The following is a 71001-nucleotide window of genomic DNA, read 5'->3' as shown; positions in this document are numbered from 1 at the left end:
GTGTTTGGAAAATTCAGTCTGTCACGCTGCATGAGTTCCGTGGCCCTGGAAAGTTCACATAAAAGGAGCTTTGATGTTCCATTTGCTTTTTCTCGCACATCTGGGTGATCCGTGTTTACCAAATTGCTTTTCTTCATTGACAACCATAGCAGCTGGTGGTCCAGACAGGCTTGCAGTAAGATACTCATGGCTTTGAGGAATGGGGGTAAACTGAGGCTCCAGTACCTTGCATGACTGGCACAGAGAAGGTGTTTGATAAGCCTTGGTTGGGGGATCTCGGAGCGTCTTATACAAATAGCCCAGCATCCCTGGCAGTGCAGAAGATGTGTGTCCATGCAGAGGGGTCCCAGACCTGCAGCCCCCAGCGTGGAGAGGTCAGAGGCCTTCCCTGGGTCCCACAGCATGCCATCTGGAAAAGCGGGAGAAGAACCCGGGTCTCCTCTTGTCTGGCTTGGCGCTTCTGCCAGGACACCGGGGGCCCACGAATCTGCAGAAGCAGTTCCCAGGGAGCATGAGTTTAAGAGGATACACTTCCGAGAAGTAGCTCTGATGATGGGGAGAGACCCTCCTTCCGTGGCTACATCCCTGCTCCAGCAGAGTAGGGGTGGGGGGGATGTTCTTCTTACATGTGACGTTGGCCCTCCTTCCACTGAGAGGCGTCTCTGTTCCCTCCCTTGACTCTGCATGGGCTGTGACTCAGGCCCTTAGATTCACCTGTAATTGAAGGCCAGAGTCCCCCTTCATCTCTTCATAGGCTTTGACCAGCCACATGATTGGAGCCTCTGACCACAGTTGGGGCTTAGGAAGGAGAGGGACTCAGACCCCTAAAGTGTCATTTCCCAAAGGGTGTTCCCTGGAACACTAGGCCCTCAGTATACTGATGTTCTGTTAAAGTAAAGGAAGGGTTCTGTAATCAAATAAGTCTGGGAAATGAATTAAATAAAATCAAACTCCATTACAGGACTTCTCAGAGCATTTATTAACCTTGTAATTCTCCAAGAGGGAACTGGCATTTGCACTGCTTCCCAAGCTTCCTTGACTAATGAAACACTCTCCCCGCCCCCCGGCTTTGTTTTCTATGAAGAATCTTGAGAGACTGATGTTTCCTGGAACACATTTTGGGAAACTGCTTTCTAGAGCAACTTGGATGTTAAGGAGGGTAATTTTTTAAAAAAGATTTTATTTATTTATTTGAGAATGAGAGAGAGAGAGAGCACAAGTGGGGGGGGGAGGAGCAATGGGAGAGGGAGAAACAGACTCCCCCGTGGAGCAGGGAGCCTGATATGGGGCTCAATCCCAGGACCCCGGGATCATGACCTGAGCCAAAGGCAGACACTTATCGACTGAACCGCCCAGGTGCCCCGAGGGTAATTTTTAAATAGCAAAAAGAAATCAGCAAAAATTGTGGCATGTCAGGCATTATCCAGGACACTGTTTGGGGAACGGGGTCCCCAGGGGTGCCTCACTGATACTCTCTGCCCCTGCAGTAGAGCTCAGACAGGCATTCCTTACGGTGTCTCAGGCCTCAGAGAGACATCCCAGGGCTTGTTCTAGAACAGGACCCTGTGACAAGGAGGGGTCGATTTACCCAGTAAGGCCTCCTTCCCTGCATCCTGTTGAGGGGTACCAAGAATCCCTGGGGCCCTGGGCTTTGGGGAGCAGGAGAGGCAGGCCCCGGGCCTGGGCTCTGGTCGCTCTTCCCCCAGCCTGGCCTGTGGGCTAATGTCGCCTTAATGCTGTGGTCAGGTGGCCACGTGGCTGGGCTCCCTGGGCGGGCAGGGCTGCATAATGGACGGCCCAGACCCGCCTGTTGACGGCTCCATTAAATGTGGTCGATTTTTTTTTTTTTTCTGGTACCCGGTGTTTTAAGCTGAGTGTCTCTGGGCAGGCATTCAAAGCCCAGTTCCAGAGCTAATCTCAGGCAGGGACGGAGCAGGCTCGGCTGCATTAAATGGCTAAATCTGGCTCAGGGTGGGAGGAGCTCACTTGAGGAAAGAATAGCATCACTGTGGTCTTGGACATCGGTCATCAGGCTGGCTGCTCTCCCTGTCCTTCAGGCTGTCAGAGGGAGTCGCTAGGCAGGGTTAGCATGTTGGGGAAGGGTCCCAGGTGAAGGCATTGACTATGGGGGCTCCATACCTTTGCTGTGTGTCCTCCAGGCAATTGCTGACCCTCTCTGTGCATTGGTTTTCATACTAGGATTCCCTCCTTCGTAGGCTTTCCTACAGGATGGGATTCTATTCTATGGGGAGCTGCATAGTCTCTGTAGTTGAGATACCAGGATGTTGAGGTTTGGGGAAGTTTCAAGGCTCCTGAGGCCTGAGGAAAAAGTCCAGGCCAGCCTGCAGGGCACAGGAACCAAAGGTTGGGGGTTCTAGGCAGGCAGTGGTCATAGTATGTCAGAGAGGGGGGCCAGGGTGGCTGTGACAGAGAGTTGGGGGCCGGAGAGATGCAGGGATTGGGGCCAGATGCCTTTTGGTATCACATTATCTGAGCTCCCCTCTTTCTGGAGTTAGGACCCCAGAGTGGGGTAGGCTAGAGGCTCAACTGTGTGGTAGGTAAGGGAGAGGAGAAGAGCAAAGGTCAGGACAGGGTGGGAAACACCTGTTGCTGAGCCTGGGTGGGGGGCCAGGCCACAGCAGTCCCCTAGTCCTAGGCCAGAGCCTGAGAAGTCAATAAAGTTGCTGAGAAGTCATGGGACCCCCGCTGAGTGGGGGGCATGGGGCTGAGAGAGAGGCAGGCCTGATGGCAGATACCACTGCACAAGAGCCAGAAAAGCCCTCAGAGGTAAAATTCAGTTCCTTGATGGGAAACTGAGGCTCAGGGAGGGAGAGGAGCTTGCCAAAGTCACATGGTAGCAGAGCTGGGACTAGAAGCCACGTCTCTGATGCCCTGTCACATCCGTTCTCTGCTGCACGTGGAGCTCTTGGGTGGGAGCATGCCTGGCTCCTCCCCACACCCCTTCCTGCCTGCCTGCACTTGGCCCCCGGCCTCCAGCCCCTCAGGGGATCTATCATTCCAGGTCCCTGGATGGGCAACATCTTGATGACCCAAGGTGGGACAGGACTAGCCAGAGGCTTGGGGAACCAGACTGACAGGGGTCAGGTGATGGAATTTCTAAGCCCATCTTGGCCACCAGCCTGCCTAGTGACCTCAGTCCTCCCTCTGAATCTTGGTGTTGCTGTGTGTGGAGTGGGAGTAATTGGCCCGACATGGGGGATCCTTCCAGGAGGGCTTTGGGTTCTCCGCAGTGCTGCAGGGGCATGTCCTGCCTGTTCCCCACACTTGTCTACTGTCACCCCATGTCCTCTCCAGGCCCCTCCTCCGGAGTCACCGTTAGCCCTTCTTAATCTTGTGAGTGCCCACACTGAACTACACCCTCTGAGTCATTATTGAGTACCTACTGTATGCCCCACTGCCACTTGCTGGGTTCTTGCCATCAGGGAACCCACAGTTCAACTGGGGAGGTTGAGGGGGTAGGACATGTGCCCAACAATGAGGGGTTGTGAAACTGGCCTATGGCTGCTGTGACAAAGACCTCTCTCATACTGGCTTTAAACAACCCAACGCTATTATTTTACGGTTCTGTAGGTCAGAGGTTTCACTGGGCTACGGTCAAGGTGTCGACCTGGCTGATTGCTTCTGGAGGCTGTAGGGGAGAATCTCTTTCCTTGTGTTTTTCCCAGCTTCTGGAGGCCGCCCATACTCCTTGGCTCATGACCTCCTTGCTCCACATTTAAAGCCATCAGCCTAGCATCTTCCGATCTCTCTCTCTGGCTCCGACACTCCTGCCTCCCTCATCCAGACGGGCCCAGAGTAATCACAAGGGAGAATCCGGCATACTCTTGCCTGTCAAGCCCTTAACCTAATCATCCCTGCGAAGTCCCTTTCCACACCAGAGATTTGGGTGATTATGATCCAGGCATCTCTGGGGACCATTATTCTGCCTACTACAAATGTCAAGAGAGTCCCTGCTTGTAAAACTATCAAACGGCACAGAAGTCCTGCCCAGGCCTTTCTTGGGTTCAAATCCCAGTTCTTCCATCTGTGAGCTGCACAGCCATGGTAAGCAAACCTGTCAACTGCTCTGAGCCTCAGTTTCCTCATCTGAGTAGCTACTCAGTAGATGACCGCATCTGACTTAACTTTTAGACGGCGTATACCACCCCTTCTGATTCTGGGTGGACTGCAGTGGATGGGCAAGGACAGGGCGTAGATGAGGCTTGGGTTGTAGCTTGTCTACCGTCCTGGGGATGGGAACATGGGAAGGGAGGGTCATGATGCTTCTGTGCACTGAGCTGTCAGGCCAGGCCTAGCCCCTCTTGTCACCATCTGATTCTTTCATTCATGCTGCTATTATTGGCTGAATTCCTACTGAGATAGAGCTTTGATGGTGGGCAAGGCAGACACGTGCACTCCCAAGAAGCTTATGTTCCCGTTATACAATTATACACAGAATAATTCCAGCTTGCTAAAGATTTGGAAGGATATAAATGGGGCAATGTGGGAGAGAATAGTGGGATGGTCAAGGACGTTTCTATACTGTGATAGTTAAGCTGAGCCCTATTTGTGGGAAAAGCCAGGCCTGAGAAGAGCTGGATTTAAGCATTGACCTGGGCCTAGGGAACAGCCTGTGCAAAGGCCCTGTGGTGGGAAAGAGCTTGCAAATTCAGAAGCCAGTGTGGATGGAGCCCGAGTGAAAGCAGAAAAGGAATTAAAGAGAAGATAGGAGGGAGGCTGGGCCAGATCTGGCAGGAATTTGGATTTTATCTAAGGATAAGGGTGGAGGGTTTAAAACAGGGGAATATGATGGTCTGATTTATGTTTTTATAGTTCGCTCGGTCTGCTTAACTGAAGATAGGTTGGTGCAAGGTGGGGGTAGAGGTAGATTGTGTTACTGTTCTCAATTATTCACTACTTTCTGTGGGAGGTTCATATGGTTCCTACCTCACTGACATCAGGTTTGATCAGAAGATGCTTTGGCCAATGAAGTGTGAGTAGAACTGCCATGTGCCACTTTTGGGCAGAAGCTTTAAGGCATTGTGTAACTTGCAATGTCTCATTTCCTTTCTCCAAAAACAACTTTGGAATATTCTAGAAGGTGGCGGCTTCATCTGCCCAGGTTACAAGAGAAGATGACATGGATCAGAGCTGTATCTGACCAGCATGAACAGGCAGCATGGCTGGAAAATACATCTCTGTTCCTGCAGGCCCCCAAGACACATGGGTTATTTGTTACAGCAGCACTGCCTAACCTGGCCTGACTAATATAGTGACTGAGGGTAGAACTGGGGAAACCACCAAGAAGACAGACTGGTCAAGGTGAGAGATGAGGTGGCTGGTCCAGGCAGGAGGTGGAAAAGCAAGGCCTTCCTTCCTCCCTCCCACAAAGCCTGTGAAGTGTTTCCATTACCTAGGGGGGTTTAGTCTGGCTGGGATTCAAGGAGGGACAAGCTGTGACATTCCCTCTCTGTCTTAGGGTCCACAGGAACCACCAAGGTTATTTCTTGGGATACAAGAGCCTTGGCCTTCTGGCTTACCTGTGCTCTCTCTGTCACCCAGAGGTGCTTGCTGGCTGCTCAACTCCACACCCATGTGGCCTGTCTTGCTTAAAGACACAAGCATCTTGGGACGCCTGGGTAGCTCGGTTGGTTAAGTGTCTGCCTTCGGCTCAGGTCATGATCTCGGGGTCCTGGAATTGAGCCCCACTTTGGGTTCCCTGCTCAGCAGGGAGTCTGCTTCTCCTTCTCCCTCTGCCCCTCCCCGAGCTCGTGCTCTCTCTCTCTCCCCTCTCAAATAAATTTAAAAGATCTTAAAAAAAAAAGATACAAGAGTCTCTTTGACATTAGAGATGGCTTGCGTGTGGCATTAGGACTGAAGCTACTTCCTTTGGGTTGATGGCCAGGAGCCTGGAGGGAGCAGCCAAATTTTGGTTGTCCTTTTTAATCTGCCAGGAGGCAGGCTGAAGACACTAGGAGTAAATGCTCTACAGGAAAAATTAGGGGAGGAGGTGACACAGGTCACAGTGGGAGAAGGGTCTCCTGTGCTTCTCTATCAGCCAGGAAACCCTGGAATGTCTCTGAAGTCACCTGCTGGAGAGATAGGGCAAGACCTGGCATGCTGAGAAGGCGAATTCTAGGACAAGGGATTCTGCTTATGGTTGGTAATAACCAAATCCACCATTTATTGAATCATCACCATAAACCAGATACTATGCTAGGTGCTTTAAATACACTGTCTTGTTTAACCTTTATGACAACCCAGGAGGTAAAAATTACACATACTAAAAGTGGCAAAAGCAATATATGCCTGATGGACAGATTTGACCATTACCAAAATATGTAAGGTAGATTGGGAATGTCTCCACTGATATCACTCTAGGATCTGTTCATTTAACCAATTTATAGATGAAAAAATTAAGACTCAGAAGAATAATGACCATGATAGCAGCTAGCATTCCCTGAGCATTTAGGATGCATCAGATTCTGTTAGGTACTTTTCTTTTTTTTCTTTTTTTTTTTTAAAGAGTTTATTTATTTATTTGACAGAGACAGCCAGCGAGAGAGGGAACACAAGCAGGGGGAGTGGGAGAGGAAGAAGCAGGCTCCCAGCAGAGGAGCCCGATGTGGGACTCGAACCCGGAACGCCGGGATCACGCCCTGAGCCGAAGGCAGACGCTTTAACGACTGCGCTACCCAGGCGCCCCTGTTAGGTACTTTTCACACATTATCTCATGTAATCCTCACAAGAATTCTTGGAGGAAAGTAGCTGTTCCTACCCCCATTTTACAGATGAACAACTGGTCCTCTGAGGTCATATTAAATGGCCTGAAGTCACAAAGAAGGTCAAAGGTGGAGCTGGGTTTTGAGCACAGGTATGTCAGAAAACATTCCATTGAGTGTCGGCTGATTATTGCCCAGGTTCCAGGCTCTATGTCAGGAGCTGGGGTACAGACATAAACAAGATGCAGACCCTGGCCTCTGGCGGCCACTTTCTTGAGGAGAACAAGAGGACCACACAGTACTGATAAGGTCTTGTGTGTAATACAAAGAGTTTTTCTGTTTTTGTATTTAAGGGGAGAAGGAGGGAGGAGACTTGAGTAAAGGCTTGGAAGCCTTGAGGCACCAAAGTGAATAGAAGAGCCCTGGATAAGGAGTCACTAGTGCCAGCTCTTATCCCGGCTCTGCTCTCACATGCATTCATCAAGTACCTCTGAGCACCTTCTACTGCCACCAAGACACAGAGCAGTGTCCATTCTTGTAGGGCTCACAGTCTTATGGGAAGCAAGTTCATGAGCAGGTATGAAGAACCTTATGAAAGTGGAGATGAGGTCCTTACTGTTGCCCTGGAAGTCATGCAGACCTTTGACTTCTCTGGCCACAACTCCAATCCTCACCCCCTCCTCTCTCTCTACTCCAGCTTCATGAGCATTCTCCTAACTTCCTTAATGGGCCAAGTTTCCTACACCCACAGGGCCTTTGCACATTTGCTCTCTGTTTTGTCTCCAGATTTTAGGTCTATCACTATTTTATCAAGGAAGCATTCCTGACTCTCAAGGCCCAGGAACCCCTTTATACATCTCATTTTAGACTTATTATTAGTCATGTGATTTTTTACTCTATTATAAATTATACATTTTAAATTTCATTTTCTAATTATTGTTATGGATATATAGAAATATAATTGCTAAATTTGCTAAATGATTTTAGTTGTTTGTAAATTAATTTAAATTTTCTATGGACACAACAATGTTGTCTCCTGCTTCTTCCTTTATAATCTTTATGCCTTTTATTTATTTTTCTTATCTTACTGCTCTGGCTAGGATCTCCAGTACAATGTCGAGTAGAAATGGCAATAGTAGGGGTACCTGCGTGGCTGTGTAGATTGGGAGTCCAATTCTTGATTTCAGCTCAGGTCATGATCTTGGGGTTGTAGTATTGAGCCCCACATCAGGGTCTGCTGGGCATGGAGCCTGCTTGGGATTCTCTCTTGCCCTCTCCCTCTGCCCCTTCCCCCCTTAAAAAATAAGTGGTAATAGTAGACACATTGCCCCATTAACAATCTCCTAGGAAGGTTCTCAGTATTTTGCCATTAGGTATTGTTTGCTGTGCTCTTATGTAAATTCCTTTTACCAGGTTAAGAAAAAATTTTAAATATATATTTGCTAAAAGTTTTAAAAATCATGAATATTTGTTGAATTTTATCAAATGATTATTTTTACATTGATTGAGAAGATTGTATGATTTCTATTCTCTATTTCCTTTTTGTATTAATACGGTCAATTATAATCATAGGTGTTTTATTAAGTTTTTAGTTTTAATTCCAGTATAGGTAGCATACAGTGTTATGTTAGTTTTATGTGTATAATGTAGTAATTCAGCAATTCTCTACATTACTTAGTGCTCATCACGATAAGTATACTCTTTAATACACATCACCTATTTCACCCATCTCCCTACCCACCTCCCTTCTGGTAACTACTGGTTTGTTCTCTGTAGTTAAGAATCTGTTTCTTGGTTTGTCTCTTTTTTCCCCCTTTGTTCATTTGTTTTGTTTCTTAAATTACACATATGCAAGAAATCATATGATATTTGTCTTTCTCTGACTTATTTCACTTAGCATTACACTCTGTAGCTCCATCTGTGTAGTTGCAAATGACAAGATTTCATTCTTTTTTATGATTGAATAATGTTCCATTACACACACACACACACACACACACACACACACACACACACACACACACGTCACATTTTCTTTATCCATTCATCTACTGATGGACCCTTGGGCTGCTTCCATAATTTGGCTATTGTAAATAATGATGCAATAAACATAGGGGTGCATATATCCTTTCAAATAGTGTTTTTGTATTCTTTGGGTAAATACTCAGGAGTGTGATTACTGGATTGTAATTTTTAGTTTTTCGAGGAACTTCCATACTGTTGTCCATAATGACTGCACCCTTTTGCATTACCACCAGCAACGCACGAGGGTTCCTTTTTCTCCACATCTTCGCCAACACTTGTTACTTGTGTATAATAATGGATTTTTTAAAAAAGATTTTATTTTATTTTTTTTAAAGATTTTATTTATTTATTTAACAGAGATAGAGACAGCCAGCGAGAGAGGGAACACAGCAGGGGGGGTGGGAGAGGAAGAAGCAGGCTCATAGCGGAGGAGCCTGATGTGGGGCTCGATCCCATAATGCCGGGATCACGCCCTGAGCCGAAGGCAGACGCTTAGCCGCTGTGCCACCCAGGCGACCACTTCCTCCGTCTTCAAAGCGCCTTTATTTTTATAAAATAAAAAAAGATTTTATTTTTTAAAGTAATCTCTACACCCAGCGTGGGGTTTGAACCTACAACCCCGAGATCGAGAGTTGCATGATCTACCAACTGAGCCAGACAGGTGCCCCTAATAATGGAATTTTAAATGTTACAATAAACTTCTCATTTTTGAACACGACTCAGTTGTGACTATAAAAACCTCCATACAGGGATGCCTGGGTGGCCCAGTTGATTGGGCGTCCAGCTCTTGGTTTCAGCTCAGGTCACGATCTTAGGGTCCTGGGATTGAGCCCCATGTCGTCGGACTCCCTCCTCAGCAGGGAGTCTGCTTGAGGATTTTCTCCCTCTGCCTTTCCACCCCCACCCCCTTCTGTGCTCTTTCTCTCTCACACATGCTCTCTCTCTCTCTAAGATAAATAAATAAATCTAAAAAAATATCTCCATACATATGGATTTGGTCTCCCTGTATTTTGGTAAGGATTTTTACATCTACCTCATTTAATCCTTACAAGAACTCTCCAAGGAAGGTAACTATTATGATCTCCATTTTACAAGTGAACAATTGAACCTTAGAGGGCTTAATTGATCTTGAGAGAGATTGGCCTATAATTTTCATTTTCTGCGATTTTTGGTATCAGGATTATGCTGGCCTTAAAAGTGTGTTAGAAAGTGTTATTTAAAAGTACATTCTTTGGAACAGTTTGTATAAAATTGGTATCATTACTTCCTTATATGTCTGGAGAAATTCATCAGTGAAACCATCTGTGCCTAAAATCTTCTTTGTGAGTTTTTTTTAATGGATATGTTTTCTTTAAAATATATAGAACTATGCAGATTTTCTACCTGCTCTTCTATCAGTTTATGTTAGTTAAGTTGTTTGAGGAATTGTCCAGTTCATCTAAATTATCAAATTTGTCCTTATAAAACTTTACACAATATCTCCTCATTCATTTTTAAATCTTTTAAATATCTGTAAGCTCTATAGTGTTGTCTCCTTTTTTTTCAGATCTTGATTGGTTATTTATTTATTTATTTGTTAGATTTTGGTTATTTATGGCTTCTCCTACACAAAACCAGCTTCAGGAAGCTTGATGGAGGTATCCAGGGTCTTTCCAGCCTGTACACCACCCAAACAGTTTTATTCTGGGGTCTTGCTCCCTCCCTGGATTTCTCCTTGGAAGTGAGATTTATAGATTTTTCAGAACCTATGAAGTTCGCTGGTAATACTTGGCCCAGAGGAAATATAGTATAGGGTCCACCTTTCTCAGAAAGCCATAGTCTCTACAGCAGCATTCACTACTTCTGACTCCCCAGATCCCATGTGCTGCTATGCACATCTACATGCTTATATTTACACCAGCTCAGCAATCTTTACATCATCTGAGGGACAGGGAGTTTGCTTACATAATCTCCAAAATTAGTCCATGGTTTGAGGTTTTGACTCCCTTTTTTGAAATTCAAAAGCTAGGAAGAGTCTCGTGTTTTCCTGCTGTCTCATTGCTTTCTTGAACTCAAGCCAGAGCACAGGAGATGGGGTGAATGGATAGAGATGAAGCTTGGGAAGTAGGCAAGTGAGCTTGAGTAAGTCACTTAACCCCTCAGAGCCTCAATTTCCCCACTTGCAGAATGAAGGTAATGACCCCTATCCTGCCTTGCTCATAGTGTAGTGACTAAGGAGCAAATGAATGCTCAAAAGCAAGGACTTAAAGAATATTTTATTGTGAACTCTACCATCCACTCAAAAGGGCATATAAATATATACATACAATTTAAGTAATCATAATATATAATATAATATAATATAATATAATATAATATAATATAATACAACAGATGCCTGTGTCCATACCACCCAGCTCAAGAAATTGCGGTACCTTTGAGACTCCTTGTGGGTCCCTTTCTTATCTTTCTCTCAAGAGGTAACTAACGTACTGATTTTTGTATTAATCATTCTTTCTTCTCCTTCTGGTTTTACTTTTTGAAAAGACAGCCCTTAGAGAACAAACTGGTGGTTACCAGAGGGGAGGTGAGCGAGGGGGGTGGGTGATATGGGTGATGGGGATTAAGGATTACACTTGTCGTGATGAGCACCAGGAGTGTATGGAATAGTTGAATCACTATATTGTACACTTGAAACTAATATAACACTGTATGTTATCTATACTGGAATTAAAAATTTAAAAATACAGCCCTTAGTTATATATTTTTTAGCTTTGTCTTTTTGAGCTTTTTTTTCTTTTAAGAGTTTATTTATTCATTTGACAGAGAGAGAGACAGCCAGCGAGAGAGGGAACACAAGCAGGGGGAGTGGGAGAGGAAGAAGCAGGCTCCCAGCGGAGGAGCCTGACATGGGGCTCGATCCCAGAACGCCAGGATTGCGCCCTGAGCCGAAGGCAGACGCTTAACGACTGTGCCACCCAGGCGCCCCTGTCTTTTTGAGCTTTATATAAATGAATGCTACTATCTGTCTTGCTCTGTGACTTACATTTATCATTTCTTATGGATTCTTCCATGCATTTGCACGTAACTATAATTCATTCATTTTCACTGTTGTATAATATTCCTTTGAAGGACTATACCGCATTGGATTTATCCATTTCCTATCGACAGCCATTTGGATCATTTCCAGTTAGGGTATTTTGAATAATGCTACTGTGAACACTCCTGTAGCTGACTACACCACACCTACAACCTAATGCAGATCGGACTTCCTTTAGGAGTGAAATTGTTGAATCTTAGGGTGTCTGCACACTGAATTCAAAAATGTTATCTACGAGATGTATTTGTTTCCTGTTGGCTATAACAAATGACCACAAACAGTAGCTGAAACATATTTATTTTATAGTTCTGAAGATGGAAGTCCAAAATGGGTCTCGCCGGGCTAACGTCGAGGTGTTGTCAGGGCTGAGTTCATTTTGGAGGCTCTAGGGAAGACTCTGTTTCTTCACCTTTTCAGACTTCTAGAGCAGCCCCCATTCCTTAGCTAATGACCACTTCCTCCGTCTTCAAAGCCAGCGGTAGCATCTTCAAATCTCTCTCTGACCCTGAGGCTTCCCTCTCTCACTTAAAAGGATCTTGTGAGTATATTGGGCCCACTTGGATAATTCAAGATCATCTCCCCATTTTGGGGTCAGCTGATTGGCGAACTTCAGTCCCTCTGTAACCATAATTCCCCTTTGCCACGTAACCTAACTTCTCCATAGGTTCTGGGCATTAGGAGGCAGACATCTTTGGAGCGGATGCATTGTTCTGACTACCACCCCAGATAATGCAACGTTGTTTCCTACAGCTGCCTGCCTTTTTATCCTTCCACGGACGGAGGTCCATTTCTTTTGCTCCTGTGAGAACCCCCTTTTACATTTTTTAGCTTATTTTTTGTGTTTTGATTATAATTTCTTATTTTGAAATAGTTTAAAACGCATAGGAAGTTCTAGAAATAGAACAAAATTGTACTCTTCACCCGGCTTTTACATGAACTCTTTCTGTCGTGTGTGTGTGTGTGTGTGTGTGTGTGTGTGTGTGTGTGTAGTTCTATGAAATTCTATCACATGTGTAGATTTGAGCAGCCATCACCACAATCAGGATAAAGACCCCTTTTAAGCCCTCAGCATGGTATGAAGCTTAGAGATCATTATGAGAAGGCCAGCCCTGGAGGCCCCACGTGGGTAAGAAGAATGGCTCAGGGCCAGGGAGTGCTCTGGGGCCAGGGCAGGCCGGGGCGGGGGGGGGGGGGGGGGGGCGAGAAGGGAGGTGCTTGAGGTGCTGATCCACCAGGAGGCAGTCCCGCCCATGGCGTCCTGGCGAGGATCACCTTGGCCAAGTCCTTCCCAGCACACCTGAGCCGGCAGGCAGCAGGGAGAAGCAACGACTCTAACTCTCCCAGATTAATCCTGCTAAGTTGCAACAATATTGATATGCTATTATTTTCCACCTTTATTCATCCCCCGGCGAAGAAAGAACGACTCCCCCCAGGCCATTCATAATTGAAAAATGCTTTTAAGGCCTTTACGAGTTGAATACTAAATTTCGCGAGGTGCCTGCTTTATTGGGCCTCTAGTCACCAATGATACATTTGCTCCCTAATGTTAAGGAAAGGAGCTCCAGCGGCATGATGGATGGGACCGATCAGAATCAATGCTCATTAGTGACTCCAGCGGCCAGGTGGGCCTGGGCTGCTCACCGCGGTACACGGGCTGGGTTGGGGACTGGCCCTTGGCAAGAGATAGGGGCAAGGCCTACTGGCTGCCATTTGCCTTAGACTGTGACTCTTTCTTTCTTCTTTTCTTCCTTTCTTTCTCCCTCCCTCCCTCCCTTCCTTCCTTCCTTCCTCCCTCCCTTCCTTCCTTCCTTCCTTTCATTTTCTTTCTTTCGTTCATTCATTCATTCATTCATTCATTCAGTAGATTGTTCTCTGCTCACTGTGCACGGGGCCCAATGCTGGACACAGAAATGGACCAGAGCCAGCCCTGCCCTCAAGGAGCTCCCCCTACCCCCACCCCCACACATAAATCAGGGCAATAGAGTGGTATGTGTCTAATGTTGGGAGTATGCTCGGGGCTTGGGAAGCATGATGGGAAGATTAGTTTTACATGAGGAACTGGCAGGCAGGAAAAGCTTCATATCAAAGGCGACATTTTACGGTGTGAATGGAGGACTGTGCCAGAGTGGGAAGGGTGTTCTTGGCAGAGAGAGCAACACAGGCAAGGGCAGGAGATGTGACCCAGCCTGGAGAGAGGAGGTTGAGCCATCTGACTTCGTGGATGAGTCACCCTCGTGGCTCCAGAGGGAGCCAACACTACAGTCTTACTGATCTGACTCATGGAATCCCAGAACTGGCAAACACAGAATAAGAAGGATCCTCAGAAAACATCCGGTCTGACCCCTCATGATCCTGATGGACAGCGAGGCTCAGAGAGGAAAGGGGACTTGTGCAGGGTCTCACAGCCAGGTGACAGGAAGAGCCAGCACCTAGGGATGAGCCCCTGGCTGGGATTCTGACCGCACAGCTGCGGCCTCTTGCAGACCACCGTTCAGCTTGGCATTGACCGTGGGCCTCAGTTTATCATTACATGCAAACATGGGCTCATTACATGAAACTTGAAGTCAAGTCCCTTCAGCTCCCAGACTCTGTGAAGCCCCAAGGGAGTAAGAGGCTTATCTTGGGTGACACACAGCTGGCCAGTGACATGGGTGGAAGAAGTTAATGTCTGATGGGCTCCTCATCATCTTCTCCATTGATCTCTAACTAGCCTTGGGAGCACACAGTGCACCTGCGTTTTGCCAATGAGGGAACTGAGGACTTAGAGTTCATGTGACTTGCCCAAGGTCACACGAGAGGCACCCAAGATTTGAACCCAGATTTTTTTTTTTTTTTAAATTTCAAAGCTCATGTGCTTCCCATTGTCCTGTGCTGTCCCCTCAGGGCCCTCAGAGGGAAATTTAGACAGACACAAGACAACTGCCCCTTCTGTGGTCCCTGTGGGGACCTAGCCCAGGGGGTCTGACCACCACCCAGGAGTGGTAACGCCTGTGTCAAGTCATAAAGGGACCAGGTTGGCCCTGTCCTATGTTCTGCCCTGAGAACATTGGTCAGTCTCTGTCCAAAGATCTAGGGGTGGCGAGATACGGCTAGCAAGGGGCAGCCAAGATGGGCAGAAGGAGAGGGCCTGGGGCCTCAGTTCTGGATCTCTACTTCTTCCCTGGGCAGGCTTCTCTCCCAGGGCCTACTGAGGACCCAAGAAACCTTGGTCTGGCCCAGGCCTGACATGGGGAAGGGGGACAGTCAGTCCTCAGACCCCTGCAGCTGGTCCCAATCCTCCCACCTGAGCTGGGGCATTGGGAGCAAGTCCCTTCTCCCTGAATGACAGCCCCCAAGTGGCCCAGGCAGGCCGTAGGGGCAGCAGAGCTACATGTATGCTGGATGGAGAGTCAGCTGTAAGTGGCCCAGGTGCCTGGCGCAGTCTTGGGGCCCGGTTCCATCTCGCTGACAGGCTGCCTTCACTCCGAGGACTTCACCCTGGAGCCTTGGCGGACACAGCAGCCCAGTGCACCCCTTCTCTTCCCGGTTCCTGGATCCATCCATCCCCTGGATCGAGTCCCCTCCAGCACTAACAGGCCAGCTGCCCAGGAGTAGCAGTAGTTCGTTGGCCCCTCTTCCTGGGAGACACAGCCTGGCTTTCTCCCCCACTCCCAATCTCTGCCCCTCCAAATGCTCCTTCTCTTTTTCAAATGCTGTACTTCTCACACTTAGCCTGTCCCCTAGTGTCTGGGAGCTGGTCGCTCAGGCCGCAGTTCAGGTGTCGCTGCCTCAGAGAGGAGCCCCAGTCTAAAGCCCCTGACTCCCACTCAGTGCCTTGAAGCAGCTCTGTGGCTCAGCGGATAAAAGCAGAATGGACGTGGGTTTAAATCCCTGCTCTGCCACTTACTAGCTGAGTGAGAGTAGACAAGGGACCTTGCCTCTCTGGGCCTCTGTTTTCTTACCTGGAAAATGGGTGGGACTGATAGCAGCTTCTCCCCCTGTGGGCGCAGTAAACAAGAGGACATAAGTGGGGGTCTCAGTGCAGCACAGAAGGGGGCCTCCCCGCAATGTATCTGATATATCACTGGGCCAAAGCAGATTCCCTCCAAGTGAGCGGGGCTGGGGTCAGGGCAGGCTGGATGTGGGTGAGCTCTGGGCCTTGGCTCCTTCCTCCATTTGAGATGAGAACAGACTTGTTCTTCATGAAGATACAGGAGTGAGCATTGGAGAAAATGCTTCAGGGCATGCGTAGAGCAAAGAGGGGCGAAGAGCACACGCTGGACATCCAGGCAGGCGTGGGTTTAGGCCACAGCTTGGAAAATTACCAGCTGTGCCATCTGGTTAAAGAACTTAACCTGGCCGGGGACGCCCGGGTGGCTCAGTCGGTTAAGCATCTGCCTTCAGCTCCGGTCATGACTCCAGGGTCCCGGGATCGAGTCTACATCAGGCTCCTTGCTCGGAGGGGATCCTGCTTCTCCTTCTGCCTGCCTCTCCCTCTGCCTGCCTCTTCCCGCTTGTGTGAGCGTGCAAATAAATTTCTGCCAAATAAATAAATAAAATCTTAAAAAAAAAAAAAGTAACCTGGGTGAGGTTGGGCCCCATCCTGAGGATCTGAGCTTGGGGTGCTCATGGGAGGTGCTGAGTGGAAATATAGCAAAGGAAGATTTGCAGTCTAGTGTGGAGAACGTATTCATATAAGACATCAGGGGGCCCTGGGAACCGGCAGAGGGTCCTAACCCAGACTCTGTGTTAGAGAAGGCTTCCGGGTGCAGCTGGCATTGGAGCCAAGAGCAAAGGGTAAGGAAGAGCTGGCCAGTGATAGGAGTGTGGAATAGGGAAAAAGAGCTCCAGGCAGGAAAAATAGCATGTGCAAAGGCCCGGAGGTGAGCATGAGCTTGTTCTCCATAGTCCCCTCATTACTGGCTTTAAAGAGATTTCTCCCTCCAGTGGCTACCTGCCTCTTCTCAGGAGAGTCTGGGTTTTTAAATACCCAGCCCAATCTCCGGACTCACGTGCTCAACCATAGGCATCTGTAGTAGTCGGCTTGGGCTGCTGTGACAAAATACTATAGGCTGGGGGGTTACACGGTATATATTTCTTTCTCACAGTTCTAGAAGCTGGGAAGTCCAAGATCAAGGTGCCAGCCAATTAAATGATCCCTCATGAGGGCCCTCTTCCTGGCTTGCAGACTGCCACATCCCTCCTCACACGGTAGGGAGAGAGACAGAGTGATCACTCTCCCTTCTTCTCCTTATAAAGCCACTAATACCACCTTGAGGGCCCCACTCTCATGATCTCATCTAACCCTAATTACCTCCCAAAGGACCTATCATGTGAAGGTATTTCTGGGGACATAATTCAGTCCGTAGCAGCATCTGCCGGAGGACTGAGGGCAGAACAGGAGCCCAGGGGAGCTGGAAGGACCCTCAGAGGTTTACTCAAGAGGCTCACCCCCTGAAGGCAGGTGCCATGTTTGTCTGATGCCCAGGACACTGCGTGGCACCTGGCAGGTGCTTGGGACATACTTGCTAAGTGGAAGAAGGAATCCAGCACGCTCCCGGCAGTGGGAGAGACCGAGGCTCAGCTGGGGCAAAGGACACATCTGGCATCACACCGCAGGCTGATGGCCAAGCTGGGACCAGAACGGACCCTCAGGCCGGGCTGTCCCCAGCCTGGCCCAGGATGAGGTCTCAGGTCCTGTAGGGCCCAACCAGGGCTGGATTCCAGAGGCAGGGAAGACCCGGGCGGGTCAGCATCTCTCTCTCTTCCTTCATCTTCATCCTTGCGTTCAACAAGTAATTACCAAGTATCCACTAGGTGCCAAGGATCATTCTCATGCTGGGGTTACAGCGGTGACCCAAACTGACAAAGTGTCGGATTCCGTGGAGCCTGCCCTGGGGTGAAAGGGACGGATAATACACAAGATTAACAATTAAAAGAGAAGGATGTTGGGGCACCTGGGTGGCTCAGTGGGTTAAGCAGTCACCTCTTGATGTTGGCTCAGGTCATGATCAGGGTCACGAGACAGAGCCCCACATCCGGCTGTGTGCTCAGCAGCGAGGCTGCTTGAGATTCTCTCCCTCTGCCCCTCCCCCTGCTTGTGTGTTCTCTCTCTCTCTCTCTCTCAAATAAATAAATAAATCTTAAAAAAAAAGAAGGCTGTCAGGTGATGGCAGCTGCCACGGAGGAAACAACGGCAGAACAGGAGCAGGACAGTGATGAGAGGTGGGGATTCTTCCAGACCGATTGTCAGGGGGAGCGTCTCCGATAGGCAACGTTTCAGTGAGACCCGAAGGAAGATAATGGGATTTTAAAATATGTCCACAAATTCTTCGATATTCTTCCTTTGACAAGATGGAGCTTCATTTCCTCCCTTTGAGTGTGAACTGGACTTGGAGACTTCCCTCAAGCGAGTAGATCGTGCCAGAAATGATGGCACCTGACTTGCGGATAGATTATAAATACGTTGCTTGCTGGTTCTCAGATCACCTGCCGCCATGGCACGAGGACGCCCCAGCAGCTCTGCGGAGAGGCCCACCCAGTGCGGAACCAGCCCCTTCCGCCGACGGCCCGCGAGGAGCTGGGCCCTCCTGCCCACCGCCGTAGGAGTGCGCCATCCGGGAAGCGGACCCAGTCAAGCCTTCAGAGGACTCGGCCCCTGCTGTCATTCTGCTTTCCACCTCCTCAGAGAGCCTGAGCCAGAAATCAACCCCTCCCGGATTCTGGACTCATGGAAACTGCAGAATGATAAACGTTGGTTGTTTTAAGCCCCTGGATTTTGGGGTGATTTGTTATACAGCCACAGATAGCATGTACAGAAGGGGAGGAGCCAAACATATGGCTCTGTGGAGGTGAGAGTGACCCAAACAGAGGGGACAGCAGGTGCAAAGGCCCTGTGCCTCCATGCAGGGAAGGGATAGACTGCACCTGCGGCCCCGGACTTATCTCTTCGGTCCTCAGTTTTTTCATTTGTCAAAGTGAGTACACAGACATCATCAGATGAGAGCTTTGATCCGAGAAAGCAGGGACTGGCTCAGCCACACAGCCAGCTGTGGCCAGCCCGAGATACCGGCTCTCTTCACTGAGCAGGCGCTTTTTGTGCTATAGACACATAGACACTGACCCTGATTCCTGACTCCCTCCCCAGACCTCCTGGGTCAGACCCCCCAGGGGAGGATCCCGGGAAATCATATTTTTATGTACTTCCCAGGGATTTGGTCCCATGCACACGATTGAGAGCCCTTCCCGGCAGTCCTCAGCTACCTTGGGCTTGCTGCAGTTCCTAATCTCTCTCAGAGCACCTGGACAAAACTTCCTCATGCTTCAAAACTTGTCCCAGGTTCCACCTCCTCTGGGGAGGCTTTCCTCACCCTTCCCCAGTCCCTAGAGGCAGACCTTCCTGCCTCTGGCTCATTTCTGAGTTCTGCTCTGGTTTCTCCGGCAGAATTGTTATTGATTGCTCGTGCTGGGGCTCTTGAACAATGTGCTGTAATTATTTGTTTAGATGTCTGGATCTCTGAGACAGACATACACCTATATGAGCCCAGAAGTCAGTATAGGGCCTGGCCTATATTGAATAGAAGATTAAAGGATGGGAAGAAAATTGGAAGGAGGAGAAAGGATAGAAGGAGGGCTGGGAAGCAGATGGGGAGGGTTGGGAGAACGACTTGGAGGAGAAAGGATAGGAGGCTGGGAAGAAGATGAAGAGAGGGATGGAAAGAGGGGTGGGAGGAGGGATGAGAAGGAGAAGGAGAGAGGGATGGGAGGAGGGATGGAGAGAACATGGGGATGGGAGGAGGGATGGGAGGAGGAGTGGGAGTGGGGATAGAGAAAAGATGGGGGTGGGAGGAGGGATGGGAAGAAGGGTGGGAGAATGACTTGGAGAGAGGATGAGAGGAAGGATGGGAGGAGGAGGAGGAGGGATAAAAGGGATGGAAGGAAGCAGGAGGAGGGACAGCAGGAAGTCTAGGAGGAGGATGAGAGAAAGGTTGGAGGAAGGATGAGGAGGGATTGGAGAAGAGTGTGAGAACAGTGGGAGGAGGGATGAAGGATGAATGAATGAGTGGCTACATGAGCGGGTGAACACAATCCCTTCACCCACTGCGGCTCTTCCCACCCACACCCTAGCTGCAACTCGCCTTAACTCCAACGGGCTTGCTCAGTTAACCAGGCCTCTGTTTTACTAACGCCCTCTTCTGCAGCAGAGGCAATTAGAGCAAGCGGCTGGAAGCTTCTCCCCAGGCAGCCCCACCTGCCCTGTCCTGTCCCATTAACTTCCAATTCAACAGCCATCCCCGACCTGCAATGTATAATGAAAGACATTCAAAATATATCCAAATGGCATGAGTATTGATTTATTAATGCTGGGGAATGTTGCTCTAATTGAATTGAGATCCAGGAAGTAAGTTAATGTAGCTGACGGTGCTACAGGAATTGAATCACCCCAGGGCCCAGAATTATTACCTTTTCACTCTCTTTGTTGTCAGTGGGATAAATAACAAATCAATTGACAATTCACCCTGGTGGCAAAAAAAAAAACAAAACCCCCCCCCCCAAAACCCCACAACCCAACAACAACAACAACAAAGTCCACAGAGTCTTAGACAGAGAGCTGGGGAATGGGTGTGGGTGAGGGCTGGGGATCTTCCTGGAGGAGGTGGAGTGGGAAGGGGAGAAGAAAGGAGGGTCTGTGTGCAAGCCTGGAGCCCTTCGAGAAGTCGAACTGCCAGAGCTCCCTAGAACACCAGCTGCACAGACTGGAAGGGCCACCACTGCTCACTGACCGCATCCCGAATGCACGGTGAGGGCCACAGATGGGGAGGGACGTGCCCCAAGTCACTCGGTGAGTCCCCGTGATTCTCATCCCCTCCCTGGCCTCAGCTGCTCGCACATTCCCAGGTCACAAGCTCGCTTTCTAAAGCCTGCTCCGATGTCTGCGCTGGTCCCCCTCCTGCGTCAGGTGGTTCCGCCTCTGAGGGTCCTCTGGGGCCGGAGCTGCCCACTGGGCAGGATGTTGAGGGCTGAACGTTCACTTGACCACTGAGAGATTTGTGCTAGGACTCTGAGAACTCAGAGGATGAAAGACTCTGGTGTGTTCCATCATAAAGAAGACATCTCAGGAGTGAGGCCAGGAGACTGTGATTTCCGCTAGCATCTTCCTCAAAATCCCTCCCTCCTCCTGTTTCTCCTGTGGTACCCCCATGTGTCTTCCGGCCTCTCCCTACCTCTCCTTCAATGGGACACCTTTTGGGGGACTCAGCTGTCTCCCCAAAACAGAAGATTGTGGAAGCAGACGTACTTGGCTTGCAAGCCCAGCTCTGCGTGGTGCTAGCTTTGTGACCCGAGGTCATTGGGTTCATATTTCTGAGCCTTCGTTTCCCCACCTGTCGAATGGGAGCAGAACTCTTTGGAGCCTCACGGGATAGTGGCTCAGCAGTGCTCCAGAAAACTCGGAGTGGCTGACAGCCACCAAGGGCCTGGCCAGTGTCTGCCAGGGACCACACGCTTCTCCCGCCAGACGCCTCCGGCCGTTGGCTGTCCAAATGGGTGTCTGCAAAGCAGCCCGGCTGGCCATGTTCTGGTCAAGGAAGAGAAAGGCTGAGTTAATTAAATCAACAGCTAACAGTGCAGGTTACCCACAAAAGTGAACTTTAGTGCCCCCAAAACCACTGACCAAAGGAGGGCTGGGAAAAAAATGAAACCACAGTTGGAGTAAAATGGAAAAAGAAATCATCAGCTCTACATCACTCCAGCCGGCCACAGGTATCAGAATATTAATTGGTCTTTGACTCGATTTGGCTGTGGGAGTCAGGGCAGGCTGTGGCTTCAGGCAGCCCAACTGAGAGCCATGGGCTGGCTGCAGGGCATGCTGGGAGTGCCACCGGGGAGGGGGGGAGCGGGAGGAGGGGCGGCTGGGGCCTCAGGCCGGAGCTTCGGCGTGCACCTGCAGGGCGGCGGGGTGATGAGGAGGGCGGGTGTGAGTGAGTGTGGAAATGGGCGTGGGTGCCCTTGTGGGTGTGAGGAGTCAGGGGCGCGTCGTGTGGTGAGCGAGCCCGGTCACACGCAGTATCACATGAGAAAGGAGCCCAGGCCGGGCTGGGCCCATCAAAAGCCCGCGACTGGACTTGTTACTGTGTGATCTTCACAACAGCTCCAGCAGGGAGGTGATCCCACGAAGGCGGCGGTCAGGCTCACAGCTAGGCTCTCACCAGCGCGCGCGGTCAACCGCAGTGGCAGTAGTGACCGCGGAGATGATGACAAAGTTCGCTCCCGCCCGGGAAGTGACCTGGTGGACTCAGAGCACAGTGCCAGGCGCAGAGGAGCCACTGGAAGAGTCCCCTCCCTGCCCGGCCACCACTTGTCCACGGCCCAGGCGCTGCCCTGCCTGCCAGGGGCTCCTCGGGGGGCTGACCTGCAGGGACCCAACCTCTCCCCAAGTCCCTGCGCGTCCAAACCACCGGCGGCGGTTAGAGTTTTTCTGTGGCGAGTGGCTTGCCTTGTGCTGCAGCTGTTGCTCTGCCACTGATGACCCGTGGAAGCAGAGACCTGTCGCCCACCTGCTGGACAAGCTCGTGGAACCCGAGCACAGCGAGCCGTCTGTCCGAGGGGGGCGTCCCCATTGCTGGGCAGTGTTCGGAGGAGCCCACATGCTGGGCGCCTGCGTGCACCTCTGGAGCGCCACGAGCACGTGATCTCTTTGCCGTTGTGGGCCCCTCAGTTCACAAAAGAAGTAACTGAGGCACAGGGAGGGTGGGGGGACCTGCTGGAGGTCACACAGCGAGTCAAAACCCAGGGCCCTAAGTTGCCAGTCTTAGTACTCTTCTCTCAAACTTCCGTGCTCCCAGGGGCCACGGGGGGCATTGAAACCGTAGCTCAAGCTGCGGGGTGGCAACAGACGTTGGCTTCAGCATCAGGGAGGCAAGGGGGAGTGCTGGAGACTGTGACAAACTGGAGAGCCCGGGCCCGGTCCCAGGGGACAGCCGTGCCTCAGCCAGCACGGAGCAGGAGCGTGGGCGCATTTGGCCAGAGCGCCTGCTTTTGCAAGCAAAGCTGAGAATGTGGGCTTTGGTGTGACGTTTTACAATCTTCAGAGCCTGAGGACTTTCCCGGCTGCGTGAGAGAGGTGCTCGTGGGCCAGGTGGCCGGCACGGAGCACAGATGCCCTCGGAAGCAGCCCTGACGCATTGGCCACCTGTGGGCTGCAGGTGGTGATGGTAGGGCCGTCTTTTTCTGGGGCTTGGTGGGCGGAACTCTGGGAGAAGATGCGAGGCTGGGGGATGTGAGACCCCGTTGGCTTATTGCATTCATGTATTTATTCCCTCCAGTCCTTCACCCTTCTGTCTGGGCTTTGCCGTCTGTCTGCTTTTTCCCCGGGGGGTGCTGGCTTCCCTTTGGCAGAGTGAACCTGAGGTCCCCCACATCCCAGCAGCCAGGATGGGGGCAAGGAAGAATTTCATATAACGTAGGAGTCTGCTGGTGCCTCTCTTGGAATCTTCCTGGACAAGGGTCAAGGCTTCCTTGGCATGGCAGAGAGTGGCGCTGAGCTGCAGAGCCCACATCAGATAGACCCAATCCCTAGTCCTGGTCCTGGTCCTTCCCTAGAGACTAAAATTTGGGATCTGAGAGGCCTAGGCTTGAATCCTGACTCTGCCACTGACAAACTCTGTGACCTTGAGCAAGTGGCCATCCCTCTCTGAGCCTTGGAGAAGAATCTGTGGATACCTGGTCATGTCCCGTTGGCATGCACTTCTTCACGCTCGGAGATGCTTGCTGAAACCCTGTGACTCCGCCTGAGGACTTTCCCGGCTGCGTGAGAGAGGTGCTTGTGGGCCAGGTGGCCAGCACGGAGCACAGATGCCCTCGGAAGCAGCCCTGACAATGACACATAGGGGGTTGGGAGACAAATATCCCAGCTCCTTCACCCTCTGGTTGGGATAATTCTTTGTTTTTATAAATATTTATTTATTTGAGCGAGAGAGAATGCAGTAGGGGAGGAGCAGAGGGAGAGGGAGAGAATCTCAAGCAGACTCCCTGTAGAGCGGGGAGCCCAATGTGGGGCTCAGGCTCACGACCCTGAGATCAGGACCTGAGACTAAAACCAAGAGTTGGACGCTCAACCAACTGAGCCACCCAGGCGCCCCTCCGGTTGGGATAATTCTGAGGCATATTCTGTACTGTCTCCCAGATTCCCCGAGGGGATCAAGCTCTAGTTGCCCAGGGGATAATTTGCTTGGAGACTAAAGCTTTCATGTCTCTCTTCCCTCCCCATCTCATTCCCCCTCTTCCTCACCAGTGTCTCCTGGTCTCTTCAGTAAACTACTCACAGTAAGCTTGTGTCTCAAGGTCTGCTTCTGGGGGCTCCCAGCCTAAGAACCTCAGTTTACTCAGCTATCAAATGGGTACAGTTAATTTCTCCTCAGAAATGCCGTGGGGGTAAACAAGTTACTGCGTACATAAATGCCCAGGAGCTGCCGGGCACACCGAAAACCTTCCCTCATTAGGAGGTAGCTTTTATTATTTTTGGTCTTGTTGTGACATTGGAGCTGACCCCCCAATCCCAAGGCCAGGTCCATTAGGGCAGCTTTGAGGTGGGAGCCTGGCTACCCCAGGAGGGCCTTGGGGGCCCACCGAGGGCTCAGGGTGGAAGGGCAGGGAAGACTGTGGCCTCTCTGGTGAGGACGGTGGAGGCTGGGTAGCAAAGAGGGTTGGGCCCCAGGGGAGCCCATCAGTCCCACCCCCGCCCCCAGAGCTCAGAGCTGTTAGTGAAAATGGTGCTAATGGGGCCGGGCCCAGCTGTCACCATGGAGGGGGAAGGGGCCTGAGGGAGAGGCAGGCGCAGGATGGGTGAAGAGGGTCCTGCAGCCTGGCCCATCCAGGGCTGCCCAGGGCCCCAGAGGCAGAGTCTGCTTAACTCAGCACCGGCTGGAGGTGGAGACCAACCTCTTCTCTGACTTCTCTGCCTTGGGTCTCCAACCTCGTGCAAGTCCCAGGGGCTGTGGTTGCTGTGAAGTCTTTGTGTCTAGAGGGCTGCTGCTCCCCTGGGGATAAAGGGCAGAGGGTACCCACCCGGAGTAGGAAGGAGTGAGGTTCCAAGTGAGTCCCTGGCCCTCTGTCAGTGTGGTATTCTGTCGTACACCTCCCTCCTGGGATAGCTGCCCCGGATTTGGGTCTCTAAGTTCCCGCCGCCAGAATCCCGCCCTCCTGCTTCCCACCCACCTTGCTCCACGATCCTTAATCTAGCACTCGAGAGTTTGCAAGGCCTCTTTGCGTATTCCGCTCCCTGAACGGCTTCTCAGAGTCAGCTCCTGAGGTTCCAGGCTGCCATTAGGATTCCCACTTTGAAGTTAAGCAAATTGAGCCGAGCCAGGACTAGGGTGAGGCAGGCAAGGGGCCCAGAGCTAGCCTGGTGCTTGCGGGAGCCTGAGAGTGAGTGTCCCCAGCTTGGCCCACCCTGGTCCTGGCCCTGAAACCGAGGCCAGAGGGGCAGAGTGGGCCACTGAGGGGGGTCTCCCCTGACCCCCGCACTGGGCTGTTTCCTCTACACCACAGCAAGGACGGAGGGCTTGTTCGCAGGCAAAATGAACCCGGAAGAAGGAAGGTGGGATGTGTGGGTCTGCATGGGGTTGGGGTCTGGTTAGGTATGAGGCCTGGAAGCACAGGAGTCTGCGGCTCTGCCAGGGGAACAGCTGGGAAAGCCCGTTGTTTCAACTGCAACACGAGGCCCATTGTGGGGGTTGGGGGGAGTGGGTTGTGATTCTAGTGCCTTTCTGGAAGGAGGGGACTGCCCTGCATGGCGGGGGTGGGGGGGGACTGGGGGAATATCAGTGTCCTTGGAACTGTGAGGGCTGGAGGCCTCTGAGGGGCAGGACTCTGGCTGAATCTGGTGAAAATTAAAAAGGCACAAACCTCAAGACCTGGCCATCCCAATTCTAGAAATATCTGCTGGGACTTCCTACCTGCCAGGCCGCTTTAAGTGCTTTACATATATTAACTCATTGAATGACAAGGGCCCTCTTACGTAAGTGCACTGTTATTATCCCCATTTTCCAGATGAGGAAACTGAGTCCCCAGAGAGACTGACCTGTCCAAGGTCATTCAGCAGCTAAGTGGCTGAGCTGGCTCACCAAGAGGGAGCCACGTCACTGCCCACTGATGAGAACCATGCACGCTCCAGAACAATCCACCCATCCCTCCGACGCCTAAACAGAATGAGGGCAAATTGTATGCCATTACTGTACGCTTTCTATTGAGTCAATCTATTAACTGAAAAAAGTAATTTGCCACTATGTGCTTGAGCCTATATTTAGAAGAGAAAGAACAGAACCGTATACATCTCACTCAGTTTTGGAAGAGCTGGAAGGGCCCAGACCAAACCGCGGCCCGTGACAAGGTGGCTTCTCCGGGGAAGGGTGGGGGTGGGGTAGAGAGCTGGCTTAGGCCCGAGTGGGAAACTGTTACAACGAGCATAGGTTATTTTTGTAATCACACAGGAAACATGTGTTTTGAAAGGAAAGATAGGAAAGACCTTCTAAAGGTGTCCTGAGGGCCTCTCCTCAAGTTTTGGCTCTCAGACCCTTGTGGGGAGGCCTCCACCTGGACGGACTGGCCAACTCAGGTCCGTCCCTACCCAGGGGGAGAGGCGAAGGTGTCGCAAGGATAACTCCCCTCCAGGCCGCGGCTGCTTAGAGCTTGGGGTGGTGGTGCCCCATCTTCAGCTGCTGGCCTCTGGGGGTCAGGGCAGTGGGCCAAAAGCCAGGCTCTACCTGGGATTCCCTGCCCCCCACTCCCTCCCAGGCCCTCTCCACTCTGACTCCGGCCACTTGTGCGAGTTTCAGGCCTTGCATTTCTTTGGTCTCGGCTTTCTCACCTCCAAAATGGGAATAATGTCCTTCCCAAGCTTGGTCTGGGATTGAAATGAAATGCACTTGGGAATGGTCAAGAAGGGCACGATGAGAGGGACGATTATAAATTCTCTTTACTCGTGACTTTTGGATCTAAGAGAGTTGGATTCGAATTCTAGTTCCACCACTAACGGGCTATGGACAAGAGGGTGAACCTCTGACCTCCGTTTCTTCACCGGTAAAATAGAAATAAAAGTATATCATTCACAGGGTTGCCATAGAAATTCAAGGAGGGAATTTAGGAAAGCGTTCAACATGGTCCCTGGCACATGGCGAGGGCTCCCTAAATGGTTGTCATGATGAGGAAGAAGGTGCCACGAGCCGCCCAGGGGCACTGGGGCTCGGCGAGGCCTGAGCAGGGATTACAGGGTGTGGCGTCAAATGAAGGCCCAAGAGAAGGGCGACCACTCGGGAAGCTGGGCCTTCTTTCTGCCGTGACTTCAAGAAGGGGAACCGGGGCTGGGGTTTGGCAGGGGGAGTGTGGTCAGTATGGTGAGTCCCACAGCCCAGCCTGGGGGCTGCTCTCCCACCGCACGCTGGCCGGCCCGCCAGGGAATGGGGAAGTAAGAGCGGTCTCCAGGGGAGGCCCAGACAGGCCCAACCAAGGCTGGAAAAACCCTCTGGTCAGAGCGGCCTGGGGGATGGGAAGCGCCGGCCCCAGGCCTGGCCACCTGTACTCCCATAGCCCCAGGTCCCAGGCTTTCCCAGTGCAGATCCCCCGGGTCAGCCGAAGCCGGTCTGCTGGTCTGGCCTTTCCATGGTTCCCTCGAGTGCCCGGAGTGAAGCCTCATCCACCTTCTTCTCCTGACCTTCCAAGCCTGCGTGGGTCTGACTTCAGCTTGCCCTCAGCCTTCATGGTGTGGCCTGAGGGGCAGCGGGGGGCTCAGTCTGGGCCTGGAGCACTCCCGGATTGTTGAGGGGGCCGCCCTAGCTTTGTCCCAAATCCTCACCAGAGGACTCTTCCCTGGGGTGGGTCTGCACCGGCTCCTGTGACATAACGGGCACAGTCCCTCCATGGAGATGGCACTTCCCGGGGTACAGAGAAGCTCAGCCAGAGTCCCAGGCACAGCCAGGCGGGAACTGGGTCACCACCATGGTCGCCACAGACATGTACTGTTCAGCTCGCCTTCGGGAGATCCTACCGTGGGCGGCCCAGTGGCCCAACGCCACATCTCCAAATCCACCACCAGCCAGGCCACATCTACCCAATCCCTGAGCATGGCAGAGGTGTCCAACCTGTTTCCGTCTGGGGGCCTGTCCTGTCCTGTTGTCCTTCCCAGCCATTTCCCCTAAGAAATCTCTTGCATGTCCAATCCCACCCTGACGTTTTCTTATCAGAGGGCCAAATAACACATTCATTTTACAGATGGGAAAACTGAGGCTTAGGAGTGGGAAGTGACCTACCCAAAGTCACACAGCAAATTACGGCCAGAGCCCATTCGAGACTTCTTCCTTCCATCACTTCCTCCCCTGCTTCACCCCCTGGATCCAATGTGGAAGTCGAGAGCCAGGACAGCCTCTCTCTCACAGAAAGCAAGGCCGACTCTGGAGGTATCTGAGCCAGGAGAGGTGTGGCCCGGGGCTGGGGCAGGCTGAGAGGCCTCCTGCCCCGGGGTCCTGCTGGGATCCGCGTGCAGGGTTCTCTCCGGGGAGCACGAGAGAAGGACTGCAGCCTGGCTTTTAAAGCCACACAACGTCATTAAGTCTGTGACGAAGTCCAGGCCCTAATGGCTTCTCCACGACTCTCTGTCGCCATTCTCCACTTCTGGGGAGGGCGGGTCAGGGGCTGGGAGATGGCTGCGGGGGAAAGCACTCTGGGGACCCTGATCTTGGACTTGGCTGCCCTCTGTGAAGGGGCTCCGTCTGACCAGCTCCGCGTCTCACTCTCGGGGCATACAGGTTTGACTGGGCAGGCCCTGGTAGAGCCTGTGTGTCCTCTACAGAGGGAAACCAAGGCCCGGGGTGGGGGGTGGGGGCCACAGGATGTGCTGAAGTCCACAGCTGAACCAGCATAGAAGTTTCCTCACTGCCTTGCCCCTTTCAGTGTTGCCTCCCTCCACTCCCACCCCCATCCCTCACAGCATCTGATTCTCTCTTGCGCCTCTGTCACACGCAGACACACCATCCTTATTGTCCCTTGAAGGGGACAAGGTTGCTGCCTCTCTCAGGAAGAAGATAATCTGGAGACTCATTCCCATGGGCATGATTTTGCCTGTCTAGATTCCTCATTTCAACAGGGGCTTTGTATGTATCGCAAAAGCACACGCCTTATTATATGTCGTATATCATTTTAGCCTCCAGGCCCCCGATAAGCCCATCAGTGTGGCCTGTGAGGCCTTGTGAGGCTGGCCCGGCCCCCATCTTTGACCTCCCGCCTGGCAGCCACTCTGACCCGGATCTCTGTGCTCTGGGCCTCCGGTGCCACTTTCCTCCTGCAGGGCCTTAGCCGGTCCCCCTGCTGCCGCCCTCTGCTCCTCACACCTTACCTTTCCACGCACTCCTCTGACCTCAGCTCCAGCTCCAGGGCCATGCCCTTGGGAGAGCCTTCCCCTGACCCTGATGGGGTGAGGCCCCTGGTATATGTGGTCCTGCCACCCACTCTTGCTTGTCCCCTTATAATGAATATATTTGGGGTTCTTTGTTTTGTGCGTCTATCTTCCCTGTTCTAGAACAGGCTCCTAGGGCAGGGACGTAGCACATGACATGGAAGGAAGGAAGGAAGGAAGGAAGGAAGGAAGGAAGGAAGGAAGGAAGGAAGGAAGTTTGAGCTCCAAAGTTGACTTTGAGCTTCCCAGCCGCCAAGGCAAAAAGGAAGATATGGTCAGTTACATCGTTGTCGGTGTGGGAAAGGAGGAAGCCCACCAGTTCCTCAGGGGAAGTCCAGCTGTCTGTGGAGAGGGCTGCTGAGTGATGGGGCAGCCCGTGTCTTCGGCATCCTTCCACGGATGCCCTCACGGATTTCCCAAGGCAGCTTCTCATGCCAGTTGTGGATGAACGCTGGGAGGGAGGCGGCGCAGAGCAGCTGGGAGGTGGCGTTTCAGCGGAGGGCTATGCAGCGGGTCATGACCTGCCCAGAGGACCTGGCAGCAGGGTGTCCCCACCCTTGTGCACGGACACTGCAAAGTGCTCAGTCCATGGGATCCGTGTTGTCAAACCAACCCCGGGGACTGTTTCCTGGCCTGGCTTTTGGTGAAGCTTGGCTCTCAGAAGATTCTAGACTGTGCTCCAAGCAGATACCTTGCCAGTGCTCTGGCCTGGGAGAGAGGCCACCTGGCTGCGGGGGGTGGAGTGTGGTTGGTGGAGGGTGGGCCTCACCTGCACTCCTATCCCATTTTCCACCATTTACCTCACCTGGCAGTGGGGGGAGATTGGACGCACCCATCTAAGAAGAGAAGAATCCTAGGGCCTTCAGGCCAAGGGTCCAGGCTCCGATACACACAGAGGGTCTCAAGTTGTTCTGGGGAGTAAGGGACAGGGCGAGAGGCCAGGAACGGGGCTCCAGCCATGGACTGGGTGGGAGAGAAGAATTTGGATCCCAGACCAGGGAGGGAGGAGGGCATTCCGGGTGTGGGATAGCGTGGTAACCGTCTCTGCTGGCAAGGGGCCCTGTCCAGATGGAGAGCAGTCATGCACCCCTACAGTCTCAACCTGTTGAGTCCCCACAGCAGCCCTAGTGTCAGCGCTCTAATCTCCACTTTACATAGAGGAAACTGAGGCACAGGGAGGCTAAGGAACTTGCCCACGGCCACAAAGCTAGTGCCTTAGTCTGCCTGGGCATTATAACAAAATACCACAGGGTATTTTGCAATGGAAGCAATTTTGCAATAGAAGCAATATTGCAGTAGAAGCAATAGAAATGTGTATCTCACAGTCCTGGACGCTGGGAATGCGAGATCAAGATGGCCACAAGGTGAGTTGGTTCTGAGGCCTCTTCTCTTGGCTTGCAGGCAGCTGCCATCTCGTGTGTGCTCACGTGACCTCTTCTCTGTGCATGCATGGAGAGAGAGAGAATGAGCTTTCTGGTGTCTCCTCTCGAAAGGGCACCAACTTCTTGGATTGGGCCCCAACTTCACAGCCTCATTTAGCCTGAATCGCTTCCTTAGAGGCCCAGTCTCTAAATACAGCCACGCCGGGGATTAGGGCTTCGACAAATGGATTAGAGGGTGGGAGACACAAACGTTCAGTCCATATAGCTCGGAAGGGACCAAGTTGAGAGCTGAACCCAGGTCACGTGTCCAGTCCGCAGCCCGGGCCCTGAAACTCACATGTCAAAGGGGGAGCCGCTGGGGTTCAAGGGCTGCAGCTGCAGTCCAGCCAGAGACAGGGAGAGCCCAGAGCGGGCAGCAGCAGCCACGGAGAAGCAGGAGTGGAAGGAGGAGCTTCCCTGGGAAGGTCAGGGGTTGATGGAGAGTGCGGGGGGTTGACCTGGCCAGGGCGAGAGGCTCATTAGCAGGAGACCCAGCTGGTCGGCGGCTCCAGACCATGAACTTGGCAAAGGGCAGCCATCCAGGGGCAGAGGGTGCCCTGTCCATGCAGCAGGGGCTCCCAAGGGGGCCCTGGTCAGATCAATGTGGGCAGCCAGGTCGATGAGAGCTCAGCAGGCCCTAGGGACCAGACCTTGGCTGCAGAGCTGGGGGCTAGCAGCACTGCTGCACGAGGGGGGCTGCGTGCTAAGCACTTCCCTGCCGTGCTCACCAAAGAGGAACTCAATCAAGCCCAGTGGCTTCTGCGTTCCTTAAAACCCCCGTTCGAAGCTACTCTTGTCCTCATTTCACAGATGAAGAAACTGAGGCCCAGAGAAATTGAACTCGCCCATATTGGGCAATGATTCAAACGCAGAAGCCTGACTCCTAGACTCCTGATAGCGCTTTGTTCCAGAACGATCTCTCCTTGGTCCGGTTCTCAGCATCTCCTTCCCCTGCTAGCTTTGGTGGACAGACTGGCAGGTGGTCTCTGCCCCTCTCCTTTGTCCGTCTCTGGTTTGGTCCTGAGTGAATGGCAGGTGGAGGTGGGTGGGGAGGAGCAGGAAAGCAGAACTGAGCTCCGTGGGGCAGCTGAGCAAACGGGCTGGAAGCCAGGGTGGAAGAGGTGGGGCAACTGTTACGTGTGGTCACCTGCATCAGCTGCCATCTCTGGATCCCCATGACCAAGCCAATGAGGCCGGGACGGGCCGGTGTGGCCTCTCTCAAGGTACTGAAACCCAGAGCTCCCTATTGGAGGGGCCGGGGACCCACACGTGTAGCTCGCAGCACACCTACTATGTGTCAGGCAGTGTTTGATGCAAGATTCTAAGTCAAAACAGGACAGTCCCTACTTGCATGGGGTTTACAGTCAGGGAAGTCCACCATTCGTCACCTAATCACATACGACAAGGTGAGATTGCCAATGAGACCAGCATTGTGAACATGACACGAGACAGTAGAATGGTGGTGGCCAGGGGTGGGGGTGTGACCTGGGAAAGTTGGTCAGGAAAGGTCTTCCTAAGGAAGTAGCAACTGAGCTGTGTTTATCAGGTTAAGGAAAGAAAGGGAAGCAGGCACCGCCTGTGCAAATGCCCTGTGGTGGGAGGGGACAAGAAGGATACAAATGCCTGAAGGAAGATGGCCATAGAGCAGAGCACAGAGAAGAGGTTAGTGGTTTGGGGAGGTGACTGGAGATCTAGGCCAGGGGCCAGAGGACCTCGGGCCTTGGGGTCCTGCGGAAGAGGTGAAAAGACTTCCCTAAGAGCTGTAGGATGTCAGTGAAGGGCATGACCGCAGTACCACTATTTTGTGGCTTCTAGAATGCACATTTCACCTTTCACATCTCTGAAATTGAGATGAACTTTGTAATCTATAGTTTGTTTAGTTTAACTGGCAATACTTTTCTTTGCGGTGCATAAGACCATGGTGTGTCTTAAAATCAATCGAAGATGTCTTCCACCAGGGGCAATACAGTATATAGGAACGACGAGAATGACAGCACCCCAGTTGAAGAGGTAAGGAGCCTGGGATCCCACCAGTCAGCCCCCTCACCCCTGCAGGAGTCTCTGCCACTCCCAAGACTCCAGAGAACACAACTGGGTTAGAAATTAAGGGTCTTGAGAGTGAAAACTTACGCACAATCCCTGTGCTCGGGCCCCACCCCAGACGCGCCGAGTCAGACACTCTGGGGTGACTCAGGAATCCACTTCTCGGAGCCAGCTTGGGTGCTGCCGGTCTATTTAGTCTCCAAGGCCCTGGCCTTGACTGTCCAGGATTCTGTCTCTAGAACATGAGTTTGAACGTGGTTAGGGTAGTATAGACTTTAAAGAGCACCCTGGCCCTACACACAGTAGGCTGGTTGCCGGGAAGGCAGACACGCACAGAAATGGCCTGAGTTTCTTTCCCCACATCCCATGGGAACAGAGGTCCTAGGGGCTCCCACGGCTGCCCTTCTCTGATTGCTTTTTTCCTGCTGGGAAATCTTTTTCTTGCAAAGTTTTCTGGGGGCAAAGGAGAGGTCATTTGTCCCTCTACCCTGACCCCCACCCCTCTGTCTTTATCTTCACCCCTTTACCTCTCCCCACCACACACCCTTGTTTGAGGGCAGTAGCTGTTGGCTGGGTGGTCGCTAATGTGGGTCACAAAAGTCACCCAAGTGACGAGGATCAATAGTGGACCCAATTTTCCTGCTTCAATCTTAGAGCTTTCGAGCTTCGCATCGGTTTGACGCAATTGGACAGAAAAGCAGCTGAGTGGCCGCCCGGACCCCAGAGACCATGCCTGGGAGCGCTCCACCCTGCCCCATTCCGATTGGCCTTTGAGGCCTGCCAGGGCCACACAGGCAGCCTGCGTCAGGTGTCCACACAGCTGGAGGGAGAATGGCAAGGGTGGCTGGGACAAGGGGGTGTGGGAGGAGCGGTGTGGAGGCTGCTTCCCACCTCGCCCCAAACCTGGGCTGTGGTCACTGTGGGCAACGCAACTCTGTAAACGTGCTTGCTAAACGCAGGCAAAGGAGCGCCCTTGTTTATTTTTGGTCCCTGGAAGCTTTCTCAGTCTCTGGCAGGCTAACAGTCGTGCTGAGGCATAAGGCTTATTTATATGGTTCGGGGGGAGATCCGGCCTTACATTCTGACCACCTTCCCTGCAACACACACACTCACCAAACCGTGCCCAGCCCCTCAGACTTCAGACGTCAGAAGGAAGGCACAGAGACATGTATGGAAGGCTGTTCATTTCAGCAAGAGCAAAGGCCTAGAACTAACTCAAAGGTCCGTCCAAGGGGGAATGGCGGGTACGGTACGGCATATCCGTGCAATGAGGTCACATTCGGCGGTGGAAGGATCAAGTAACACCAGAATGCACTCATCTGGAGAAATCTCCGGGACAGACTGCTAAATGGAGAAGCTAATCATAGAGCAGTGTAAATAGCACAGTTCTGCTTTGTTAGAAAATGTGCGTGTGGTTGAACGAGCGTAGACCTTCTATTCAGTTTTGTCTTGATAATCTTAGGAAAAGGATACGAAAAATACCATATTGGGGGCTTTGCCTTCTTAATTTACATAGCTAAGAAACAAAGCTATGGCATCTGGGTGATTTAGCCTTTCTGTTTTGTTTTGTTTTGTTTTCAGTATAAAATCTGCAACAGTGACCAATTGTGATGATAGATCGGTACATACAAATACAGAAAGATATTCACGCTGCTTTTAAAAAAGGCAATTTAGAGAAAAAGAGATATAGCATGGTCCTATTCATGTGAAGTAAACCCTGCAGGTGAAGATCTAAATAATATCTATGTAAGTTTTTAAATGCACAGAAAAGGATCTGTAGGGTAGATACCAGGCTGTCAACAGGGCTTGCCTCTGAAAAGGAGCAAGCAATTGCAGGGAGGGGATGAAGGGAGTGGTCACTTTAACTCCCAAGCCTTGGGGTGCTTTCAGGACATGGGGACCCTGAGAAGGGGTGATGAGTGGCAAATGGAGACAATGGGCGGCAAGGAGGAGTGTGGGTGCCCAAGGGCTTCAGTGATGGTCATGGTCATCGGGGGAGGGATGCTTGGCTCTGACTATTCATATGTGGGGTCCTTCTGCCTCCTCCACAACTTAGGGGCCAGTAAAGGAGAGGTGGAGGGAAACTGTGTGGATGTGGTGGGGTTGGGGGACGATGTGAAGGCTTCCAGAGGGTTGGCCTGCCTGTCCCTGTGGTTGCCACAGAGCCAGGGGACCCCCCCAGACCTACCTGCTCCCAGTTCCTTCTCTCCTTCCAGTCTTTTCTGGCAAGCAGGGGCTGATGCCAGGGCAGAGAGGCGTGGCCTTGGACACTGGCTCCTGCCCCAGCACTGACCACAGCAGCCACGTGCAGCAGCCTGAGGCCTCCACGATGCTGACCTTTCCAGAGCTTTGATAAGGCATTAGTGTCCACACAGAGGTTGAGCCTGGCCTTCAGCCGATCTGGTCACTCCTGAGTCCCTAGGGCCTCCTGATTGCCCCTAAACCCACTGAATAAATGAATAATAGAAATGAGATGAGTAATAGATCTGCTGGTGGCCTGGGGAATTGGAAGCAAACAGAATCCCGAGGGGAACTTTGGGCTGACTTCCCAGCTCTGAATGGCAGGGTGGGTGCTGGGCATGCGAGGGTCGAGAGGCGACCCAATAGCCCTACTCTAGGGCTGAGCAGTCCTGGTCTGAGCAGGGCAAGGGGAGTAAGGAGGGCTCGCAGGGCTGAGTAGGGTAGCACACATTCCTGCCACAGGCCTGGCCTAGTGCAGCCACCTTGCTGCTCAGGACAGTGGCTCCCTGGGGTATGACGGACTGTGTCCAGGGAAACACCAGAGAGGGACCAACAGGGATTGTGGGTATGGGAGGCCAATGTATTATAGGAAGTGAGTTCTAATCCTGCCCCCCCCCACTTTCTAGCTGGGTGACATTGGGTTAGTTACTTAACCTTTCTGAGCCTCAGTTTCCATCATCTATAACATGGGGATAATCACAGTACCTCTCTCATAGGCTTGTTTGGGATTAAAATGAGATGTATTTAAAGTGCGTAGTGCAGCCCTGGACATTTATGAAGGGTTGAATAAATAACAGTGACTGTTTCCCCCACCAGCCTTTATTCATATTGGTGTTATGGGCTCAGGGTCTCAGAAATGCATGGCCACACAAGGGGCTAGGCTGGGATGACCGAGTTTCATGCCGGGAGGGGACTGGATGGGAACTTTGAAAGTGTCCTCTAAAGACTCAGTGCCCAGGACATGCCGCCTCCCCCAGGAAACCCGTGGCGCTGTGGGTTTGGGTCTGGGCACCACCAGCCTCACCCTGGACGTGGTTTGGGGGTGCGCACCGGAGAGGTCTGCAGGAAGCAGGTGGATGAGGGGGGAGGGCCAGCCTCGCTCTGAACCGGGGCTGAGATGTTTGAGGCTCCTGCTCCAGCCTGGCGCGAGGCGTCAGCTGCAGGAGTGGTGACTTCTGCTCTGCGGGACCCCCACCCTGGGCGAAGTTTCTCTCGGTGCCTCCCTGGCGCCAGAGCGGGGGACCGGGCAGATCAGAGTAGAGCTCCAGCTGCTGCAGCAGGGGTGGGCTCGTGGTGGGACCGACATCCTCCAAGGAAAGCCCTGGGTTGGCCCTTTGGTGTCACCCTTGAAAAATAGGAAGTAAAAAAAAAAAAAATTGTCCTCATGTTGACTTCCAGGTGAACAAAAGGGCCTGGGAGGGGCAGGGCAAGGTGTTTGCTCACGTTTGGGCTGGGAAGAAAAGAATTTCTTCTTGAATCTGGGATTTGGCCTCCTTCAAGAAGCCTCTAGAGCAGACGGGTCACTGCTTTGAGCCATAGTGTTCCCATTTGTGAAATGAGCTTCGTGGTGAAACTGACCTCCCCAAAGAGAAAGCTCTTAGGACCATACAAGCCTCAGTTTCCTCATTTACAGGCTGTGCTGAGACAATGCATGTACAGCCCGTAGCACAGGGCCCGGCCCTCGGTACCAGACAGAGCCTGGATCCTTTCCCTCTGTGACAGCACTTGAGACAGAGGGGGCGGGGAGATGAGGCTCAGAGAGACGTGGTTTGGAAAGATCACCCAGCAAGGTGTGCAGCTAGAGGGGTCACAGAGCCACTGCCCTCTGCCGCCCCTGGCCCTGCTCCAACCCCACCCTCACCCCCTGGGGGCTGGCGTCAGGCCCCCTCTGAAAGCTCCGCATCGGCCCTAGGATGCCCGGGAGCCTGGCTCCCTCTCTCCCCACTGCTCTCGCCCCAACCGCCTCCCAGCCCACGCTGGACCTGTGGTCTGGGCCAGCAGGACTCCCAGGGCTGGTGGTTGAGGCCCCAAAGCCACAGTCGGTGGGGCCTATTGATTGAGGGCCTTGCCATGGCCCCCTGCATGGGCCGGGCTCTGCGATGGCGCAGGATGGGCTGGGCCAACCCTCCAGGAAAGCAGTGAGTCTCTGCTCAGCCCTGCCGGTCACCGGGCAGGAGGTGGGGTCTTTGGGAGCACAGGGGAATCAGGGGGCCAGGTGCCCTTGGCTGCCGGCAGCGGGGACCGTGACCAGGGTACATGAGGCTGCACTCTGCTCTGAGCACTCTCATGTTCACTTACTTCATCCTCGCCATGTGGGAGTAGGTAAAGCCATTCATTCGCCCTACTTTACAGGTGAGGAAACGGAGGCATGGGTTGTGCGCCTGACGCAAGGGCACACGGAGAGGCAGGGCAGAGCCAGAACTTGAACTCAGGCTGGCAGTCTCCAGAGCCGGAGCTTCGGTACCTACTTTAAGGGAAGATGAGGACCCGCGAGAAGCCTCTCTTTGGGTGGGCGGAGGCTGCTCCCGGACCAGAGAGAATCCACGGCCACCCAAGGCTGACGTGGATTAGTGGCCACCGGAAGGCCTGTCTCTGTAGGGGGAGGCCTGAGCGCAGCCCCGGGGACCCCACACAGGGCAGGGAGTGTGATGATTACACAGCTGGGCTTTGGGGCCGAATGGTACTGGGCTGGCCGGTGGTTCTCCCCTCCGCTGCGGGAGGCGGGATAGGCCCCCTACTCTTAGTTTGCTCAGGGGCACAGCGAGCCTAACACAAACAGCTTCCGCGTATCAAGTATGCCCTGTGCGCCGACACTGCTTGAGTTGGGCATAGCAGGAAGTGGAACAGCCTGAAATCCCTGCCCTCGAGAGGACACGAGGCACAGCAAGGAGGGGAGAGCTTGCTAAGAGGCAGGACGGCTTGCTGAGAAAAATCCAAGTGTTCTCATCGTTTTTCTGTTCTGGAAAGGTAGGAGCAGAAGATGTCCTCCCCAGAAGTCGGGGGCCACAACTCCAGTAGACCTGTCTGGGGGTCTAGCAGCCTGAGGCCCGCATCTGCCAGACCCTCCTGGCTGACAAAGGTCACCCCCACCCTGGGCCTACTAGACTTGACTCTTCCCTCCTCATGTCCCCATTCCTCCTGCCCCTCCTCCCTTCCCCCTCCCTTCTTTCTTTCTCTCTTTTCTTCTTTCCACAGTTGTGAACCACCACCCCAATCAAGATAGAGAACATTCCCATCACCCCCCAAAATGTGCCTCACACCTTTTGTGGTCAGTCAGATCCTTCCTTCCACCTCCTGGCCACTGGAGATCTGCCTTCTGTCACTGTAACTTGGTTTTCTGTAGAATTTCATATACGTTGAATGATACACTATGTGCTCTTCCGTGTCTGTCCTTTTCACTTAATATAATGACTGTTTAGGGGCGCCTGGGTAGCGCAGTTGTTAAGCGTCTGCCTTCGGCTCAGGGCGTGATCCCAGCGTTCCAGGATTGAGTCCCGCATTGGGCTCCTCCGCTGGGAGCCTGCTTCTTCCTCTCCCACTCCCCTGCTGTGTTCCCTCTCTCGCCGGCTGTCTCTCTGTCACATAAATAAATAAAATCTTTAAAAAATATATAATGACTGTTTAGGTCTATAACCTAAGTTATAACCTTGAGTTCACTTTTACATATGGCGTGTGGTAAGGTTGGCAGTTTTTGTAGCTGTTGCTGTTTTGTGTATGGAGTGCAGAACTGCAAACCATAGAGAGCTTTTCCCAGGCCTTGAAATGCAGTGGACTTTGCCCTGTTGGATTTTGAAATTGCTTTGGACTGGGGAGGTTTTTTTCCCTTTCAATTTCTCCCTTTTCAAATGGGAATGTCTATAACCTGAACCCTATGCTTGTCCCACCTTTGTCTTTGGGAAGCAGAGAACTTGTTTCTAGTTTCACGGGTCCATAGCTGGAGAGGGGCGACGCATGTTGAAAATGTGGGAAGGTGCTCTAAGTCAAGGAACACAGGTGGCTGCTAGACTCCAAAAAAGGCAGAGAAATGGGTTCTCCCTCCAGATAGGAACACGGTCTTGCTGACAGGTTGGCTTTAGCCCAGGGAAACTGACGTCAGACTTCTGACCTCCAGAACTGTAGGAGAAGAAGCTTGTGTTGTTCACAACCACTGCATTTATGGTAATTTGTTATATTGGCAATAGGAAACTAATACACTAACACGGTTTTGAAGAATAAAGAAGAACTTGTCTTTTCAGATACCATGACTTACTATAAAGCTATAGTAATTAAGGGAATGTAGTTAAAAGAGAGAGCCTATAAATATATCCACTTATAAATGGGATGTAGCATACGGCACAAATCAGCATTTGCATAGCATCTTAGTTATAAAAGAAATGGCGCTAGGTCAACTGGTTACCCAGATGTGAAAAGGTAAAATGAGATCCCTACCTCACACCAAACATCGACATACATTTCAGATGATTGAAAGCCCTACATGAGAAAGAACAAAATTTGAAATTTTTAGAAGAGAATGCTTGTTCCTTACATTGGGGTAGAGGTTTTCATAACAATATGCAAAAGCTCAGGTCATAAAATAAAGGATTAACAGTTAAGACTTAATACATATGTGTTGAGCACATACTATGTGTCAAGCACCATCCCCCCTCCATATGGCCACCAGGGCCACTCCATCCGACCGCATCATGCTGCCAGCTCAAGCCTCTGCTGGCCTTCGGGTGCCTCCTTGTGCTCAGTGGCACCCAGGCCACCCCCTGTCGTGTAGGGCCCAACCCTGCAGCAAGGGTTCCCATCACTCCCCTGAATGCATCATGTGGCACACAGCCCCATTGCTTTTTGCCATTCTGTAAATGTGACATCCGCTTTCGTGCCTCTGAACCTGGATACATCCTCTTCCTTCTGCCTGCAGTGCATTCTCATTTTTCACCACCTGGACAGCTATGCATCCTTCAACACCCAGGTCAAGTCTCATGTCCCCATGAAGCATTCTTGGCTTGCTGAGGGACCATTGCCTGCACAATAACCCTGCCACCAGCACCTACGTCCTTCCACACTCAGTCCTGGCTTGTCCTTCCACTATGAGGGAGGTCCCCGAGGGGAGCCGCATAACATCATAGTTGAGGGTGTTGGCTCTGGAGACAGATGGTCCTGGGGAGGAATCCTAGATCTGCCACTTACTGGCTGTGTGACCCTCGACAAGGCTCTCCAGCCTTCTGAACTTTGGATTCTGTGGAATGGGGCAGTGAGACCTACCCCTCAGGGTTGTTGCAAAGACTAAACGAGATGACACATGTGATGTACTTGTGCCTTAGGCTGGGCTGATCCACAGCAGACCCTAAAATTAGGACTTGAGTTGCAGGCTGTTCATTTGAGCCATGACCCCAGGGAGCTCCTGCAAATTATTGAGGAAGTGAGAGGGAGGGAAGGAGCCTGCAAAGAGTGTGACAGAGAATAAGTTATTGCTGTGGGCAGAGAACAGGAGAGCACTCGCATTCATCCAGCTGAGGGGAGGGAGCTGGACATTTATTCCCAGTTCCTGCCACTCCTTGGTTGAGCGCCCCCTGCAGGGAAGTGGTAATTCTCAGGCACTCTGGTTTGGCCCGCCCTTGCGGCCAGGGAAAGCTGTCAGGTGGGGGGTCGCAGGCACTGCCATTGGAAACTGCCCGGTTGGCATGGGCACAGAAGGGCAAGTGCGAGGGGAGTGGGCAGGTCACCGACGGCATCGGCCACAGCCTCGCACACGCTCTGTGCTCAGTAACCACGAGTTGCCCACCTGTTTTCTCATGTGACACCCACAACAGTCCCGGAAAAGGCATTCTGCCCACTTTACAGATGAGGAGATTGAGGTCTAGAGAAATTACCTACGAAGGCATTTGTTGAATAAACTCATCAGCCAACAAAAATGAACGGGCCTCTCTGGAGTCTGGAACTAAGTCAGTCAATAAGGACCAGAATCCAAGAGCCCCTGATTCCTACTTGAGGCTTTTGTTTTCCTTTTTCTGCCCAGCTGCCTCCAGCAGGGGCCCTGGCCCCCTCGAGCCTCTGGGCCGCAAGCAATGACTGAGCAGGCAGTGGGCCCATCGCTGTGCTCAGACTAGGAGATCGGTGGGTGTCAGGAGGGCTGTGCTCTTGTTCTTGCTGTCCCCTCATCTTCAGTATGACGTTGGGCCGGTCCGGCCCCCTCTGGGCTCAGTTTCTCCATCTGTTAAATGGGAGTAAGTGGGTATTAGGTCAACTAAGTTCCCCAGGCTGTTGGAGCAATGGGGAGTCTTTGGGCTGGGCTGCCCAGACTTTTTAAGGCTGGCATGGGGGTGGAAGGAACTGATTTGTCCCCTCTGCCCTTCACTGTGCTTGGCAGGACTGAGGCTCGGGGGTTAGAGCCCTGATGATTTGTCCCAGCCTGGCTCTGAGATCAGACTGAGATCAGCCTGCTACAGCTTAGCCGGCCGCCTGTATTCCACAGATGTACACCCAGCCCCGACCATGACTGAGCGCTGACCTTGGCCCATCTGGGTTTTGACCCTAATGATGGACACAGTCCCGACTTGAATACACACTGGCTGGTGTTCCTAGTCACAGACTGACCCCCGAACCAAACCATATACTGACTCTTGACCTGGCCACAGACCAACTTTTGATCCCAGCCACAGACTGACCCCTGATCCAGCCACAAACCTCAGACCCAGGCTGACCTCTGACCCCAACCACAGACTGACCTCTGGTTCGCGGGCCGTGGCTGGTCAGGCTAAGATTAGTCATTATGTTCCTCAGCCACCCTCCCTGGCAGTGGGTTGAGGTAAAAGCCCCTCTACGTAGGAGAGCTCCTTCACTCTAGAGGTGGGGTGAATTCGGAGGTGAATTTGGGTATGACCTTTCTGGGCCTCAGTTCTCCATCTGCCCTGCTTCTTCCCCACCAGACATAGAAAGTGTTCCCTAACCTGGAGGATCTATGACATGGGAACAATGGTGGTTATAACTCAAGGTTGACTGAGAAGAATCAGCGAGACAATTGCCTCAGAGCCTTTGCACTCTGTTCCCTCCGCCTGGAACACTGTTCCCTCAGACACCCACATGGTTTACTCCCTTCTCTTTCAGTTTCCTGCTCATGTATTACCGCAGGGGAACCTTCTCTGACCACACAGTTTAAAATACATCCCCACCAAAACCCCTCACTCCATCCTTCTTCCCTACTTTTGCTCCAAAAGTTATCACCACTCCTCACACTCTGTATGTGAATTATTAAATTTGCTCATTATCTATCTCTTTTGTCCAGCATGCAAGTTTCTTGAGGGCAGGAACTTTTGTCTGTTTTGTTCACTGTTGTGACCCCCACACCTAAAACAGAGGAGCAGAGGAGATGCTTGATAAATATTTGTTAAGTGGATGAATCAATAAATGACCCATGGAAAAGTACTTAAACCACTTCACGCAGCACTAAAGACTTAATTGATGGTACTTGCTGTCGTGGTGGCCGTCATCCTTGTCAACGGGTGATGTCACCATAAGGAGCTGGCTTGGCCTTTGAGATGGTGCAGCCCTGCTTCCCCCCAGGAGCCTTCCAAGACCACCCCAGTCCAAGAAGACCACACTCGCTCAGAGCCGTGGCGGGGATCACGCGGGGCAGTTGAACAAGCCCTCGACCGGGGATCTGCTGGGTTGGGGCTCCTCTGTTTCCTAACTGTGGGACTTGGAGCAAAATTAGTTTTCATTTCTGAACCTCAGTTTCCTAGCAGTCACTGGGGAAAGTGTGAGTGGCTACCCCACAGAATCTCGTGGGCCTGAAAGCCATGGGCGATCAGTAGTATCGAGCACGGTGCGGGAGCACAGGGTGGGCACTGGCTGTGATCCTTGGGACTCAGGCACACATGCTCTCTGTCCTGTTCCAGGGGCCATCCTGCCTCATCCATTGGACTGCAGGTCCTGGGAAGAACTGCAACCTGATCCTCTTGGCCCCTTGTCTTTCCAACAGCCTGAGGCCAAACCTGGACCAGTAAGGAGGAAATGCATCCTATTGGCTGATACATTGACAAACTCTTGACTATGCTTCTGGGTACCTGCCAGTTATAGCCACCAGGGGGCAACCTGGCCATGTGCACAAAGGGCTGCCCCTGGTTGGTAACTTCTAGCATCTGCCATGTCAGGGCCCACCTTGTCCTGAGGAACAAGGGGAGGCCTGGTCCATATTCTAATGTGTCAGCTATTTATGCCATTCTGGTGAGGAAAGAGCCCAAGAGACCCGGGTCCCAAGCCTGGCTCTGCCACTCACTTGTGTGACTTTGGGCAAGAACCCCCCTATCTCTGGACCTCACTTTCCTCAGCTGTCAGATTAAGAACACCAGCCATGGTATCCTATCATGGTGGGACCCAGGGCTTGTGCCAAGTTGTTTTTCATCAATAACTGTTCATGCCTGCCACAAAGTACCTCCTCCTTTTTCTCCTAATTCCTTCTTCCTGGCTGTTAAAGGAGGTCTCACCTTATTCCACATGCTGCCCCCTGTTGGCTGGAAGAAGAACTGTAGCTTCAGTGATTGTCCTCAAGTGTGGCTCAGGCCAGTGTAATCAATTGATTCACTTAGCCAACATTTAGTGAGCCCCTTCTCTGTGCCAGGCCTATGCTAGGCCCCGAGAACACAGCAGTGAGAATGATACAGCCCATGCCTTCAAAGAGATCATGGTTATTGCAGGGGTGGCGCATCTGGGGTTTTCTTGGGCCTGTCCATACTCCTGCCGTCCAACAGTGTCGTGTGATGGTTCAGAGCCTGCACTCGGACTGGAGGATGATGAGTTCCAACCTTGGCCTAGCCATCTACTAGGTGTGTGACCTTGGACAAGTTATTTGACCTCTGTGCTTTTGTTTCCCCAACTATAAAATGGGGATAATAATACTACATATCTCAGAGTTGCTGCAAGGACTGAATTAGTTCGTATATCTGAAGTACTTCGAAGAGTGTCCAGTCGGTGCTGGAGAGGTGTCGGCCAAAACGATAATAAATAGGTATTTGTGGAAACAGGGACGGAACAGCATGCACATTTGCTCAGTCTTACTTGGCTAAGGGCTTGCCTGCCCTACCTAGCTTTAAGCAGATCCGCTACGAGGGGCAGCTCAGCTGAGCTCATCTCGTAATGGGCATTTTCAGTGCAGAAGGCCCTCGCCACCTTAGAGCCAGAGACAGGTTTTCGTCGCAGCCTTGGGCCGGCCCCACGGGGTTCTAGATGAGACCTGAGCTGAGCATTCCAACTTCGGCTTTGGTGGAAGCAAGCTGACTGGTCCAGACTGTAGGGCAAGTCCCATGTTGCTGCTGGTGCTGGCGGCGATGACGATGCTGATGGTCATGGTCATGGTCATGGTAGGCGCTCCAGGGACCGCCTCAGGGGACCTAACGTAACCGTTCCTCTTTCCTGGGTGAACCCAATCTCCCCCAGCCTCAGCCACCCTCCAAGTCCTGGCATGGGGGAATGGGCTAGAGATCTCCTTTGAAATTCCCGGGGACTATTTTTGAGCCAGGAAAAGGAGGTCATAATTGGAGCACCAAGTACCCCCCTTATCCTGCCTGTAAGACTGTGAGTCACTTCATCTCTCTGTGCCTCAGTTTCTTCGTTTGTAAAATGGGACAATGGAGAAAGCACATTGGTCCTAAACTTTCACATTTTGCTTTGACAATTTAATGAAATCTGGACACTTCCCTCAGGAAATATAGACACTCACACACAGTCACACCTACACACAACTGTGGAGGCACGCAACTGCACACATCCCACACATCCACAAGTCTGTGTGGTCTGGGCCTTTCCAGCCCTTCTTCGGACCCGTGGACCCCAGTTCCGCCCCCTGGATGAGCTAGTCTCTAGCCCCTCTGCCAGCTCCCCCGTCCAAGACTCCCTGGAGGTCTGAGGCCCCCTCTCGAAGCCCAAGGCCTGGGAGGCCTGTGCCAGGGGGCATCGGGGAGGCCTGGTGTGGAGCGGCTGGTCCAGCCTCTTCACTCCCCCGACCCACACCACCAAGGCTGCTAGGGCTCTGGGGTCCTAGGAGGGCCCCGGTAGCCTGCAGGAAGGGTGGGGTTGGTGGGTAGAGTAAGCTGTGGGTGGGCGTCAGTGGTGATAAGCATCTCTGGCTACTGACGTGGGTGAGGTGAATTCTTCACACCCAGCCCCCGCGCCCCCCCGCCCCCCCGCCCAGAAGCATGGCCTCCAGTGACTCAGTGGAATCAGGGAAAAGACATTTGTCACCTCTTACGGGAGAGGATGGAGCAAAGCAAGAGCAGTCCTCTCCACCAGGCAGTTCTGGAAGCCCAGATCCCGCTCCCTGTACATGGAGTCTCGGGTAGGGGGCAGCAAAGAGCAGGGCCTAGGAGGTCTGAGTTCCAGTCCAGCCCCAGCTCAGTTCAGCAGCCATTCACGGTCAAGCACGTTACAGTTTACAAGGCACCCCATACACATCATTTTAGGTGAGCTCCGCAACAACCCTGAGAAATAAGGCTTGGTCTCTTGTTGCAGAATTAGGCTCAGAAAGGCTGGTTGACTTCACCAAGGTCCCACTGCAAGGAAGGCTCCCAATCCAGTGCTCCTCCCAAAACCTCAACGGTCACTGCAACGTGAGATCCCTGTGATTGCGCATGTGTGTCCTTCCCTCTCCGGCCTCGGGCTCCTCATCCATGAGACGTGGGCCCAGAGGAGCCCCTGGGGACTTTCCAGCTCTGACCTTTCAGGACTCTCCATTTTCATGCTCTCGCTGAGGTCGCAGGTGGGGGATGATCACCCCATCTGGCAGATGGGGAACAGGTCCAGACAGGGAAGCAACGTGGCAAGGAGCTCAGCCCGAGGAAGTGGCAGAGCTGGGATGAGAACCCAGGTCTGCAGACCCCCGGCCGCAAAGTCAGGGGCCCCAGCCAGAGCTGGTTTTCTAAGAAAAAAGTGCTGCCCCTAGAACAGACCAGAGAAAGGGACTTTCGGGCCCAGCTGTTTCCCAAGTGTGAGCTCAGGCAGGGCCTGGGGTGGCGTGGGGGGTGGGAAGGGGCCGACCACTTCCTGCTCGGGCTGGCGCGGTCCCCGTGAGGTGGTCATCAGAAGTCGACCACTTCCCGGTCTGGGCCGCCTTCCCCTTTCTGAGCCTGGGAGGGACGGGTGGCTGAGTGAGGCGCCCCTTGCGTGCTGTGGCCTGGACGGCGTCTGGCCTCTTTTCATTTCCCCCGTTCACCGTGTCCTTCTCCACGGCCACCAACTGTCGGAAGCTGCTCAGGGCTGCCTGCCCAGTCCCCTGACCACAGCTGAGCACCTCCCTGCCAGTGGGCCTCCTGTCCCAGAGGCTCACACGGGCTTCTCCTTCCCGGCCCTACTGTGTGCTGGCCACTCGCGGGTGTCTGCCCCCTGAGAGCCTGTAATGAGATGTTATCATTCCCACCAAGGCTCAGAGAGGTCACCATCGGCCCCGGGTCACACAGCCAGTCAGTGGCAGACTCAAACTTGGAACTCAGATCTCTCTGACCCCCAAATCTGCATCCTGTGCACGTTCACGGTCCCCCATGTTCCCCCAGAGGGAGTCTGAGCCAGAGGAGGCTTGGATGTGAGAGGCATGGGAAGGGTCCCACCGGACAAGGAGCTCAATGAAGGTGGTGATCACGCCTGCTTCTCCTCCCGGTTACATGCCGGTGCCCAGCACAGCGTCTGGTCCGGGCAGGCTTGGGACACTTACAGACAGATGGAAGATAACCTAATGCTCCATCCAACTTCTCAGACACCCGTAAGCCCTGGGATTGGGGACACAGACCTGAGGGACACACGGCCCCTACCCCCAGAGCAGCGATCATCATCCTTGTATGCGCCTGGGGCTTGAATTTTTTTTTTAAAGATTTTATTTATTTATTTGACAGACAGAGAGACAGCCAGTGAGAGAGGGAACACAAGCAGGGGGAGTGGGAGAGGAAGAAGCAGGCTCATAGCAGAGGAGCCTGATGTGGGACTCGATCCCGGAACACCGGGATCACGTCCTGAGCCGAAGGCAGACGCTTAACGACTGCGCCACCCAGGCGCCCGGGGCTTGAATTTTTTAAACAAGCCTCAAGTCCCACGTGGGACATCACAACATCCTTCAGTCCTTCTAGCAGGGAAGCCAAGGGCTCTCTGGGTCTCAGAGTATTAAAGAGGCAGCAGAATATGAGGATAAAAAATGTGGAGCCAGGGGCGCCGGGGTGGCACAGCGGTTAAGCATCTGCCTTCGGCTCAGGGCGTGATCCCGGTGTCATGGGATCGAGCCCCACATCAGGCTCCTCCGCTATGAGCCTGCTTCTTCCTCTCCCACTCCCCCTGCTTGTGTTCCCTCTCTCGCTGGCTGTCTCTATCTCTGTTGAATAAATAAATAAAATCTTTAAAAAAAAAATGTGGAGCCAGGCGATTTGGGGTTCAAATCCTAGCCCTGCCAAGCCTAGGGCGGCCTTGGGGGAAATGACATCATGTACCTCAATTTCCTCACCTGTAAAATGGGGACAAAACAGTACAGGCTGCCTTAACTAGCCTCCCTTCTCTAGATTTATAAACACTCTCCGTTCCTTTGAAAGGCAAATTAGTGGATGCCGCAGGGTTCTGAATGTTCCAGGCCCGACGGCTACAGCCTCCCGTCATCAAGGTGCTCCTGCTGGCTCAGTGAGGTCTGTCCCCAAACCTGGAGCTGCCAGCTGTCACTGCTAAGCCAATGAGCAGGACCAATGAGGGCAGGACAGAGAATTCTTGTGTCTCTGGAAACTAAGTAAAGCCTTGGAAAGATCCAATAAAGGAGAGTTGTCCAAGAAAGAAAACAAAATGCTGCTGAATTAGGTGTGGGCAAGACGAAGGACAAAAAAGAGTGGGGAAAACAATTGTTAAAATCCACCAAAATGTCCAATTGAATTAGGTGTAGGTTAGAACTGGGGAGAAGTCATGAAAGATCCGGACGGCTTCTGCTTCCCGATCGCTTCACAAGCGCCTCTCACGTCTCCCGCCGCTTTAAAGACCCCCACGTGGGGACCATGACCGCTGCTGTCCAGGTTTGTTTATGCAAGAAAAACAAGGTAGGACTTTGGCCAGAGGCCTCGTCTCAAAGAGCCTTGGCCCTGCATCAAAAGATTGTCTAATAAATGTACATGCACACGTGTTACGTTCAATAAATGCTTATTTTATGTATCATAAGATGTCCTGCTTTAAATATTTTTTCTATTAACCAACCGCTGGTTTTGCTCTCATTGGATAAGAGATGCCTTCTATTAATAGCATTTACCTCACAGGACGGATGTAAGGCCTGAACAAGGTAATGTATGCAAAGCATTTGGCCCCAGGCCTGGTACACAGCAAATGTTCCACAGATATCGGCTATTAGATCACATTCCAATCCAGGGCCCCACTTGGCAGATGAGAAAACTAAGGTTTAGCGGCTGAGTAACTTGTAGGGTCACAGACCAGGTGGGTTGCAGCTCCAGGCCTAGCAATGGGATCTCTGAATCTGAACCCGATTCCTGCCTTCTGGAGGGCCTCTCCCTGGTCCTGGATTGGAGAGGGGTAACACTTCCCAGAGGGGCACTGGAATGTTGGCGGCAGGAAGGAAGATCACCTGCAGTGGGCGGAGCCTTCGGTACCCCTCAAGATCTCGGCACCCCCCCCCCCCGGTTCTCCCCTCCCCCCCAGAGCTGGTACGTGAGTTCTCCCCCCAGTAAAATTTGCGTAAAACACTAAGTTTATCATCTCAGTGGCCCTTCTGTGTTCACAGATCCCGTGTATTTTTATCTCAAAGAGTTTCATTCATGTCTTTAATGCTTTATTTCCATGTCTGTCTCCTCCAGCAGACTGGGAGCCCCCGGGGAGCGGGCACCGGGTCTGATTCATCTCAGACCCCGGGGCCCAGCCCAGCACCCGGCACAGAGTGGGAGCTTCACAAACATTTGTTGAACAAATGAGCAATGGCACAAATGTGAATAACGGGGTGCCCCGGGTTTCTCGATATCTCCACAGTAGACTTTCTGGCTGGGGCTGTCACCGAGAGAGGTTTGGAGCACTTGGCCTGGCCTGGGGCCCAGCCCCCTCCCGCTTCTTTTTCTCCTCCTCCACCCCTCCATCCCTCCGACCTCCAGCCTCTTCTTCCTAGGCCTGAGAGGTGGAGGTGGGGCAGGGCCGTCTCTGGGAACCCCAGCCCTGAGGTGAAGCTCCCCTCTCCAGGGATGGATGGGGTGTGGCCTGGGGCTGTGTCTCCTCTGAGTCACCTCCGTGGTGCGGTGGGGCTGACTCAGAAGGAGAGCAAGAAGGAGAACTTTGTGGGTCCTCGGCCCCTGAACCCAGGCTGGGCAGGGCTGGAGGGGTGGGCAGAGGGGAGATGCCCATCGCGGGGAAGGTGATGGAGCACGGACACAGGTCTCGGATCTCCTGGAGCAGCCAGGCCCCACACTTGTTGGGCAGGTGCACCGAGGCTTGGAAGAGGCAGTGGGTGTGGTGGAGGGTGGAGGTCTATCCTGTCTTTACCTTCTTCCCTCCCTGAGCCTCAGCTTCTTCACTGAGAGCAAGGGGATTAGACCCAGGGCCCCTCCAGCCACCTTCCAGCCTGAGCGCCGGGGATCTGCCCAAAGGCTGCTGGGGCCTGGAAGCCAAGACCGAGGAGCAAAAGCTGCCATGGGGTGAGCACCTCCCTACTACGTGGCGGGGACTGGCCGGTCCTCCATATCCGCGAGCTCGCGTAGTCCTCGCAACAAGCCTCCGGAGCCCTGTTTTGCAGAGGAGGAAACTGAGGCTCACAGAGCCAACGGCTTGCTCTTGGTGGTGCTCTGAATTCAAAGGGGAGCTGGGCCCCCAGGTCTGCCTGGCCCCAGAAGTCTTCATTCTTGACTGCTAGCCCCCAAACGACAGGCCTCCCCCATCTACCTGTGCCCCAAGATGCTCAAAATGGGGTCTTTTGACCCTGAGAGAGAACTTTGGAGGCCGGCCAGGGCCACTGGTCCTTGTCCTCTCTCGTGTCTGGAGCCAAATGGCCACTCACTGGGAAGCCCGTCCTGCCAACCATGGCCGGATCGGGCCACCCCTCCCCGAAGCCCCCTGAGTTCCAAGTTGTCGGGACAGCTCTGGGATAGGCATCTCATCTCCATTTTATTTCTTTCTTCCTTTCTTCTTATCTTTTTCCTTCCTTCCTTCCTTCCTTCCTTCCTTCCTTCCTTCCTTCCTTCCTTTCCTGTAGCAAATTTGGAGAATACAGATACACGTAGAAACAAAAAGAAAATTTATTCCTTCTCCTCTCCACTAGAATATTAACATTTGGGTGTATCTTATTCCAGTTCTATTTTATGCACATGTAGCCACAGTTTTGTTTTTACAAAAACAGGACCGTCTGTCAACAGACATTTCCTGAGCAGGGGCTGCGCTGGGTCCTCCTGGCCCACAGGCTCCTCTTCTTGGCTCATCACCAGGTGCTGCCCAGCCCGCGGTGCTCCCGAGGTGTTGCAGGGGTGGAATAAGCTGGGCACCAGCGACATGGGGTTTTGTGGCCTAGCGATGCAGAAATGGAGCTTCGGAGGGGGCGGATGTGAGTTGCTGGCTGTGTGGCCATAGGTGTGTCACTCGACATCTCAGGGCCTCGTCTCCCCGATGCATTAAGTGAGAATCACACCTGTCACAGGACAGGTTTGAGAACTAAAGGGGCAAATACGTGGAAAGCGTCTGGCACAAAGTCAAGGCTCGACAGATGTTCTGTTGTGTTCTCTGTGGCCAACGGGGGCCTCTGTGCTGAGGGCTTTTCTCTTCCTGGTGTTCTCAGGTTGTAAAGCCAGATCCAGGTCATGGGAGACACCTAATGACCGTTCAGTGATTAAAATCTTGCCTGTTTGGCTTGAGGTTAGGGCCTGGAAAACCTTTCACCACCCTGTGGTGTTTCCAGAAAACACAGAATCTGGCCCCAATCACCTTCCTTCCCGCAGGTTGCAAGTGTGGGTGTGATTCTCAACCGAAAAACCAAAGCCGACTTCACAGCTGAAGACCACCAGCCAGTCTCCCTCTTGGTGACAACCGCGACCCCTCTGAGTTCCACGCCAGCTTCCCCACCCCCTGGCCTGATGAGGGCCGAACAGGAGAGTGGAGGAGACGGGGGAAGAGCCGGGGACAGAGATGGGGCACGCTCAGCTGGGGGACAGGCCAGGATTCAGGCGGGTCCCAGGTTCCAACAGCCAGTGCTCCATAAACACTTGTTGCATGAACCACTGGAGGGACGAGCGAGCAAGCCGGCTGGGGGAGCGGGTAATGGGAAGAATTTGGGGAAAAGAACCTTCCTCGTCTCTGTCTACATTGCAAACCCCAGCGCTCACCGTCGAGCCGAGGGCTACCTAGAGGACTCAGCAGGTAGGTGACATGCAGACCCAGCAGGCTAGTGGCCACACTCATCCTCAGACACCCCTCTGCGACCCTGCCCTGGACGCTCACTGCCTCAGTCCCCACGCCCGCTAAGTATCCTGCGCACCTCTGGGTGTACTCGACCCCACAGGATGGCTGCTAATGCTGGACTTTTTGACACGGAGGGCAGATATTCCAGAGCATGTGCTGTATGCCACCAACTGGTCCGCTTGCAAACAAAGCGCGTCTCAGAGACGTGTCAAAGCAGTGAGTGTACCCAGCCGTTCCCAGTGTCCCAGCTACCCAGGGCTGAGCGGCAGCCGACAGACCGTGCAGCAAGAAGGGGGCCGGGGGCTGCGTGCTGAGAGCTGCCGTGGGGGCCGGGCAGGTGGCCTGCTCTCCCAGCCCCCTGCCCAATGAGGGGCACAGCCCTGAGGGCTGGAGGGCAGAGAGGGCAGTGGGAGTTTTCCAGATGGAGGGCAGGTGGGCACTCCTCAGAGATGCAGTGGAAAGTCACTTGATCCTAGGGAGCAGGGCCACGGCATTAACCAGAGAAAGCAGAGCGAGATGAGAAACAGTAATGATAATATGACAGTAACTTCCAGGGCTAAGCATAGTGAGCGAGGAATGATCCCATTAAGTCTTCACGATGACCCCTCTTGTACAGCAGGTGCTAAAGACCACGAGATTTGGAGTCAGTCGGGATTCAGACCCCAGCCTGCCAAGATTCATTCCCTCATCTCCCACAAGGGGTAGTAACAGCCCCTACCCCACCGGTGGTTGGGGGTCTTACCAGGAATCGCTTGGAACGGTGGCAGAGAAGGGCTTAAATCATGTGATTATTAGTGTTACTGGTGCAAAGATGGGGGCTCAGAGAGGCCAAGTCACTTGCCCAAGACCACACAGCAAGTAAATGGCAGAGCCAGAATTTGGTCTTAGATCTCTGTGGCTCAAAGTCCCACTCCTTCTCAACACTTGCTGCCTCAGTCTCCCTTGTGTCCCTCCTATTCCTTAGGAGAGCAAAGTGTTCAAAGCCACAGATGCCCCGACAGGAAGAGCCAAGAGACAACATTCATTCTAGAGGAGCAGAGAAGAGAGGAATTTGCTGGAAGTCACACAGTGAGTCCGTGGTCCAGCCAGGATGGGACCCTCAGTGCGCAGACGCTCACGCCAATGCCCCCTACTTGTCTCTGTGAGCCTGATGGTGGGCTCACCCCGTTTTCTAGTCCTCTGCCTGGCCCTCAAGTCCCCTGGGGCCCAGGAAGTGATGGCCATGGTCCATTCCAAACCACAGTGGAAATTTTTTGTCTGGGCCAAACTAGAATCCGGCCAGGGCCCCAGGTCAGGCGTTTCCAGTCATATGCAAAGGGCAGGGGGTGTGTGAGTGGGGCGAGGAGTGGGCACTTCAATTCCACAACCGCCCAGCTTTGGGATTTCACTTGCGTGGTGGGGGTGCTGTGGCCCTGGTGGGCTTCCAAGCTGTGGGTGGAGGCTTCCAAGCCTCACCTGCCTGGACCATCCCGAGATCATGCACCCCGCCCGGCTGGTCAGCTCAGCTGTCTGGGGGGACAGCAGGTGGACTTTCCCCACTGGCTCCGCCCACACACGCTGTGTGACCCTGGATGGGTCTCATCCCCTGACCCCCAGCCCCGCACTGCCTCAGAATCTTTTAAGAACTTCCCTTCTGGGATTCACAGGGAACTTTCTCAGAAGCATTTCTGCCTCTAAAGGACCCAGCCTCCTGAACCCAGCACCAAAGAGGAGAACTTGAGGACGCAGAGGTGTTTCAGCCAAGCCGGCGCCTCTGGCTTCTTGTCTGTCCGCGGGCCGGTGTGAGGCAGGAGCTCGGGGCGGAGAAACTCTGCGCACCGTCAAGGGCCGGGTTGAGTGCAGATGAGTCCCCCTCAGGTTGATTTCCGAAGGCAGCTGCTGGCCCTGCTGAGGCCTGCAGAGTTTGGGTGCTCAGCTCTGGCCCGGCCTCTCCAGGACTCCCCCGGAGGCTGCTTGGTGGCAGGGGAGCAGGCTACCCCGGGCCCCTGGGGCCGGCAAGGCCGAACTCTAGGGCGAGGGTGGGGTTGCAGCAGGAATCCGACCTGGCTGGGCCCATATCTGAGCAGCCCCAGACTGACCAGAGGTAGTTTCCGGGGCCCTTGATAAATCTTTAGTTCTGGTGGTGGTGGTGGTCGGGGGACAACAGGTCAGGGAACCACAGATTGGGACACCTGGAGTCTAGTCCCTGCTCTGACATGGTCTCCTGTGGGGCCTCGGACAAGTCCTTTGCCATTGCTGGCCTCAGCCTTCTGCTCTGTACAATGGGGAAACACCTATAATTCTGAGCACAGGGAGCTGGAAATGGGCAGAGCAGGGGCCTGGGTTTTCAGTGAATCTGTGGCTTTCCGCGTGAGGTAGGTAGCTGTGGCCTGGGTGAAGACTGGTCTTCCTGTGTTGGGGTGTTTCAGCAAGAAGGGAGGCTGGGGTGGGGTTGGGGGGTGGGGAGGCTCAACTGCACAGCCTTCTGTTCATCTGCACACGCCTAAACCCCCCCAGGACTTGTTCCCCCCACCCCCGGTCAAGTTGCTGTGTGACCTTGGCCAAGTCGCTCCGCATCTCTGGCCTCCATTTGAGGTAACGGAGCTGCAAAGGTCTCAGCGAGCAGCAGCCTGCGCTGGCCACCCAGTCCCCTTCCTTCCTTCAGTCACATGCCATCCCCCCTGTTGTAGAGCCATCAGCTGGGAGCGCCCTTGGGGATGGCGAGGCCAAGCGGTTTTCCAGATGACAGACCCTGAGACCCCTGAGAGGGGAGAGGCCCGCTCAGGGCCCGCCATCTCCACTCCTCATGCCCTGCTTCTCTTTGCAGCTTCCCGCTGCCCAGGCGCCCTTCTTCCTTCCTCGTCCAAGAGCATCTGAGTGATAGAGTCGATCTCACCCAAGGGACAAGCCTGCGGCTGGGGCTTCAGGTCCTGGCTCCCCACCTTTCAAGTCTGCCAACGTCCTGAGCCCCTGAGTGCTCGTCTATGCACCGGGAGAGCAACAGACCCTGTTCCGGGCGGGGTGAGGACCAGAGGGAGGAGGGGGTGCGAGAAGCACTTTGGGGCTGGGAAAGACAACGCCAGTGCCCCAGCCCCCCCTTGTTCTTCCCAGACCCCCAGGGCCTCTTTCCTGCCACCTCCAGCTTCCCGCCCGCAGTGTCCCCTGTGTCCCCGGTCCTCATGGACCGCCCCTGGCTAGGCCTGCAAGGCAGCTGGTGCGGCACGAAGGCGGGAACAGCGGTGGCCAAGGCCCCAGCATCTGCACGCAACAGAGAGCGTTTGGTGTCAGAGGGGACCGTTTGCTTCCGTGGTCCGCTGCACCACTCTGGCTGGTGTGGCTCCTCCGGTCCTCCGCGCGGCTCCTACCAGCTGAGCGCTGCACGGCCCCTGTTGGTGTGGCTGCTGTGGCTGTGGCCCCTTCCCTGGGGAAGAGAGCGTGGCCCCTCGGCGGGCCCAGCCGCTCCCCTGCAGCTAGCTGCCCCACCCCCACCCCGTACGGCTACTGTGCACCCGGAGGCCACCACATTCTGTGCTCAGGGCAGTTCTGGAAGCACCGCCAGACATCAGCAGACAGCAGCTACAGCTCCTTCGGTCGGGGGCCCCCTGGCCTCACTCTCTGCGCTGTCACTCAGGGGGCCCGGCTCCCCCTCAGACCCTGGGGACCCCAGACTGTGTGCTCATCTCTTCCCTGGCACCTCTCTCTGACCCCCAGCCTGCCCTGTAATGAACACCATCTGGCCTGGCCCTGGTGACCTCTGGATACCCAAGGACAGAGCTCAGGGCTCCTTCCGCAAGGGACGGCAACCACTTCCTGGGCTGGCAGGGAGTGGTGGGGGCACAGGACACACCCCCTCCATCTTACTCCCCCGATGTTCCAGGGCCAGAAGCACATGACCGAGGATGCCCACGTCCGTGGAAGGGTGGCCACCAGCTGTCCTGAGAAACTGGGTTTTCTTCAAATCCCCTCTTGGACCCTCCTGTCTCCCCTAAAAACTTCGGGAGCAGCAGGACTAAGGGCCTGGTTCTCCCAAAGGGGTTTCTATTACAAGAGAGAAGTTCCTGGAAAACTTTCCCGGTGAATGCTCCTCCATGCTTCAATCAGCCCTTGGACACGCTGGTGCCACTTACTCAGTCCACAACCCTAAGAACCCCTGTGTGCCAGGAAGTGTGCTTGCCCTGGGGATGTAAAAATGAGGGGCCAGACCCATGCCTTCCCTAGGGACACTCACAGTCTGGGTAGGAACCCAGGCAGACAACTGCACTGGTCATGATTCAAGGGCAATTATAAGCAGGCAGAGAGGGGCCAGGTACCATGAGGGCACCTAAGAGGCAATCCTGGAAGGTTCCAGGAGGAAGTGACCTTCCAACAGAGGTCTCAAGCTTGAGGAGGATATGGTCAGGCAAGCGGACTGGAGTCAGTCTCCGAACAGAGGGAACAGCATGTACAAGGCTCTGGGCGGAAGGAGCATTCTCTTCATAGCTCTTAGACGCCAAACCTTTTCAGCTACCATGCGCCACACTCCTGGGACAGGCGGTTAATGGCTCAGGCCTCATCACCTCGGCTTGAATCTCTCTTTGCATTTACTAGCTATGAGATAAAGCATATGTTACTTGCCTCCCTGTGCCTCAGTTTCCTCATCTGTAAAATGGGAGTGGTACTAGTAAGCGCTTCCTAGAATTGCTAGAAGTAAATGGGATCATCCATGTAAAGGGCTTGGTACAAAATAAGTGCTCAGTAAATGCCGGTAGCTCTCACTGGCGCACACCGCACCCACGGAGCCCCTACCGAGGCAGACACCGCGCCACACGGTCTACGGTTAATCTTCATGCAGATCGGTAAGCTTGGATTCACTGCCCCACTTCGCGGAGGGGAAGACTGAGGCCAGAGGACTGAATTGCTCAGCTGGAGATGGCTTGAGGTTTTGGAAGAATCAGGGCACCTTCTTGGAGAAGGTGGTGGCTGTGACGAGTTTTGAAGACAGGCACCCTCCCAGCAGGATGTTTCAGCCCCTGGCCTCCCTGGGTCCGGTGACAGGACCAAGGGGCCGCTCCGGGCGCTTCCAAGGCCCTCCAGGAGTCCCAGTGAGGGAAGGTCCCATCAGGCCAGGTTCTCAGACCACAGAGCCTCGAGCGTCAAGCAACAAAAAGGCTTTTCTCACTCTGGATGAGTCACCAGACCGAGAGAGAGCAGACGCCCAGTCCCTGCGCTGAAGAAGACGAAACCACACATCTGAAGAAGTTTCCCACGGCCACCACTTGCTTTAAATAGCTGCAGAGAAGTGGAGGAGGGAGGGAGAGGGAGGGCTGGGGGAGGCAGGGCTCTCCCCACCAGGACCTGGCTGGGGTCTGCACCCCACCCCACGCGGGACTCTGACCTGAAGGCCCCTGGAGGCTGGCTGTCGATGGCAACTCAGGCCTCACAGGCACCAGGGGGACCCAGCAGAGGTCCTGAGCCTATGGTAGGCCGGAGGACAGAGGCCAGACAGACAGCTGAAGAGACATCCAGCCGGGCAGCCGGGTGTGGGGGCACAAGCCCAGGAAGGGGGAAGTTGACCTCACTCTGCACCCCGGTGCAGCCTCCAGGCCCCCAGCCAAGCTTCCTCGCAGGTCACCTGACTCCCCTCAGTGCTCTGACTGCCCCCCCTGTCCGCCTGGGTTCGTGACTGAGCCCTGGGCGGCGTTTCCGGAGGCAGGCCAGGACCCGGGGCTGCTGACGCACTTGCTGCCCCCCCAAGAGGGCCAGGTGAGAAGCGCGAGCCCCCATCCCCCTTTCCCGTAAATGAGCTCACCCACCCAGGCCTTGCAGGGATTCTAAGAAGTGGAAGCCTGAGCACCCGCTCCTCACCCACCATCTCAGCCTCCCCGTGGTGGGGGGTGGGGGTGGGGGAGGGGTGGGAGGGTCCCCACCTCTCTCAAGTTCAGACCTCGGGCCCGGCCTGGGGTTCTGGGACTGGACAAGGCTGCTCCCCTTAGGTGTGGAATAGCACCCTCTGTGTCCAGGCTGTGCCCAGTTTAGTTCAGGGTGACTCAATGTCCTGGGCCCATTTTGTAGAGAGTAACCAGGGGATCTCCCAGAGATGCCTGGGAAATCAGTCTAGTTTCTTCCCAGGCTGGGACTAAGATCACCTCCTAGATTTCCAAGCAGCCTTTAGGGGCCAGCAGCGGCTCACTGTCAGCCCTTAGAAACTATCTGAGCCAAGGCTCAGAGAGGGCAGTGGCTTGCCCAAGGTCACACAGCAGGCCAGTGGCAATCCCGGTGTACCTCTCCGCTGCACCACCATGGCCAGCCCACTGGTATCACGATCGAACATTTCTTGAGCACCGACTAGATCATTTGAGGAGTGACCCAGCATTAAATAAAACTAATAATTTTGACTAATAAGTCAGGAGACCCTAGTCCTCAGGGCCCTGGGGCCAGGGGTCCTTGGTGCTGGCTTCTCCAGGTCTCTAGATCTCTGGGCTTTAAAAAAAATACAGATTCTGGGACTCTAGCCCTGAGACTATGATTCAGTAGATGGGGAAGGGCCCGAGAATGTGCATTTTATAAGATTCCCCAACTTGATTAGGTGACTAAGCAGCTCTGGGACGGACTGAGTGGCTAGCAGGCAGGTGCTGCCCCCAGGAGAGGGTGATTTCCAAGAGGCCCCCAGAAATGATGCAGCACTTGGGGCGGGGCTGAATGAAGGATGCACCCCCCCAGCTCCCTGCTGCAGGGAAAGTGGGGGGCAGTGGCTGTAGCACCAAGTGTTTGCTTCCTCTTGCCCTGGCCCTCAAGGAACATGGTTCTCTCAGCCTGGCCGTGCTTGGTGGCCCGAGGTAATTTGGGAGGCAATGTGGAGCCCCCAGGCAGGGCCAGCTGGATTTTAGGGGCTGAGCCTGGAGCCAATGGGGCTGACAGGCCCCTGGGAACGGGCTGAGATCTGCCACTCACCCCAGCGCTGTGTCCAGCTGAAACCAGGGTAAGGGAGGTCTCCTTGACTGCTTGATTGCGGGGTCTGGGGTGCTGGAGCTGGATCTCTGGCCCCGTGATGGACGAGGCCCTTGGTCCTTCACGTGGTGCCCAGCTCTGCCACCTCATAAGGCCACCTGTCCTCTCAGAAACGCTGTGTCCTCTTCTGCGTGATGGGCAGAATAATTTCTTCCAGTGGATGCAGCAAAGTGGGGAGACCGTGCCTAGTCCAGTGTCATAGGTGAGTGAAGAGCAGTGGCGGGCCTTCCTGCAAGCCCAGGTCACCCCCCAGGTGGGGTGTGTCCCTAGCCTCTCTGGCCTGTGTGGAGGTCACCGCAGGGAAGCCGAGTTCTGTCCCCACCCCTCTGAGTGAGGCTGTTGCTTGTCGGCTCTGGGGCCTCTGGGAGACCATGCCAGCTTTCCGGGCCCCCCTGTCCTAACCTGTCACACAGATACCCCCACTCCAGAAGGTCATTGGGAGCATTCAAGGAATAAAATCATGTGACTATGTGAAGCATCATAATTATTTCAACAAGAATTATCGGTATTTTTTTTTTCTCGCTAGAACGTAAGTTCCAGGAGTGGGGACTGCGTCTGTTTTGTGTCCGGGACCTGACACGGGGCTTGACACTTGGGGGGTGCTGTCTGTGTTTGTGGAGAGGAGAAAGGAGGAGAAAGGCTGTCCTGTCTGAGCCTGTGCCGTCCACGGCCTCCTTGGCTCTTGTTTTGCACGCGTGCACACGCACGGACACTCCTGTAGGTGGGTGTGACGCAGTGCGGACCCGTGTTTCTGGGCCTGGGCCTGTCTGGGTCTGTATTTTGCATATGAGTCTAGTGTGTGTCGATTTGCATGTATGTCTCAGTCTGTGTGCCTGGACGTGGGGCCCTATGCGTATGAGTGTGCTCACCCCGCAGGTGTCCGGCCTTCTGCAGACAGACGCCTGGGGGCAGGTGGTTAACTCTTTGTGTGTTGGGGGGGAGGGTGCCCCTGCTCTCCTGACCTCACCCTTCCCCAGGGGCTCCAAGTTATGGGCACACCTGGGGGAGCTAGACGATGCAAAGCAGAGGCCAGGCCCGGGGAAGCCCCTGGAGAGCAGTCCCCGAGGACTGGCCGGGGCTCCTCCTCCACCTCCCCGGGGCCCCCCACCTCCACTCCCTGAAGTAGAGCAGCCTGCCCCCTTCAGAGCCCTGTGAGCCTCGCTTCCAGGGCCCTCACACGTCCAGATGTCCCCAGCTCCTCATCCCTGCCCCTCCTGCTTGCTCTCTCCTCTCCTGGTACGGTGCGTGGCCTCCCCTCCTTCCTCTCGGAGACCCTCTTCACTTCCACACCCCCCCAAGCCACTTCCGTGAGCCGCGCCGTGCAGCCGGTGCTCCTTTACCCTGACCATTTGCCTGCATTGTCTCCCCACAGCCCTGAGAGAGAGGTCTGGTAAGAGCTCGGTTTTCCCGGTGAGGAAACTGAAGCTCAGAGAAGTTAAGGAACTTGTCCAGGCGCACACAGCAAGTGAGAGTCAGACGCAGACCAGAGACCACAGCGCTGCCATGCTTCGAGTCACCTGAATGGACAAGCCTTGCCGGGCTGACCTTGTGAACCCACCCACCCCCAGATGAGGCTCAGGGGTCTGGGCACCATTCCATATGCCCATGGCTTCTGAGATGGAGACCCTAGGCTCAGGAAAGGAGCTCTTGCTCTCCCATTGGGGGAACTGTGGCCCAGCCCCGGCCCCCTGGTCTGAGCCACATAAAGGCCTAGAAACTTCTGAGCCCACTGTAGTCAGGCCAACTCAAAGCCCCTCACATCTTCCCATTGCCTGGTGATCCCCACAGAGGGATCAGAGTCTCCTCAACAGGGGCATTATTGTTCCCCCAGAACACGCTTCCATTTGGCAAGGGTGTGTGTGTTGGGGGAACCATGTGGCTTTGATTTAAATTTCACCCTGGAAAAACAATGGTTTGGATTAAGGGAAGAAACAGTTGGTGAAAAGTCATGAAAAGAAAGGAGGGGAGAAGGGGGGGCCATTGTAGCAAAAACGGGCCCCAAACTTTCAAACCTACATTCCAGAGGTTTCTCAAGGCCTGCCATCCAGCCATAACCTCCTACCCCAGCACGCTCCTGTTCTCTTCAGTAGCTGAGCCGGAGAAGCTCTGGGAGCTGGAGGGGGAGGTCCCACTGGTCTCACACCCTTCTCTCACAGAGAAGGAAACTGAGTCTCAGAGAGGGGAGGCGACCTGCCCACGGTTGTAATGGCTTCCATGGTGTGCAGAGGAAGAGAGATAGGGGGTGGACCATGGGATCTTGCTGGCCCCACTCTGTCAGCAAGGAGCTTGACCTCTCTAGGCCTCAGTTTCCCCACTGAGAAGGGGAAGAAAAAGTTGTTATGGTATCTTAAATCACCATTGGAGCTGAGTAAAGCCCAGGAACGCCATGCAAAGGCAGTGTGTTCAGCTCTGACATACTCTTGGCTCATGACAGGCTCTGTGCTGAAAGCTTCCCATCACCTGCATGAGACTTCCCAACGTTCAAAATCCCCATTCCACAGATGAGCAGACTGAGGCTCTGAGAGGTTAAGAAACTTGCTGAGCCCTCTGGATCCCGAGGCCAGGGCTGTGTGGCCCCAAGGGCTGTTTCTAACCACTGGGCTGTGAGCCTGAGGCCAGGAGAGCAGAGTGGAGGGGATTCAGACTAGGGAAATAAGCCAGGAAAAGTCTGGAAACAGGCCCACAAGAGCATTTCATGTCTCCTCAATTATCAGCTGTCAGAACTGGGAAGGTCCTCAAAAGTCATCCATTCATCCCTCAGGGGGCAGAGGGGAAACTGAGGTCAAGGAGGGTGGGATGTGTCCAGGTCACAAGGGGGTGGTGAGGGGCCCACTTCTCCCAAGGGTCAGCCAAGGGCTTTGTAGTGCGTGTCCAGGTTGTCGTAGAGCTGTGTGGCTGGCCTTCACATTCGGGGATGATGCCGTTGGGCTCTTCCAGAAGCCACATCTACATCTCTGACATGGCTGCTTAGGGTCAGGACGCTGTGGCTGTGGTTATGGGACCATGTGAGAGCAGGGTCAGGGCTCAGTGTGGCCAGGGCGAAATGCCAGGAGGAATCAGGGCTTGGTTTGTGGCTGGGGTCAAGGCCGAGGACTCCAAGGCAATGAATTGACTATGGAGGACCAAACAGACCTCAAGCCTCTAGACCAGGGTTGCAGTGGTGTGGCTGTGGAAGCTAGGACAGGCTAGGACAGGGGTGAGGCTGCGAGTATGCAGACCAGGGCTCTGGAGTCTCTGGAGGCAGGAGCTGGGGGCTCTCCACACCATGCAGCCCTCCTTCACGTCCCCACTGTCTGGCTCCTCCCCTTCCCCCAGGACAACCCCACCCCTCTCCTCTGGGGAGAAGCAGCTGGTGGTCGGGCCCTGCCTCTCTCCTGACTTGCCTCCTGTGGGACCAGAAGAGTCATCTGCCCCCCAGTTCTAGGTCCACCTGAGCTCAGAGCCCAATCTCACCCCATGTGAGCAGGAGAGGAACCATCCGGAGGCCAGGAGAAAGGCTATTCTGCAGGGTTGGGTATGGGGATGCCGATCAATGGACTGTCGTGGGCATCGTTCCAACCCAGGACAGTCTTCGAAACATGAAACCACCTCTGCTCTTGTCCAGACTATTCCCATTCCTGAGCACTTACCCCCAAGCCAGGCCCTATGAGGTTGAGGCCAATACCCCCATTTGATGCGCGAGGAAGCGGAGGCTCAGACCTTCGCTTGTTCCTGGTCACCAGCTGGCCGGGATCGGGCTCACCCCGGGCTCGCCGGCTCTGAGACTGGGTCCGTACCCACTCCTTGCACGGCCCCCTCCGCTCCTCTGCCCGTCCCGGGCCCCAGGGGAGCACACACAGGCTGTCTGCGACAGGGTAGGTGAGCAAATCCCGAGAAGGCCAGACCCGCCTTCTCCGAATCATAGGAGAAATGGTTTCCCTGCGGTGGGGAGCGAACCTTGGCTGCCGCCGCATGACCTGCTGACCCGCCAGGCCTCCGGTGCGTGCGCTGGGAGGCCCACCCTAACCCGGGGATGATAATGACAGCAGGCCGTCCTTGAGTGCTAGGGTGTACCGAAATCTGTTCAAAGCAAGCTACATGCATTCGCTCATTTTATCCTTCCAACGACCCTCTGAGGGAGGGACTCTTATTACTCCCATTTAAAAAAAAAAAAAAGATAAGCTTTAGTGTTTAGACGTTTCAGATATACGGAAAAACTTGGGAAGATAATACAGAATTCCCATACTCCCCACATACACACCCAGGTCCCCCTATTATTAATATGTGATTCATATGAAGCATTTGTGACAACTAAGGAGTTGGTATTAACTAGCACCCATCCCTTGTTCAGAACTCCGTAGTTTTGACCTGACGTCCTTTCTCTGGTCCAGCACCCCACCAGGTACCGCACTGCACCTAGCTGTCATGTCTCCTTAGGCTCCTCTCGGCTCGGACGGATTCTTAGACTCCCCCCCCCCCCCCGCCTTTTTTTTAAAATGACCTTGACAGTTTTGGGAGGTGCTGGTCAAATATTGTGTAGAATGTCCTTTTGTTGGAATTTCTCTCGTGTTTTTCCCATGATTAGCCTGGAGTTACACGAATTGAGGAGGAAGACCACAGAGGTAAAGTGCCATTTCATCACATCCTATAAAAGGCACATACTATCCCCATGACCCCGATATCGACCTTGACCACCAGCTGTTTGTCAGGTTTCTCAACTGTCAAGTTACTCGCCCCATCCTCAGACCCCTCCCTTTCTATACTGTTCCCCCTTGAAGGAAGTCAGTAACCCATTTTACAGGTGTAAAATCTGAGGCACAGAGAGATTGAGTAACTTGCCCCAGGTCACACAGCAAAGGTAAGAGCCAGGATTTGAACCCTGGCAGTTTGGCTTCTGGGGCCATGCTTCTAACCAACTGCCATAAACTCCCAGGAGCGCAGTGAGACATTTATAAATGTAGCATGAGCACTATTTTAGCAAAATAAGGCAGTGTGGGACCAAGTGCGGAAGCTCAGAGCCACACAGGCCTCAGTGTCAGGCTCCTTTCTCCCACTGAGACTTGGAACAAGTCACATCACATCACAGGGCCTGACACATAGCAGGGAGCTTCAGAAGGTCTGGACAAATGGTAGGTTTTTAGAACCAGGCTCCAGGCCAGGAAGACACCGCACAGTTGGGGCAGAAGAGCCAGCCTGGGCCTCCAAGTTGTGGCCCAAGGAAAAGTGCTCCCTCCGGCCCATCCTGCATGGAGGACAGTCAGCGTTGTCGGCCTTGACTGTACCAAAAGGTTCAGGGTCAGATGCCAGGTGTTGGTCTTGACTTGTCTGCTCCAAACAGGTGACTACCACGTGCTCTGAAAGCAGTAAAAACTCAACTCTGAACAGCTGGGCAGGAAGGGACCCCGGACATCACCCTCCTCCCATTTTACAGGAGAGAAGACTGAGGCTTCAGGGTAAGAAGGGACTTAGCCAGGGCCGTACAGTGAGGTACAAGCTTACGCCCAGCCCCGAAAGAGATGCCCTGTGAGAATGACAGGGGCTTACCCTTGCCTGCGGGAAGCCCCCGACGTGTCTCATCTCATCTAATCCTGCCAGGGCCGTACAGCCACTGGTCCTGTCTTGCGGAGGGGTGTCCACTCGGGGGCACTTTAAGGCTCTATTCACTCGACCAGCAAACGGAAGGGGTGAGAGGAGCCTGGCTGCTGAGCACTGAGCCATGTGTCCCCACTGTGCCACCAGCCTCGCTTGCTGTAGCCCAGGCCAAGGGGGCCCCCGGAGTGGCCCCCCTCACACCCAGCCCCCTCCACCCCAGCATCTTTGCAGAAGTATGGCCCCTCTTCATTCCACAAGGAACACCACTCTCTTTGCCCTCCAGCCCATCTCATGAGAGGCAAGAGGAAGACAAACCCACAGACAGAGACAAAAGGACCCCAAGCCTGCCACTGTCTCCGCTGGAGGATTTTCCCTCTGCCTCCTTCTTTCTTTCTTTCTTTCTTTCTTTCTTTCTTTCTTTCTTTCTTTCTTTCTTTCTTTCTTTCTTTCTTCTTTCCTTTCTCTATTTTTTTTCACTTTAATGTTTTTTAATTATATTGTGTTAGTCACCATACAGTACATCCCCGGTTTCCAATGTAAAGTTCGATGCTTCATTACTTGCATATAACACCCAGTGCACCATGCAATACGTGCCCTCCTTACTACCCATCACCAGTCTATCCCATTCCCCCACCCCCTCCCCTCTGAAGCCCTCAGTTTGTTTCTCAGAGTCCATAGTCTCTCATGCTTCATTCCCTCTTCTGATTACCCCCCAGCCAATCCAGAGGAGAGATGGGGCTGGGGGCTGGGCAGCTGTGGCCGGGCTGGGGGTGGGTAGCGTAAGGGTGGACAGCACCTTGACCAAGCAAATACAGTTAATTTAGCATCGACCTTGGAAAGTGTCAGAGTCCTGCTGGTTTGAGGGACCCCAAGACCCAGTTCTAGTGCCACTGAGTTGCTGTGTGACCTTGAACAAGGGATTTGGCCTCTCCGGGCCTTTGCTGCCTCACCTAAAAAATGAGGGGCTCAGGTGCAGCAGTGATTCTCAACCCTGGCCACTGGGGACCTTTTAAAACACGTAATTAAGGTTTGAGGGGGTACCATTTAAATCCCCCCAGTGATTCCGCTGGGCAGCCAGTTGAAAGCCCCTGAACAGATCCTGTGTCAGGGGCCTTCTGGCTCTGACATTTTACTGGCGCGTAGGGATCAGGGCCCACCTCGAGCACTTACCGCCAGGTGCGCTTGGGCGTGCCACTACCCTGCTCCGTGCCTCAGTTTCTCCATCAGTGGACAGTCCTAACCTTCCCTGCACGAGGTTGTTGGGAGGATTAACTAACCGGGTGTGTGAAGTTCCGCCACATGCAGAGGAAGGGCTGGTGAGGAAACAGTGGGGTTGACCGTCCTGGGAAGCGGGCCTCTGCTGGTCACACGCCCATGGGTGGGAGGGGAGGGTGCGGTGAGCTTTGCCCCAGGGCTTTCCCAGAACTGAGGCTTTTCCACCAGCCTGCCTGAGCCCCTGCGGGGGTTCTTGTGCGCTCCCACGAGCCCGGGTTGCCCGGAGTGCGGTGGGGGCCTCAGGACGCAACCAGCTCCCTACTGGTGGGCGTGCAAGCGGGGGCTGGATGACTGCTTGGCCGGCCAGGGGGCAAGCTGCTTCGGGCATATTCGAAAAGGGCTGGACAGAGATGGGGGCCCAACCATCTCAAAAATGTCTGCTTCTCTCATTCCAGGATCCGGGGAGTCTAGAATTCTTTTGGCCGGTTCTGGGCATCTCCCCCTTGGCAGCTGCAGCCTTTGGCTCCCCTCCCGTCCCCACTGCCCCCCCCCCCGCCAGGCCAGGGGGTACCTGGTGTGAGGGGAGGAGGGGAACTAGAGGTGGGGGCTGGGGCCTGTCTGGGGGTGCAGAGGAGGCTGCTGGCTCCCGTGGGGCTTGGGGGTGGTCACCCCAGAGCCAACAGAGCTTGTTAAAGGTCAGAATTGTGACTTTGGACAAGTCACTTACTTCCGGGAAGCCTCAGTTCCCTCCCCTGCGCACTGTGGCTGGGAAGGTCGGTGAAGGGACCGTGATGTCACGCTCGCAGCTGACGCCACATAGGGCCCAGCATGCGCATGCGTCACGTCAGTGTCTCCTCTGATTCCCGCAGGAGGGTGCTCACGCCACCCGGTTCCCCCGCCGCACGCCTGCTCTGTGTGCCCCTCGAGGCTGAATGGCAAAGCCTCTTGTCCGCACTGCAGCGGCAGGAAGCGCCCGAGGACAGACTTGAACTCAGGACCGCCCGGCTCCCAGGCTCCCAGCCAAGGCAGCCAGAGTCTACTGAAATGGGCAGAAAGGCCCTCGCAGGGCTCCCGGCTCGCAGCGGGTGCCACACGGTGGCAGCTCCTGTCGTGTGGCACGGTGACACCTGCTAGAATTCGGAAAGTCTGGCTTAGCCTGGGCTGCCAGTAGAGAGAAGGAGATGGGGCGTCACTGCCGGCTCCGGACTGGGGCTCGCTGCAGGGGAGCGAGAAGTGTGCCTCCCGGTGTCCAGAGGACGGCTGGCGCCTGGTGTGGGTGACAGTGACATCTGCAACATGGCCTGAGCACCTCCTACGGCCTGCCAAACTGTGCTCCGGTCACAGAGCTGGGAAGGAGCAGTCAAGTCTTATGTCCAGACTCTGTCCTGGAACAACTGTGCTCTGAGATGTTAAGTGTAGACACCTGCATACAAGGGAGAGTCTCTCGATGAAGCACCTAGACTCTCCAGACTGTTCCCTGGGATCCCATCTGGGCGCTGCCACTAACGGGCTGTGTGACTTTGGGCAACTTATTCCAGCTCTCTGCACATTTCAGTTTCTCTGTGGATGAAATGGGAAGCAAAATCAAGTACCCCCCTCCCGGGCTCTCGTGACACTTCATACGTAAAGTAGCCTGGCTGAGAGTAGGCCCGTGTAAGTCAGCTGTGCTCATTGTCATGGTTACTTCACAGCGCACAGGGCACAGTGGTTACTTCTGGGAGCGCAATGGCAGGAGGCCTTCTCCTTTGTTCTCACCACACTTCGGTAGCATTTTGCATTTTTTTCAATGAGCATTTACCTCCATTGTGATATACATATTGTTTTAAATAAAGAAAACCCTCTGGCTGAGCTGAGGTGTGAGTAGGCGGCAAGAGGTCTCTTGTGGCTAGTAAGCTGCTGTCTTTAGAGGAAAAAAAAAGAGGGAGCATTTGATTGTACTTCATATAACCTGAGTCACGGCTTGTGGGTATGCGGAAGGCCAAGGCATTTCCATGCAGTTGAACAAGAAACGAGTTTTCCCCTGCTGCACACTTGGCCGCAGAGGGAGCACTGGACCTCCAGCCCAGCAACTTACATGCTAGCCTCCCATTCTGCCACCACTTGCCATGAAACCTTTACTTCTTAGCTCAGCAAACTGCCAGATGCCTCTTCACTCCCAAGCCCTGTGCCCCATGGGCTCTGAGTGTCCATTGTTCACCAGGCCCACTGTGAGCCCTGGGGCACAAAACAGAGGACGAGGTAGAGGTGGCCCCCATCCGTCTGTGACCTGAAGCCCAGCAGGGGAGGCCAGCCCTATCAAGTCATTCACAAAGAAGTAATAAATTGTCCTCTAATGAGCGCAGGGGGAGGGGCAGGGTACAGGTGCTCTGAGAGCCTCTATGAAGGCAGGAAGTGGTCAAGGCGAGGAGCAGATGAATGATGTCTTGCAGGGAGAGAGGACAGCATGAGCAAAGGCCAGGTGGTGCAAGGGATCATAGTGAGCCTAAGGGAGTGAAAGTGTGCCTGTAATGAAGGGGGCAGAGGGGAGCTTGGCATGAGACAGGAGAGGGTGGTGCGCAGGGGTGGGCCATACAGAGAGGGTTGTTGCGGGGATTTGGTCTTCATCCCCAAAGCCACAAGGCCAGAAAGGAAACCAGTGAGATCTTACCTCATGAGATCCCTCCAAATCCTACAGAGAAGAGATTAGGTAGGGGGTCAGAGTGGACCCCTGCCAATCTCCAGTTTCTTGAACTGCATAGGCTGGGGCACAGAGCAGCATCAATAGACAGCTCTTCCTCATCCACTTATCCATTCTCCATCCACTCACAGGCACAAAATTTAGATAGCATTCTAAATTCTATGGTTAGCAATTAAATTCTAAAAATAATTCAATTTTTTTAAAATTTAATTTAATAACTTCTTTTTCTGGTTTCAAAATATGTGCTCTATGGTGAAAAGCCCTTGATGCTGGTATGTAAACCTGGGAAAGGCTTTTGCAGAAAGCTGACTGGCCCTGTGGAAGCCTCTTCATCTTTCTGCATCCAGTAATAGTGCTCTGAGTGGCGAATTGATGCCACGGGAATTAGGGATTCAGCTCACTTCCTGAGGATATCCTTCAGTGAAGAGCAAGAGCTAGAGGAGGTAGCTAGAAGGACAAGGAAGAGCTCCTAAGCCTGTTCTAGGAGCTGTCCTAAGACTCCTGGGGTCCTTGATAGGTAGTGAGTTCCCCATTCTTGGAGGTATGTAAGCCATCAAAGTAAAAACAGATATATATATATTTTTTTTTAAAGTATGACTCCCACGCAAATATAGATTGAACACATGTTAAAAATTTGTTCAATTCGTGAATGAGAGCAGCAGTAAGATGGCAATGTTATTTCAAAGAAGACTAGAGGAATAGTTAAAGAACACTAGAGAAAGAATGTTAGAATAAAATGGCTCAGGTGGATACAAAACTGGTTAATGTCCTAAAGGGCCAAACAATTCATAACCTTTTGGGGTTTTCTATTAGACAGAAATCCGTAGGTTAACATATAACTTCTAAAGTCTTTTAATAAGCCTTTTAATAAGCATACCCTAAGCCAAACGTACATCCCCCCTGATAATTAATCACCCATGGCAGGCCTGTCAACCAGTGTCCTGAGATGACAGTGAAGAGACATGCCGCCTTCTCCTTGCCTATTCCCAAGTGTTAGATGATTTTCTTAACAAAGCCAGGCAAATGGCTGCAGTGAGAAGCTGCAGGAAAGCTCTGCTGACAGAGGGCTGGGCTGGTCCATCACCTTTTACTGCGTAAAAGACTATGCCCGAATTTAATGGCTTAAAACAATAAACGTTTATTATGTTGCAATTTCTGGGGATCAGGAATCAGGGAGCACTTCAGTGCCTCCTGCTGGCTCCGGCTCTTCCATGGGGTTGCAGTCATGCACCCTTCCTGGGGCTCAGTCCCGTCTGTGGGAGCAGCCAGGGCACCGTGAAGGAGGAGCCAGCTCAGGGAACTTCCACCAAAGGTGGCCGGGCGTGGGGGACAGACAGACCACCTCCTCCTCCCTCCTTCCCTCCCAGACCAGTCCTCACTGAAAGATGAGGTGAGCAGCCAAGAGGGAGGGCAGTGACCTCTGGGGACCCCATGGCCAGCTGATGTCCAGGGCCCGATCTGGGAGGGCAACTTCAGGGGGAAGCGAGGGGCAAATCCAGCTGGGAGGGAGGCTGCCAGTTTAGGGGGTAATTATTTTGCAAAGCTTTACAAAGTTTCGGAAAATCTTGGTTCTCCCTCCACTGAAACCATTGTTTTTCAAGGGAAATTGAATTAGAAGGTGGCGGCTGGAGGACCCAGAGAGGGAAGAGTCAGCCACATGTTTTTCTAACTAACTGGGCGCCTGTCCTGTGCCAACAAAACCAGGAGCTCCTCACACTCTGTGTTTAGGACCACCAGGGCTGCGGCCAGGGGTGGGAGAGAGCCCTTAGCAGCTCTGGGGACTGCGGCAAGGCTGGAGGTACCCCCTAAATCAGCCCCCTTCGTCTGGACTGGGAGGACAGTGGGATTTAGCTGAAAGGTGGAGTCAAAGCCTTGGCACTGGGATGTAAGCCTTTTGCAGAAAGGCCTTGTTGAACCTTTCCCCCTCTGCAGCCAGGAGCAGTGCCCTGAGTGGTGAGTTGCTCAGAAGGCAAGACGAGGCGAAAGCTCTTCTGTAACGTGAAAGGTACTGCTGGCTTCATTGCAATAGATCACTGACATCACCTTTTTGAGAAATGGCCAATCAGCACCATCCTTCCGGCCAATTCCATGAGATGGTAGAGACTGGCTGGGTGCTGTGGAGCTGAAACTGAGCTCAATGGGAGAAAGTTCAGGGATCGACTAGTGATGTCTGCTATGGATAGTGTTGGGGAACCCGTGATATGCATGCCAGGTATTTGCCAGCTCTGATCTAGTCCAATTCCCTCCACCTACTGATGAAAAGCTGAGCCCTGAAGAAATAAGGGGCATTAAACTTTCAAAAGGTGACTCTTCCTGCTTCACATGCTTATTGCCATGTCCTCGCTTGAAACCCTTCAAGGGCTCTGCTGCTTAAAAGAATAAAGTCCAGAATCTTTCCTTGGTTGTTCAAGAACCAGCCTGAACTGGTTCTAGGCACACTTTGCAAATGTTATTTCCCTCCTGAGGACTGTTCCAACTGGGCAGGACTGCACATGCCCCGCATTCCCCACCTCCAGGCTTTTGTCTGTGCTGTGCCTATGCCTGGGATGCCCTTCCCATGCCTCCCCTGATCAGCTTTCTCTCCCACCACTTCTAGCCCAACCCCCACAGCCCACCCTCTCTATTTCCCCTCCTGGTCCCGGCCAAACTGTACAGCGAAACGGTATTCCCATGCATTGTCTCCCCTGCTGAACCGTGGACTCCTGGGAATAACCGAGTCGGCTCCATTTGTCCCCTCTTCCCCTTTCTAGCACAGAGCCGGCCATGTGGATCCTCAGCAAATACTCACTGAGCAAATTAAATGAATGTCTGAGCTCACAAAGGAAGGTAGTAGCCTCCTTGCTTTGGACACTGGGCCCCTGACTCCCTGTGCAGTGCTCTCCTCAGAGCCCCAGGCGTCCCTCTGAAAGTCTGACTCTTCCACCTCAGCTCTGTCCTGGCTCTCCCACGGCCAGCTAACCTTCCTTTCATTCTCCAACCCCCTGAGAGGCATCAGGAGGACCCCATTTAAGGCTGGCCTGACCTGATCGCTGCCTGGTGGTGCCACCAAGAATGGAGAAAGCCATGTCAATACCCCCACTATTATCCCCCCAGCCCTTTGACTCAGGACATTCATGTCTCTGCACATTTATCTCTCCTTCCAGTGGGGTGGAGGTGAGGATCTGAGGACACTCGGATGCTCCTTTATCCCTGAGCATGAATGAGCCCAGTGTGGAGGAAAGACCCCTGCATTGGGGGTC

This window comes from Ursus arctos, unplaced genomic scaffold (assembly GCF_023065955.2).
Source record: "Ursus arctos isolate Adak ecotype North America unplaced genomic scaffold, UrsArc2.0 scaffold_32, whole genome shotgun sequence".
NCBI classification, from domain to species: Eukaryota; Metazoa; Chordata; class Mammalia; order Carnivora; family Ursidae; genus Ursus; species Ursus arctos.
Note: the sequence above shows the minus strand (reverse complement) of the source record.